The 72,089-nt window shown below is 48.3% G+C and overlaps 1 protein-coding gene across 1 annotated transcript; it reads right to left on the reverse strand.

The window, feature by feature from the left end:
• Window positions 1–8,402: 8,402 nt before the first annotated feature.
• LOC142246552 (guanylate-binding protein 1-like) lies at window positions 8,403–38,588 on the reverse strand. The gene is made up of 11 exons (XM_075319621.1): window positions 38,511–38,588; window positions 28,014–28,193; window positions 25,547–25,674; window positions 23,985–24,094; window positions 23,057–23,244; window positions 20,946–21,194; window positions 20,417–20,697; window positions 19,685–19,897; window positions 19,265–19,367; window positions 17,924–18,117; window positions 8,403–11,111 (listed from the first exon to the last, which is right to left on the reverse strand). The coding sequence occupies exons 1-11, from the start codon at window positions 38,524–38,526 to the stop codon at window positions 10,872–10,874; spliced, it is 1,902 nt and encodes a 633-aa protein (XP_075175736.1). The 5' UTR covers window positions 38,527–38,588; the 3' UTR covers window positions 8,403–10,871.
• Window positions 38,589–72,089: the final 33,501 nt, after the last annotated feature.

Consider the following 72,089-nt stretch of genomic DNA (forward strand, 5'->3'; position numbering starts at 1 on the left):
GTGTGATCTGTGGTGTTACATAGGACTGCAGGAGACATCTACTACATTATCTGTACTCAGAGATATCACTGTGTTATCTGTGGTGTTACATAGGACTGCAGGTGACATCTACTACATTATCTGTACTCAGAGATATCACTGTTATCTGTGGTGTTACATAGGACTGCAGGAGACATCTACTACATTATCTGTACTCAGAGAGATATCACTGTGTTATCTGTGGTGTTACATAGGACTGCAGGTGACATCTACTACATTATCTGTACTCAGAGAGATATCACAGTGTTATCTGTGGTGTTACATAGGACTGCAGGTGACATCTACTACATTATCTGTACTCAGAGAGATATCACTGTGTTATCTGTGGTGTTACATAGGACTGCAGGTGACATTTACTACATTATCTGTACTCAGAGATATCACTGTTATCTGTGGTGTTACATAGGACTGCAGGTGACATCTACTACATTATCTGTACTCAGAGAGATATCACTGTGTTATCTGTGGTGTTACATAGGACTGCAGGTGACATCTACTACATTATCTGTACTCAGAGAGATATCACAGTGTTATCTGTGGTGTTACATAGGACTGCAGGTGACATCTACTACATTATCTGTACTCAGAGAGATATCACTGTGTTATCTGTGGTGTTACATAGGACTGCAGGTGACATTTACTACATTATCTGTACTCAGAGATATCACTGTTATCTGTGGTGTTACATAGGACTGCAGGTGACATCTACTACATTATCTGTACTCAGAGAGATATCACTGTGTTATCTGTGGTGTTACATAGGACTGCAGGTGACATCTACTACATTATCTGTACTCAGAGATATCACTGTGTGATCTGTGGTGTTACATAGGACTGCAGGAGACATCTACTACATTATCTGTACTCAGAGATATCACTGTGTTATCTGTGGTGTTACATAGGACTGCAGGTGACATCTACTACATTATCTGTACTCAGAGAGATCTCACTGTGTTATCTGTGGTGTTACATAGGACTGCAGGAGACATCTACTACATTATCTGTACTCAGAGAGATATCACTGTGTTATCTGTGGTGTTACATAGGACTGCAGGTGACATCTACTACATTATCTGTACTCAGAGAGATATCACTGTGTTATCTGTGGTGTTACATAGGACTGCAGGAGACATCTACTACATTATCTGTACTCAGAGATATCACTGTGTTATCTGTGGTGTTACATAGGACTGCAGGTGACCTCTACTACATTATCTGTACTCAGAGATATCACTGTGTGATCTGTGGTGTTACATAGGACTGCAGGAGACATCTACTACATTATATGTACTCAGAGATATCACTGTGTTATCTGTGGTGTTACATAGGACTGCAGGTGACATCTACTACATTATCTGTACTCAGAGAGATATCACTGTGTTATCTGTGGTGTTACATAGGACTGCAGGTGACACCTACTACATTATCTGTACTCAGAGATATCACTGTGTTATCTGTGGTGTTACATAGGACTGCAGGTGACATCTACTACATTATCTGTACTCAGAGAGATATCACTGTGTTATCTGTGGTGTTACATAGGACTGCAGGTGACATCTACGACATTATCTGTACTCAGAGATATCACTGTTATCTGTGGTGTTACATAGGACTGCAGGTGACACCTACTACATTATCTGCACTCAGAGATATCACTGTGTTATCTGTGGTGTTACATAGGACTGCAGGTGACACCTACTACATTATCTGTACTCAGAGATATCACTGTGTTATCTGTGGTGTTACATAGGACTGCAGGTGACATCTACTACATTATCTGTACTCAGAGAGATATCACTGTGTTATCTGTGGTGTTACATAGGACTGCAGGTTACATCTACTACATTATCTGTACTCAGAGAGATATCACTGTGTTATCTGTGGTGTTACATAGGACTGCAGGTGACATCTACTACATTATCTGTACTCAGAGATATCACTGTGTTATCTGTGGTGTTACATAGGACTGCAGGTGACATCTACTACATTATCTGTACTCAGAGATATCACTGTGTTATCTGTGGTGTTACATAGGACTGCAGGTGACATCTACGACATTATCTGTACTCAGAGATATCACTGTTATCTGTGGTGTTACATAGGACTGCAGGTGACACCTACTACATTATCTGCACTCAGAGATATCACTGTGTTATCTGTGGTGTTACATAGGACTGCAGGTGACATCTACTACATTATCTATACTCAGAGATATCACTGTGTTATCTGTGGTGTTACATAGGACTGCAGGTGGCCTCTACTACATTATCTGTACTCAGAGATATCACTGTTATCTGTGGTGTTACATAGGACTGCAGGTGACATCTACTACATTATCTGTACTCAGATATCACTGTTATCTGTGGTGTTACATAGGACTGCAGGTGACATCTACTACATTATCTGTACTCAGATATCACTGTTATCTGTGGTGTTACATAGGACTGCAGGTGACATCTACTACATTATCTGTACTCAGATATCACTGTTATCTGTGGTGTTACATAGGACTGCAGGTAACATCTAGTACATTATCTGTACTCAGAGATATCACTGTGTTATCTGTGGTGTTACATAGGACTGCAGGTAACATCTACTACATTATCTGTACTCAGTTATCACTTACTCCTATAGATGACTCCGCTGCTCTTGTATCTTACACTATCCTATCCTCAGACATTAGGACTGAGCCCCGGTGTCCCCGGTACCGTCCCCCCCATTAGCCGCTTCCCATACTTACTCTCGGTCTCGGTCTCCGCAGGTCTCTTCTTCTAGGTGTACTTCTTCGTTGAAGTCTCCTTCTCTATTTCTGACGACTCGTCTTCTGCTGTTACTTGTTTTCTTCTTGATTCTTTACTCCTGGGAGGGACAATAAAGGAGCAGCTGCAGCTCAGTAATCGCAGCCTTATGACCCGGGGCGCAATCAGTGAGAACCACGACTGAGACTGGTCCAGAGAGCAGAGACCAGGCCCAGAATGGAAACAAGACGCTCCTCAGGTCACCGACAGCAGCAGACACCTCCAACCGGCACAACTTGTGGGGCAGAAAATCTGGTTTTTGTCAAAGTGAAAATGTCTCGATGATGAATCAGTCAGCCCTGCCTGCATCGGGGAACACGAAAAATATCTGAGAAGGATTATGTGAAGCTAGACAGAAAATAGACACATGGTAGATAGATCAATAGATAGAAATGTGATAGATAAATAGATAATAGATAGTGTAACACAGTGAGGAGTGTGGTGCTGGATGGAAGGTATATTTCCCTAGTGAGACAAAAGTGGCCTGGACCTTCTCTGCTAGTCTGGGTTTTTGGTGCAAGCTGCAGGATTGTGAAGGCCTAGGCTATGAATCGTTTGTACAGTATAATAATAAGATAATCTGTCCTGTGAATGCTTTATGTATTGCTTCTCCACATATACCTAACTGAAATATTAACGAAATGTATAACCAAAACATATTATACTCAGGGCTATGTAGAATAAGTTTTAGTTAATGAATAAGTAACTGACATTGATGAATGCAAGACATACTTATCTGTGGTTTCAGATAGGTAACTAGCATTCTTCTATTCATAGAAGAATGCTTATCTGTAGTTTCAAATAAGTAACTGACATTGTTCCATTCATAGACTCTCATCTATGTCTACACACTTGAATGTTTTGCTAATGAATGTTGCCAAGACTGTTCAGACAAGGAATGAACTATGCCCGGCTAGCTGGTTGGTTAATAGATAACGTGGAAATATTGAGTAAGCTGTATATATATGCTATGTTTTGAATACAAGGATCAGAAGAGCACTGAGCTTCTCCCGGATAGAGACATGTCTCTGTGTGGTCATTTTTTCTGAATCATCTACGCAGTTCTGATTTGGAATCCTCCTCTAAGACCCTGATAGAGAGACCCCTTGGAGGTCTCCCCCAACAGGATTAGCCCAGCATAAACAGACAGCCAAAACTTCTCAATCTGTGGCTTGTTGGGCTGGAAAGCTGAATCAATCTTTGTGGGAAAACCCATATCTGAATGGACTGAAACATTCAGGGCCTATGCTATGCTGTTTGAGAAGCTGAACTTTTCCTTTGCATTCCTATCTGAAGTACAGTAAGGCCCTGTGCGCACACTGCATTTTTACCTGCGGTTTTATCCGCGGTTTTGCTGCAGAAATTTCTTGAGAAATGGTTATAATCTTTCTGCAGACATTTCCCAGCAAAACCTATGGGGAAAAAAATAGCTGTGCGCACACTGCGTTTTTTTCTCAAGAAAATTCTTTCTGCAGAATTTCTTGAGAAAATTTGCATGTCACTTCTTTTCCGCAGGTACCTGCGGTATTTCACTCCATTCACTGTAATGTAATCGCAAAATACTGGGGGTATACCGCAGGTAGCAAATGATGTGCGGTATACCCTCGGTATAGCCGCGGTTTTCCTGCGGTAATGTTCATCACTGCCTACATTTTGCAGGGAACTGATGTCATTATGACAGGAAGAGGAAGCGGAGCAGAGAGTAAACACACACAGATCACACTCCCTGGAAGCCGCACAGAAGAACTTCCATATGACATCTGTCGGGTGCCCGTGCAGTCTGTGTCCCGCTCCAGCCCCGCGGCTGCTCGCACTGCAGCGTGTCAGTGTCTGCCCGCACTGCAGTATCAGCAGCTTCTCACACTGCAGTGCTGGCAGCTGCGGGGATGGCGAGCGCTGCTGTCAAGAGGTTAGATGAGGTCATTACCTGCTGTGATGATCTCCTGCTCTCCTGACGTCAGCGCTGTCACTGCCTTCTATGCCCGTCCTGCGGGCGGCCCGAGACTGTCACTAGTGGTGATGTCACGGGCTCTTGCGATACTGCTGAGAACGCGGCGGGCATAGAAGGCAGTGACTGCGCTGACGTCAGCAGTGCAGGAGATCGTCACTGCAGGTAATGATCTCATCTAACCTCCTGAAGTCAGCGCTCGTCATCCCCTGCAGTGACCTGGGCTGACCTATTGATGTTCGCTCAGGTCACTGCATTACTCTCCCAGCCAATGGGGAACATTCTGTTCTTCATTGACTGGGACAGTGACTATGGTATGGATCATCGTGGGACCTCCTTATTGGATTACGCCGGACCTGGAATTGATTGTTCTTTTCAATAAATTGGTGAAAGAGGGAATGTTTTGGGGAGTGTTTTTTCAAATAAAACTTTTTTTGTTGTCTATTTTTTATTTCTTACTGACTGGGTTTGTGATGTCGGGTATCTGATAGACATTTGACATCACTAACCCCAGGGCCTGATGCCAGGTGACATTACACATCTGGCATCAACCCCATATATTACCCCGTTTGCCACCGCACCAGGGCAACGGGATGAGTTGGGGCGAAGCACCAGGATTGGCACATCTGATGGATGCACAACTTGTGGGGCAACTGTGGCCTGCTATTTTTAGGCTGGGGAGTGTCCAATAACAGTGGACCTCCATAATCTGAGAATACCAGACCACAGCTGTCCGCTTTACCATGGCTGGTGATCCAATTTGGGGGGACCCCACGTTTTTTGCTTTAAATTATTTATTTAATGTAAAATAACAGCGTGGGGTGCCCTCTGTTTTGGATTACCAGCTAAGATAAAGCTGCCAGCGGTGGTCTGCAGGCTGCAGCCGTCTGCTTTACCCTAGCTGGCTACATAAGATATGGGGGACCTCACGTCGTTTTTTTTTTTTTAATTATTTATTTATTTTTTGGCTAAATACAAGGCTAAGTACCTTTTAGTGCCACATGAAAGTCACTAAAGGGTGCCAGCTTAGAATATGCAGGGAGGTGGGACATTATATAGGTCTTTCTCATCTATTATCTATCTATTCATCTATCCATCGTACCCTCTATCCATTATCTGTCTGTCTAGCTATCTATCGATTATCTATTATCTATATTATTTATTGCAGTTACCGCATAAAAAACCGCAGGGACCAACCTGTGGCAAAAACGCATGCGTTTTTCCCGCAGTTTTGGTGCTATTTTTACAGCAGGTGCGGTAATCTTCAACTCCCAGAAGTTTCTCAACAAATTTTCTTGAGAAAAATCACTTTTCTAGCACGCACATAGCCTAAGACCTGTGTGTTCCTGATTACTGCGTCCTTGCCATTCCCTACCAGAGCTGATTCCCTACATTTGGTGGCTTGAATATGAGCAAACGCACTGAGGCCGGCGCTATTTTTTTCTTGCGCTTCTGGCTGGGTGCCAATATATGTCCTGGATAAAAGGATTTTCGCAAGCTCAATCCGAGATATCTGCGAAGATGAAGGCCATGATGCAAGCACTCATGGAAACTTCTCGGCAGCAGCAGAAATGTAATCAGCAGCAGGAGATCAATCAGCTGCAGATACAGCATGTGATGTCGGCTCAGTCAGCAGTAACTCCACAGGTGAGTCACATTGCCAGGAAAACAATTCCTACGACGATCCCCAAAAAGAAGAGGACACCGATGACGTTGAGTCTTATCCGGAAATATTCGAGAAAGTGGCAAATAGGGAGGGTCTACCCTGGGACCAATAGTTGGAAGTCATCGCTCCGTTTTTGGCATTAGAACCCCAAAAGGCCTATCGTGACCTGTCGGCCGAGCAATCAGCGGACTACACATTCATCAACAGTGAGATCCTGGCACAACTTGGTGTAAATGTGTTAGTTCAAACCAGCGGGTACATCGGTGGGAGTTTAACCCTTCGAAGCCAGCAAGGTCCCAAGGTTATGACTTGCTGCACCTTATACAAAAGTGGTTGCAACCCAAGGTACTGTCTTCCATGGCCTTGGTGAACCGCATAATGATTGATAAATTCTGGAGCATCTTACATCACCTCCTCCAACTCTGAGTTGGATAGGTGTATCCTAATAATATGATTCAGATGGTGGACCTTATCAAGCGGTATGGGAATACCAAGGAGCTCCAGGGAGGGACTCCGGTGAGGGTCACGTGAAAGTATTGTAAGTCTTCGACCCATTGAGTGAAGTTCAGAAGGCAGCTCAAGACTTATCTTAAGGGAAACTGGCCCCCATAGTCTGCTGGTGATGCCAGGAGCCAGGCCATGTAAGAGCTGACTGCCCCCAAATGACTGAGCCATGGACACTAACTTTAAGTACCCCAGTGGAACCCAGTAATGGATATTTGTGTTGTGTTGAGGTGAAGGGCATTCCGGCTGAGGTCCTACTGGACTCAAGGTGCCTTGTGACCTTGGTGCTAGATAATCTTGTGCAACGTCTCTCCCCCACACCCCCGAGCTTGCTGACCGGAAATACTGTGTGCTATGCATTCATTAGGACTATCCCACTGCCCAAGTGATAATGAGATGATGCCATTAGGTGGGGGTGGTTGCAAATCTGCACTATAGACTGATAATTGGGAGGGACATTCCACTCTTTTTTGGTCCCATGGCCATCAGTTATACCACTCGGGGAATATGAGTCAGTACCAGTACCAGTACAAGGCCATGGAATGTTCTACAGAAGGGATGCAAGAGCACCTTGGGCCCCGAGGAGGGAGGTGCAGACTGTAGTTGTAACCTTCAGGCTGGTGGAGGAAAGAGAGAGACATCTTCCTTGGAAGCAATGGCCAAGGAAATAGAGGATTGCTGCCAAGACCCAAATTGCTAAATTTAAGTCTCTGGCGACAATTTTGCTACGGCAAAACTTTGAGACCCTACTTTGTCCCAGGCCAAGGAAAATGTGCTAATTGTTGATGAGTAACCTGGGGCAGATGCCATGTTTCCACGCTTCAAGTTAAGGTGACCGGTCACCTGGTGTATTGAGTTGACAAAATATGGGGTTTCATGGTAGAACAATTTTTGGTGCCACAGGCTTATCACAAGCTGATAATGGACCTTGTCCATCCACACATACTTGTTGGACGCTTGGGCAATAAGAAAACCCTGGACTGAATTCTGAAGCGATTTTTCTGAACCTGTATCTACCGAGAAGTAAAACGATATTGTGACTCCTGTCCAGTGTGTCAGGTGACTATTCCCCAGCCGCATTTTTGAAGGTGCTTGAGCTAGAAAACTGAAAAAGTCTTTGTAGGAAAACCCATATCTGAATGGACTGGCACGACCGGGACCTTTGTTGAGCTGTTTGATAAGCTGGACTTTTCCTTTGCATTATTGTCTGAAGTACGACTGTGCTTTCATGTTTGTTATCGGTCTGAATAAAACACAGACCATTTTGGACTGAAAATCTGTGACCTCTTTTCTGTGCCCCTGCCATTGCCCACCAGAACTGACTCCCTACATTACATAGAAAAATAAATAGAGACAGCTCTCGTCCCATTTAGCAGTTGCTGGTCGTCCATAACTTGTGATCTGTACACGTATATATCCAAGAAGAGGCCACACAACAATATTCCATATTGCAACATGCATGAGTTTATTTGTCTAAGTGCAAAAAAACAAATATTTTGGCTTTTAAGCAGCTGAGCGTTTGTCAAGCTATAATATGGTAGATAATAATGATATATAAAGGACAAGCCATATTTGCCTGTGTATAACATTTCCATCAGTGATATCAGTAGATACTGTCTGCACTACATGAAAACTTCACTTAGCTACAATAGTAAGTGCCAATAGCAATATAAATATCACAGGGGTATGTGAATAGTAATGGGTCATTCACCAATCAAGTGACCACATCAGACTGGACCAGGGAAATGCAGTGGATGTTGTCTACATGGAATTTTTCAAAGGTGTTTGATTCGGTGCCACACAAAAGGATGGTACATAAGATGGGAATAGGGGGAAATATTTGTAACTGGGTTAAGAACCAGCTAAGTGATACGAAGCAAAGGTGGTTATTTATTGAACACACTTAAACTGGGTCACAAATAACAGTGGGCACCACAGGGTCAGTATTGGGCCCTCTTCTTTTTAACATGTTTATTAATAACCTTGTAGGAGGTATATAGAGTAGAATTTCAATATTTGCAGATGATACTAAACTCTGCAGGGTAATTAATACTTAGGAAGATAATTTAATATTACAGAGGGTTTTGTGTAGGCTGGAGGCTTGGGCTGAGAGATTGCAATTGAAGTTTAATGTGGATAAATGTGCGGTCATGCACTCTGGCAGAGGAAATAACATTTATAATTATGTTCTTAAGTATAAAACAATTGGTACAAGTGTCACTAAAAAAGACTTAGGTGTATGGGTGGAAGGCAAACTCAACTTTACTGACCAGTGTCAGGCAGCTGCTGCCAAGACTAATAAAATAATGGGAGGCATTAAAGGAGGCCGAGATGCTCATGAGAAGAACATAGTTTTACCCCCTATACAAGTCACTAGTGCAACCACACTTATATACTGTGTACAATTCTGGTCTTCAGTGTATAAGAAGGATAGTGCTAAACTAGAGCGGTGCAGAGAAGAACAACCAAGGTTATTAAAGGAATGGGGGAATGCACCAAGACGGGTTATTAAACTGGGGGTTATTCAGTTTTGAAAAACGAAGACTTAGGGGCGATCTTATTACAATGTACAAATATATGAGGGGACAGAGATCTGTATAATGATCATTACACCTAGGCCTGCAACAGGGACAAGGGGCATCCACTATGTCTAGAGAAAAGGAGGTTTAGTCATAATCACAGACGCAGATTCTTTACTGTAAAAGTAGTGAGACTTTGGAACTCTCTGCCACATAATGTTGTATTGGTTGATTCATTACTAAATTTAAGAGAGGCCTGGATGATTTTCTTGAAAAATATAATATTACTAGATATGTGCACTGCATTCTGTGATAGACCTTGATCTAGGCAACTCGTCTGATTGCCGGATGTGGAGTTGGGAAAGATTTTTTCCCCTAATGTGGAGCTTACTGTCTGCTCCATGGGGTTTTGCCTTTCTCTGGATCAACTGTGAAGGTAGCCTAAGCTATAAATTGTTTGTTTAAATGTAATAAGAATATCTGTGTATGTAAATAATCAAAATGTAGATTTAGTAGCATAATTATCTGTGTGTCTATATAGCAATCGCACAGACCCATAATATGATTCTAAGCTGTATAGTCATGAAGGGGTTACCAAGGAGGAGTGAACAGATGTACAAACAATGAAAGTCTTCATAATGATGAGCAAAGGCCTTATCAGTAGTTTCACACAGAAAGAATGTATAACGAACAGAGATGTATTTTATAGTATACTGGGAAAAATTAGGGAGTTGAATACTCCCTAGAGTCTCTGTTCTAATTTCAAGGACAATGATGCATTCTGTATAATTAAGTCTTTTCCAATACACAAGTTCAGTTGGTGACGCTGGCTCAAGGAGAGAACACGTCTTGTGTGATCACTGTCTGATTCATTAATATCTGCACTGGTATACAGCTAATACGGCACCAGCCTCTGGATATCCTGAACGAAGATACCATTAGCTATCTTCACCTAAATTTCTACCTTCACACAACATGTTAAGCTATGGGTTAAGCTTGATGAACTTAAGTCTACCTTCAACACTAAAAAAAACTATGAAAGCATGAACTTATAAATTTGCACCCAAATCTCTGGGCCCAAGAGGTCCTTTTAGCTGATTGGAGACAACCCATATTATGAAAAAACACTGATACTTAGGGTCCATGTAGAAGATTTTACATTGGGGCCTAAGAGGTTCGAGTTAAACCAGTGGATCTAAACATGACATGGAGATGTCAGATGGAGGCACGTGGAGGGCTGTGTGCAGAGGACAGACGACATCTTTACCATGGGGGTTGACTTCTGGGCAGTAGATGAGGGGCTGCTCCACTGATGGGAGGTACATAGGTGGGGACAGAATTTTGCAGGGTCTGGTTGGGTGATCTTGTAGGAGTGATCTTTTATGCTTTTACATGAATTATTTCCGCTTTTTGAATTCTTTATACACCTGGCCGGCTTTAGCATGGATCATCTTTCCCGTTATTTCGATAAGTGAGGGGGCAACAGCACAGACCACATTCTTCAATGTGTCGAAGACGGGTGTATACCACTGATTCTTGTCCATCTTCTTCTCCTCCTCCATCTGCAAGTCCTTGATCTGCTCTTGGTACATGTTGGCTTGTTTCTGGAATCCCTGTCTCTGGTAGGAATCCCGTTCCTGCGCATAAATAAGAGAGGCTGAGTATAAACCTATGGTAACGGCGTGCCAACCAAGTCTATGAAAGTCAGGCAAAGTGTCACATAATCTGGGGTCTTAGAGGAGCACGAGACAGTTCCAGTCCCGAACCAGGAAGCTTAAACCTCGAGATTCTGCGGCTCGCTCTGCCAACGATCATTTGCTATGGCAGTTGGGGTCTAACGGTGACCTCCGCGGTTTCCATTTTACTATTTCTATTACACCCTACCAAAGGCAGAGTCCATTAGCAGGTGTATAGGTAGTTTACAGAAAAGCTCAGTATGTTTAGGTGAACGTCATTAGTGAAGTTACCTTTTTAACTTAATCTGTCATATTAACTCTGAATATATCCCAATCAATCAAAAACAGGGATGAGCGAATCCAAACTGTAAAGTTCGGGGCCCGTATCAGACACCTTGTGTCCGCTGCTGAACCCCGAACACAGACTTTATTGTATGTCCGGTTCCTGTTCGGGTTTATCACCCAAATAAAGCTTGTTGAAAGGTCGCAGAGCAGCCAATAAGCAAGATTTTAGGCTGTGGGCACTTCTGGAGCCGCTGCAGCCATGCCAAGTATTGACATGGCTGTGATTAGCGAGGGAAATCACTGTAAAAAAAAATAAAAAATGATATGGGCTACAAAAAGAAGTTAAATGGTAATAAGAGCAGGATAGTTATAGATGTGTTGCAAAATATAAGGTGCAAAATGCATCCCACAAAGCTGCAGATTTCCAAATACCACCTCAATCCTCGCAGCTCCAGGCATTGTAGTCTTTCTTATTGTAGTCTTTCTTATTGTAATCTTTATTATTATACTTTATTATTGTAATCTCTTATTGTAATCTTTCTTACTAAACTCTTATTGCAATCTTTCTTACTGTAATCTTTCTTATTGTAAACTCTTATTGTAATTTTTCTTATTATACTCTCTTTGTTGAATCTTATTGTAATCTTTCTTGTTATAGTCTCTCTTATTGAAGTCTTTCTTATTGCAGTCTTATAGCAATCTTTCTTATTGTAATCTTTCTTATTGTACTCTTTCTTATTGCAGTAGCTTTTATTGTACTCTCTTATTGTACTCTTTCTTATTGTAATCTTTCTTATTGTAATCTTTCTTATTGTACTCTTTCTTATTGCAGTCGCTCTTATTGTACTCTCTTATTGTACTCTTTCTTATTGTAATCTTTCTTATAGCAATCTTCTTATTGTAATCTTTCTTATTGTACTCTTTCTTATTGCAGTCGCTCTTATTGTACTCTCTTATTGTACTCTTTCTTATTGTAATCTTTCTTATAGCAATCTTCTTATTGTAATCTTTCTTATTGTACTCTTTCTTATTGCAGTCGCTCTTATTGTACTCTTTCTTATTGTAATCTTTCTTATTGTAATCTTTCTTAGACCCGCAACACACATCCGTTTTTTTTGTACGTGTGCGGTACGTAATTGCACGTACCGGAGACACGGAGACCCATGTTATTCAATGGTAGATGGCACGCACACGTAAAGTCACACGGAACGTGTGTCCGTGTGGTAAGTACGTGTGTGCGCTTTTCTACATGGACGACATGTCCGTTTTTGGCCAGCAGCACGCAGGCACGGACCCGCTTTAGTCTATGGGTCCGTGCCTGCACACGGAGTATGTCCGTGTTCAGCATGTATCGTCCGTGTCCGTTTTTCATCACAAAATCTGCAACACTTGTTTCCAATCTATCAGGTCAATTGATGGCAAACAACAACACCAGGATCTCATGATGAATGATTAACAACGTTAATTGGTAAGAATGCGGGCCTTTAAAAAGGGACACCACACGGACACCACACGTACGTATTTTATGTCAATACGGACATTCCACACACACACACGGCTCGCATACGCCATCACACGGATGCCATACGTACCGGAGAAACGCCCCAAAAAAACGGAACACGGACCCGAAAAACGGACCGTGAGACACATACAGTTTTTTTTGCGGAAGTGTGTTTTAGGCCTAATTTGCAGTCTTTCCTTGCAGTTGGCTGATGTAGTAAAGGTACCGTCACACTTAGCGACGCTCCAGTGATCTCACCAGCGATCTGACCTGGCAGGGATCGCTGGAGCGTCGCTACGTGGTCGCTGTTGAGGTCTCAATCAGGCAGATCTCCACAGCGATCAGAGATCAGCCACCAGCCATCAGTGACCCATGTAACGACGTTGTGCTTGGTAACCATAGTACACATTGGGTTACTAAGCAAAGCGCTTTGCTTATAGTTAACCGATGTGTACCTTGGCTACGTGTGCAGGGAGTAGGGAGCCGACTTCTAGAAGCTGCGGACTCTGGTAACCAAGGTAAATATCGGGTAACCAAGCAAAGCGCTTTGCTTGGTTACCCGATGTGTACCTTGGTTACCAGCATCCGCAGAAGCCGGCTCCCTGCTCCCTGCACATTCAGATCGTTGCTCTCTCGCTGTCAAACACAGCGATGTGTGCTTCACAACCAAAAAATGGTCCAGGACATTCAGCAACGACCGGCGACCTCACAGCAGGAGCCAGGTCGTTGCTGGATGTCACACACAGCAACATCGCTAGCAACATTGCTGTTGCGTCACAAAAAACGTGCCTCAGCAGCGATGTCGCTTAGTGAGACGTGGCCTTATCTCTACAATCTCTGTGGGATGTTGCGTTTACACTTCTCACAATGTAACGGTTTTGGTAACAATATACAGTGCCTACAAGTAGTCTTCAACCCCCTGCAGATTTAGCAGGTTTGATAAGATGCAAATAAGTTAGAGCCTGCAAACTTCAAACAAGAGCAGGATTTATTAACAGATGCATAAATCTTACAAACCAACAAGTTATGTTGCTCAGTTAAATTTTAATGCATTTTCAACATAAAAGTGTGGGTCAATTATTATTCAACCCCTAGGTTTAATATTTTGTGGAATAACCCTTGTTTGCAATTACAGCTAATAATCGTCTTTTATAAGACCTGATCAGGCCGGCACATGTCTCTGGAGTTATCTTGGCCCACTCCTCCATGCAGATCTTCTCCAAGTTATCTAGGTTCTTTGGGTGACTCATGTGGACTTTAATCTTGAGCTCCTTCCACAAGTTTTCAATTGGGTTAAGGTCAGGAGACTGACTAGGCCACTGCAACACCTTGATTTTTTCCCTCTTGAACCAGGCCTTGGTTTTGTTGGCTGTGTGCTTTGGGTCGTTGTCTTGTTGGAAGATGAAATGACGACCCATCTTAAGATCCTTGATGGAGGAGCGGAGGTTCTTGGCCAAAATCTCCAGGTAGGCCGTGCTATCCATCTTCCCATGGATGTGGACCATATGGACAGGCCCCTTGGCTGAGAAACAGCCCTACAGCATGATGCTGCCACCACCATGCTTGACTGTAGGGATGGTATTCTTGGGGTCGTATGCAGTACCATCCAGTCTCCAAACGTCACCTGTGTGGTTGGCACCAAAGATCTCGATCTTGGTCTCATCAGACCAGAGAACCTTGAACCAGTCTGTCTCAGAGTCCTCCAAGTGATCATGAGCAAACTGTAGACGAGCCTTGACATGACGCTTTGAAAGTAAAGGTACCTTACGGGCTCGTCTGGAATGGAGACCATTGCGGTGGAGTACGTTACTTATGGTATTGACTGAAACCAATGTCCCCACTGCCATGAGATCTTCCCGGAGCTCCTTCCTTGTTGTCCTTGGGTTAGCCTTGACTCTTCGGACAAGCCTGGCCTCGGCACGGGAGGAAACTTTCAAAGGCTGTCCAGGCTGTGGAAGGCTAACAGTAGTTCCATAAGCCTTCCACTTCTGGATGATGCTCCCAACAGTGGAGACAGGTAGGCCCAACTCCTTGGAAAGGGTTTTGTACCCCTTGCCAGCCTTGTGACTCTCCACGATCTTGTCTCTGATGGCCTTGGAATGCTCCTTTGTCTTTCCCATGTTGACCATGTATGAGTGCTGTTCACAAGTTTGGGGAGGGTCTTAATTAGTCAGAAAAGGCTGGAAAAAGAGATAATTAATCCAAACATGTGAAGCTCATTGTTCTTTGTGCCTGAAATACTTCTTAATACTTTAGGGGAACCAAACAGAATTCTGGTGGTTTGAGGGGTTGAATAATAAATGACCTCTGAATAAACTTTTCTCAATTTAAAAAAAAAAATAAAAAAGCAATAACATTCTTTTTTGCTGCATTTCACACTTCTAGGCTGATCTACAGTCCAAATGTCACAATGCCAAGTTATTCCGAATGTGTAAACCTGCTAAATCTGCAGGGGGTTGAATACTACTTGTAGGCACTGCATGTTTGGGTGTACTTATGTTTGGATACTCTCTGTCTTTCGTTTTCAGCCGTTTCTCCCACATACATTAATCCACATTTCAATATATAAATCATGAATTTGCTGTCACAGGTAAAAATCAAACAAAGGTTAATTCCCCTGTGCTCGCACAATGGAGGAATGTGAGGCTCGTCTATGGGGAGTGGTGAATGTTTTTAGTTTTGCCTAAACCTCTGTTTGTCATATTTCACATTCTGTTAGAGAAAGGCCTCGCAGTGGAAACCGAAAGGCGTCATTTCTAGTCATAACTACTATTTATGGAGAAAAGGAAAGTATGAACGCTACGCGAGTGACGGTCTTCACTGACATTTGTAATGGGGGGCGCCACCCTGTGACACCAGCACCACTAATCTTGGAGTCCCCACCTCAAATCCTGTAGAGATCGCTTTTCCTAGAGACTGACATGACTTGTGACCGCTGCAGCCAATCAGCGACAGAACAGACGTCTACTCTGATGAAATAGTGAAGGCTGCAGCTAAACAGCAGATTATTGGGGGGCCAACATGCCGGACCCCCAGTGATCAGCAATGGCCAGATCTGATCAGAACAGCGTCCTTCAATGTGTAATGGTCGCTGATGGGCGCTGTAGATCATCGGTTCCTGGCCTCTACCGCTGATTGCATACAAATTGTACACAGATTGCATACTTGACAACAACCTTAATTTTTCAGGGGAAATCCACCAAACTATGCCAGAAAATGGGGTGAGGTTTAGTATTACAAGACTCAAAAAGGAGCTTTTTAGCCAAACCTTAAAGGTTGGTCTTAAAGGTCTTGATGTTTCCTGGTAACTGTTGGCTGCAATCAATCACATCTTATGAGTATGAGTAGGAATAGGAGTAGGATTAGGAGTAGGAGTATTAGTTTACAGTAGGAGACACTATTTGTTTTTTTTTTAATGTATATCTTTATATGGAATAGAGTTTTGTTATCTTCTATTACTTATAGGGGGTGTCCGTTTTTGTTTTTACTATCTGGCTAAAAGCTCTGAGGCAGGTAAAGTGCTAACAGAGGCAACTAGCTGCCTGTACCCAGCACCGGCACAGAATGGTGACTGACTGCGCCTACCGGTGATTCAGCTGCTACACGACAGCAGAGCAGCTCTTCTTCTGAGATGCTCTGTTGATGGGGTGTAACTGCCGATGTCATGCGGTTTGACCGCCCATTCCTTGCAGTTTGGCAGCGGGGAGCCGGCTGTCAATCAGCACGACATCGGCAGTGACGCTCCATCAACAGAGCTGAGCAGAATAGAAGCCGCCAATCTGTCGACATCACATCAGTGGAGGCCACTTGCTTGGACGCACTGCTACACATCTAAATCACAAAGATATAGACTGACAGCAGCAACCTCGCAGCACGTTAGAGACCTATTAGACTGGCCCACCGCAAATCTACCTGGTGGGGTATATTGCCAATCCAGGCCTGTCCCCAAGCATTATACACACACCTCACCCATCACCTATCCATCCCACGTCCATTCTACTCCATGCTGCACTGTCCATCTGCCTCCATGTCCGGTATCCTCAGGCTCTTTGCACCACCTGGGCCTTTACATTTCATGCCATTATGGTAACATGACTTAGGCCTAGTCAGCACAGTGGGAGAGCAGAGCGGGGCTATCCTCAGCCTTTGTGCACCACCTGGGCCCTTACATTTCATGCCATTATGGTAACATGACTGAGGCCTAGTCAGCACAGTGGGAGAGCAGAGCAGGGCTATCCTCAGCCTCTCTGCACCACCTGGGCCTTTACATTTCATGCCATTATGGTAACATGATGACTGAAGCCCAGTCAGCACAGTGGGATAGCAGAGCGGGGCTATCCTCAGGCTCTCTGCACCATCTGGGCCTTTACATTTCATGCCATTATGGTGACATGACTGAGGCTTAGTCAGCACAGTGGGATAGCAGTGCAGGGCTATCCTCAGCCTCTCTGCACCACCTGGACCTTTACATTTCATGTCATCATGGCAACTGTGATTGAGGCCTAGTCAGCTCAGTGGGCTAGCAGAGAGCGGCTATGGCAGCCGGAGGAGTGAGGATGGGAGGGGAAAGGTGAGTATCCTTCAATTGTTGTTTTTAACTCCTTCCTGGTCTTTAAGAATCTATCAAAAATCAATTACCTTTCTTCAATTTTGTATAATATAACACACCTTTCCCTTGGTTTGAAAATATCCCACACTACAAGTGTGGGAGAATTGATGAAATCCCACGTTATCCACCATTGGCCATTTGAGGACAGTGATAAAGCCCCAATGTAGAGGAGACAGCCCGTCAGTCTCACCTCGTATGGCCTGCTCACCTTCAGAGGTGGGATAGTCTAAGGCTCGTAATCCCCATCATTACCTGTTTCATCTATATTTATTACTCTAATTAGTGTGGCCACGTAATAAATATATTGTCCAATGGCACAATTACTTCCTTGACGCATTCATCACTGAAACTTTCACTCGGGAAGCCTCACAGACTCACCCGCTCCTTGTCGGCAATAGCTCGCTGAAGCTGAGCGGCCATCAGTCTATTTTCTTGGGCAAATTTCTCAAAGACGCCCATGATGTGCTTCTCTACATGTGCCTTCTCATCTTCACGCTGCAGATTCTTATGGGATTCCTTCACTTCGCGCACTTTTTGCTCCATCTCTTCAATTTTTTTCTTTGCCTTCCCCTCTGCAGTGAGAAAAATTGTCAGTAAGAAGGCCTTACCAAAAGTAGGATACAATATTTGTAACACCGTTACCGGCGTCCCCGCACTGTTCTGCCCCCTTTCCCTGAGGGGGATGCCGGCACTCTCACCCTTTTGGGTTCTGTGTCCTTGCTGCCGACTCTCAAGGCCTGCACACACCACGCAGGTCTCCTGGGGGCATGTTTAGGGAGCGCAAACCTATTCTTACAAGGGCCAATAGGCCCTAACCCAGAAGTGCCAATGGCTGAAAGGCTCTAGGTATTTTAAGCATTCTCCCCTTATGGGAGGTGCCTGGGCAACGTGGTCTAATCTTAGAGACGCATTGCTAGTTGTCAGGTCCCTTACCTATGTGCTGCTGCTTCTGCTGTATTACTAACACCAGTCTGTATCCTAGTACCTGCCGTATCCGCTGCTGCACCTATCCTCGCCAGCTGTACCAGACGTATCTTACATACCTGCTGCACCCGCTGTTCCCTCCGTGCCTGCTATACCAGTCCACACCTTCCAATACCTGCCGTCCAGTCTGCATCAGCCATCCCATCTGCACTGATCCATATCCGAGACTGTCAGTTTCAGTACCCTTGGGTCAGCTGTCGTAGTACTTTGTTTCCCTGAGTAGCACCTGTTGGCTACCAACAGTCAGACCCATCCTCACCATCAGAGGTTCTGATGAATACCCCACGTGCGCCTAGTCAGGTCCCTCAGGTGAAGCGGTGCTGCGGTCCAGTGGGTCCACTCCCGCTCGAATTACAATATTGTCCAGCGCATCCCTACACAAGAATCTAGATAAAGGGACATTTAGGAAACGCTCTGCACAAAAGTTACATTTTACTACTCATATTTGAGGATACCGGCCTAAAGATTTCCTAGCATTGCTCCATAAGTATCATTTCTGGTTGTGGTGGTGAGCTGATATATTTTCTACAAATGTTGAAGGTTGTATTTAGCCAAAATAGACCTGTCTACATGGACCATAATTTTGGATATACTATGTGAAGATGGGAGTCTTTGACAGAGGAAGAAGAGCAGAGAAATGTATAAGGGAAATCGTGAACGCAACATCAAGAAGCCACCAGATCCACACACTCAAGACTATAAGAACAACTGCAAAGCCAGTAAGTGATCCTTCACCTTCAATCTCCTTCTCTTTCTCAGTCAAGGCTTCATCAGTCTTCAGAAGATTGATTTCTATTGATTTCCAATGAGTCAGGTATTTCTGGAAAACTGTTTCAGCCTGCACAAAAAAGAAATGTAAAAAAATATAAGAAATCTTGGAGAAATGAGGAGTGCCTATGTGAAGCAGAGAAAGAGTCAATTTGAGCCTCGTCCATCACACAAAGCACAAATGACCATCAGAGGTTAAAATAGACTAACTGGGAAGAGTCAGTCATGCCTTGATGGAAGCATCTTAGACATGTTGGACACTTAAGGTCCCTGTATCCATTAGATAAGAGTCGATTGAACCTGCTGATCAGTGCAGCACTGGATGACCATCTGATGTTTATGGAGGCCTCCTGGCTCTTCTGAGCAAATGTACAGTTGAGCACTGACCTGAACGCCCTTCCCGGGTTCCATATGATATTTTTCCTCAATTGCTTTTAAATCTTGCTTGAATCTTTGATGGCCACCACGGACGCTATATGATCCTTTAGCAATAGCTTCTTCGAGCTTCTCACCATGCTTCTTAATCAAGACTTCACACACCTCCCGGGACTTCTCATCATTTTTATCACAGAACTCTTTCTTCTTCTGTTGTATCAGTTCCTACGGAAAGAAAAACTCAAAATGCAAATTTTTGCTTAACAATTGGTCTTAAGAATCAAGATCCAGATGCAGCTCGATTTACGGAGTGATTGGAACTTTTAAGATCTAGCTAGAGATGGACAAGATTCAGTCTGGAGGTCCTATGGTAGGTCATGATTTTGATTACTTTTGCATTCTTTACATCATTTTTCCTACACGCTTTTCTCGTAGCATATCTCGTACAAGCTTCTTGGGATTTCTAAACATGGTGGCAACTGGACATGATGTAGAGCACCTGCTAGGAAACTGGAGGAACTGTGAGTGAGAAATTACTGGAAATGGATTCGAGAAGACAACTATGACCTTAATGTTTAGGTGTTAGATGACTGAATCTGTTCAAGGCAAGATTAATTCTCTAATTTTACATAATATTTGGACTCAAATCCATTATTTTTTATGATTTAGCGTCTAGCAAAATGGTGAATCGAATTGTCCAACCAAAACTTCAGCAGAGTCGCTCATCGCTAGCGTCAGACTCACCATATATTCTTGGAAGAATTTCTTGTCTTTGTCTTTAAAGGACCTTTTCAAGAACATCTTAAGAGCTTCGTTCTCGCATTGCTGGCTCAGCTCATAGAAGTCGATCAAAGTGTCGGTGGGCAAGACGACGCGTTCCTTCATCTGGGTCTCATAATATAGTGCAGCCTCCTGGACGGCTGCCTTGTTCTCTATGTCAGACAGTGTATGGGCCACGTCCTCCATACAGGCAATATTGGAGGTCATTATAGCCATAGTGTACATCTCTGCCAATTTACCAAGCTCTGAAAAGAAATGGAATGATTAGATGAACTGTTAGAAGTGTCTTAATAACAGACTGTAGCCCGTAGGGGTCCCAGGTTGGGGCAGGCCGTCCGCTCCCGGGTCGGGGCAGGCCGTCCGCTCCCGGGTCGGGGCAGGCCATCCGCTCCCGGGTCGGGGCAGGCCATCCGCTCCCGGGTCGGGGCAGGCCGTCTGCTCTCCAGTTTTTTTGCATTAGTAATGGAGTCCCTTTTACTGAGACACAACTCACGGCTTCCTGTAACTGTGACGTTGTCGATCATTTTCTTCGCTTCGGCTTCCCGAAAGACATAGTCACAGAAATTCTTTGTCTGCTCCAAGAATTCCGGTCTCAGTTCACTCTCGGAAATGTTGTCCATGTTCTGAAGATCTTCCTTATTCGCAGATGGTTGATCAAACACGAAGCACTTGCGCTTCCCGAAGTACATGCGCAGGCGCTTCCTGGGTCGGTTATAATCCTCATCTCTGGTTGATTTTTCCGCTGCCATGAAGAAAAAACATGTGATGGGGAAAAAGTCAATGGAGAGTGAATTTGTCGCTGACTGTTAAGGGAAGTTTACACGCTGCGTTATCGGTATCGATATCGCTAGCGAGCGTACCCGCCCCTGTCGGTTGTGCGACACGGGCATATCGCTGCCCGTGGCACACAACCTCGCTTATACCCTTCACACGGACTTACCTTCCCTGCGACGTCACTCTGGCCGGCAAACCGCCTCCTTTCTAAGGGGGCGGTTCGTGCAGCGTCGCAGCGGCGTCACACGGCAGGCGGCCAATAGAAGTGGAGGGGCAGAGATGAGCGGGACGTAACATCCCACCCACCTCCTTCCTTCCGCATTTCCGGTGGACGGAGGTAAGGAGATGTTCGTCGTTCCTGCGGTGTCACACACAGCGATGTGTGCTGCCGCAGGAATGACGAACAACATCGTACCTGCAGCAGCAACGATATTAAGGAAATGAATGACGTGTCAACGAGCAACGATTTTTCACGTTTTTGCACTCGTTGATCGTCGCTCATTGGTGTCACACACTGCTATGTCGCTAACGGTGCCGGATGTGCGTCACTAACAACGTGACCCCGACGATATATCGCTAGCAATGTCGCAGCGTGTAAAGCACCCTTTAGTGTGCCGCCCCTGCAGAGGTCGAACCGCTCGGATCCGGGGGTGATTACTGAGGGTCTCCGGACGCGGGGGGTAGGGGCCACGCTCAAATGAAGGGGCTATTTACAGGGGCGATATAGTTCGTGACACCACCTGTGGTGTACGGTAATTGGGAGTACCCGGAGTGATGGAGTGGGGACAGCTAGGTGACGTGACCCTCCATGGGTAGGGGATTACCCCGTGACTCTGGATAGTGCCTTGGGGAATGCTGGGGGAGCGCAGGCTCGCTGATTGCAGGGGTTAATTAGGTACTCACTCGGCATTAAAGCAGACGCTGACAACAGGGTAAACCAAGTCTCTGACTGCCGCTGTCTCTTGAGGGGAGCTCGTCCAGGTCCCGTCCCCTGCAGTACCGCCTGGTGGTCCATGACATGCCTCCTGGCACCGAATTTAGAGTGTCCTTTGTGGCCCATCAGCTTAAAGCTTTCCGGGCCCCGCTCCCCACTGTGGCTAAGTGAAGAAGCCTGCTCTCAGGGGCTCACGCTTGGGATTTCAGTGGGCCGCTTGTTTGGAAAGCCCTATCCCCCTCGTTGCGCTAGTGCCCCCGATCTCTGAGCTTCATAGTCCAAAGAGGTCCTGTCCTCCGCAGGTTAATTGCCGGGTTGCCTGAAGCTTCTCCCCGACCTACGGTCCGTGTACCCCGTCGTGCTTTCGGTCCCAGACAGGTGATTAGGCCCAGGCTGCTGACTGTCATTCAAGACAGGTCCCAGACACCTAGCCTCAATCCCCTGCGACTGGGGGTCCGACTCCTCTAGGTCCAGACCACTGTCTGCGACCTAGTCTGCTTCCCCTGGGAGCTACAACTCCCAGCTTCCTCAGAGCTCCTCACAGCTACTACTACTGTTCTTTGGGGAGCTGCTACTCCCAGCTCCTCACTCACTGGGAGCTAATTCTGTTCTAACTTGATACCTCCCACCTCCCTGCCTGACCCCTAGGTGGGCGGCCCTATTCCTGCTTAAGCAGCCCACTGGTGTGCCTGACAGGGTGTGGTGCAAAGTTTATCTAGGATTTGTGAATGCTGGTGGAGGCAGCACTGCAGGTTAGGTTCCCAGAACCATGGGGGTTTGAGCCCTGCACGGGTAGAGAAAGATTGTGCAGAACCCTGTGATGACCTGACTAGTCCAGGGCGTCAGATTAGCCCTTCTCCAGGACTTTTATCTTTAGACGTCGTCTCGATACTTACGGTTTCGCAGCTTCAGAGCGTTGTCCAGATATTCATCCTCCGTAGCCGACTTCCCATCAATGTTAAGCTTCAAATGAAAATCTCTCACGGCCCAGATGAAAATGGGAAAATGCATGGAGAATTCCGCCTCCTCGTCCTCATTGTCTTGAGATTTCACTTTGATTAGTTCTGCGAGATCCCCCACAAATCTATTCACAGTGGATAAGGAAACGATGGAAAACTGCTTTTACCTCCCAAAATGTCTAAAATCCCAAATACAAACTGGGCCGACAAATGATCAACCACCTCAGACCTCATCAACTTCTGGATTATTTCGACCAAAGATGCAGCCATTGCTTCTCATCGGCTGGAAAATATCTAACCTGCCCGATTGGTGTTTTGAGCGACAATGATCATTCGTTGTTTGGGCATCGGTCAAAACGAAACATCATGTTATGAACGTCCGATGTCGGGGGCGGGTATATGGGTTGGCGCAGGAGCTGCTAATGGCTCCATGGCTGCCGTGGTGGGAGTCCTGTGAAGACCAGCCACAGACCGAGCTTCACAGGAGACTGTGATTTTAGTTATTTACTGCAATTATTGATATTACAGGGAATAGATCAGATAAGATCAAGTCCCCTGGAAATGTAATAATACAGTAATAAAATATATATAAACATTTTAATCACATTATTGAGTTGCAGATTGCTGGGGGCCCAAACCCATCCTGAATGGAGCAGAGGTGGGCTTCGCTTCATTCATTCTCTATGGGACCACTGAAAATAGCTGAGTGCTGCTGTTGGGAGCCCCGAAGGCAAGATCTGACCGCTATCACCCAGTGACCAGCAAGTCCTCTCCTATATCATGGATAGGGGATAACTCGATTTTTGGGGAATAACCCTTAAAGACAATGGTAATTGATAAGTACATGTAGCTTTTTGAAGGATACTTCAGCTTGTCTATGGCATCTTGGTCAATTGTTCCCTTACTGTTATACACCAGGGCACTGCTAAGGAGGACGGTGAGGCTGAAGATCCAGATGTCATTTTTCTTGTCTCCCTGTTAAGGAAAAAATGAGTCCCTTGGTTGTAGATAAATCATGAATGACTCGTGGATTATCGAGATCTGTTTTCCCGTGACTTGTGGAGCTTCTCTACAACCAAGGGAAAGACAAGATCCTACAAGAATAAACTCCCCAAAATGTCTTGTGTCTGCGCTCTCTGCATCACTCATTATTTACCCATCTCTAGGGTATTAACGATTCCATAGGACGCAACTAATAATGATGATAATCGAGAACGATCTCACCACCTGGGACCTGAAGATCCACCGATTGTGGGATCTCTTTGAAGACCATGGTATCATGTGGTATCATGGTAGACGTAAAGGAACTGTAATTTTTATTTCATAACTCAATAGTCCACATGAAAATAAGCAGCTGTGTAATAATCTTATCAGACAAATCCGCTTCTTTCTCTCCAGAATGGATCAGTCATTATCAAAATACTCATTTCTAAGGTAAAATCTGTATTCAGTGAGGATTTTCCCATTACTGAGATGGGAGACGGCAGCTGGTGCTGATGAGATTCTATGATGATGGGAGGGAGGAGCTAGAGGCAGAGGATAGAGGAAAAGGATAGAGGCAGAGTGAGGGGATAGAGGCAGAGAGAGGGACTAGAGGCAGAGAGAGGGTATAGAGCAAAGTATAGAGAGAGTGAGGGGATAGAGGCAGAAAGAGGGGATAGAGGCAGAAAGAGGATCTAGAAGCAGTAGAGAGAGGAGCTAGAAGCAGCAGGGAGAGGAGGTAGAAGCAGCAGGGGGAGGAGCTAGAAGCAGCAGAGAGGAGCTAGAAGCAGCAGGGAGAGGAACTAGAAGCAGCTGAGAGAGGCGCTAAAAGCGGCAGAGGGAGGAGCTAAAAGCGGCAGAGAGAGGAGCTAGAAGCAGCAGGGGGAGGAGCTAGAAGCGGCAGAGAGGAGCTAGAAGCAGCAGGGAGAGGAGCTAGAAGCAGCAAAGGGAGGAGCTAGAGGCAGATCTCCACCCCTCCTCTCTCTTCTATCTACATAGAATCATCAGCACCAGCTGCCATCTCCTGTCTAATAGGAAAGTCTTCACTGAATACAGATTTTTACCTCTGATTTTGGAATTTTGATAACGACTGATGAATTCTAGAGAGAAAGAAGCAGATTTGTCTGATGAGATTACAGTGCTTATTTTCATGTGCACTATTGATTTATGAAAAAAAATTAAAACGACGGTTACACTTATGTCCATATAGTTCAACATAGAGCCTCGCATGTTTATCCATGGGAAGGCAAAAACCCCATGAGGCCGACAATAACAGCTCCATGTTTGAGGAAAACGTCCTTCTCGACTCCCCATATGGCGAACAGACGAATTCCCGAGATCATCGTCCCATCACAGGATCTAGTACCAGAATCTGGATCTGATTAGACGGGTGGATTCTCCTCTTGTCCAAGAATGGATCAGGCCCGGCTCCTCCATCTGCCTTACCTTCTCCACATCTCCCAGACCTTCAGTGTCCAGCAGAACCAGGGTGTGGTCCGGCTTCGTAGGATGAGGAACGCACCACATCCAGATGCCTTTGGTCTCGGCTTGTACATTGTAACCCAAGTTAAAACCTATGGACATAAATTATTGACAAGTTTTGTTTTTTTTCCAATAGTTACATAACTTGAACTCTTAGATGATATGGATCTGGGGAACCGATAAATGGCCTTATATATAGGGAAAACTCATAAGAATCAAGAAAACCTATGAATGACCTGAGATTGAAGCCAAGATAAAAATAATCTTTATTATTACAACGTAAAAAAATGATAAAAACATCGTTAAAAAAGGAGGGGATACACACAATGAAGTGACTCCCTCCACGGGAAAACTGCCGACATATACAAAGCACTAGAGACGCAGAAATATACGTGTGAAGAAAGAGAAAAAAGCAGATAAATGTGGGGAGATGCTAAATCCCTCTTATTAGAGGCGATAATTGATAAATACGTCCCACACAGAAAAAAAAATGCAATACACAGTGCAGCCACTAGAGGGCTCTGCAGGAGAGGACATCCTCAGGACCGGTCTTGCGAGGCTTTTCCTCTTTATCTGTTTCTTGAGCCCACACATTCCTATCTATGAGTTGCTTATTTATCTCCTTTGCCTTTTGCACATTCTGGGTTATTTGCAAATTCTTTGAATTCTTGGTTCTGCAGTGTTGTATGCACTTTATATGTATTTATTCATCTTTGCAGAATTCGGGTTCTGTGCATTATAAATGATTGTTCTTATTTTCTCCAGGTCACTTTGTGTAATCTGATCGAGCTGTGTGCATTTTGCCGGATTGCCGGATCCGGCACACTCATGCCATTGTATAGTATTACACTGTACTGTAGTGTGTCAGATCCGGCAATCCGGCGAAATGCCGCATGTGTGAAACGGCCCTTAAAGGGAAGATGTCGCATTTTTATACTTTTGTATTAATAATAGTGATTATGGAATTAAGTATTTTTAATACAAAATTAAATTCACTGTTTATTTAGTTTTTATTTAATTCTAGTTTTACTGAAGCACTGGGGGCGGCCATCTTGGATCTGCTGTGAGTAATGACAGTTACTCACCTCCTTTATGGCAGCAACCTGTGCATTGGATCTGATAGTCGGGCTCCAACCATATACTGGAACACGAACACTGCTTCTGCTATAAGCTAGACATGCCCCCTGGGCTGTCCAGATCACGGCAGAGGGAGGAGACAGCCGCCATCTTTGTGGCACTCACAGCATATGGTGTGTGCTGTACTTTCCCCGTCACCCGCCGGGATGGGGTGAGTATCGGTACCGGGCATCGGTGACTGCAACGTAACTGACCCTGGTGTGCTGCGCCCCACCCCTCCACTCACCCCCCCTCACCTCTCACTCCGCCGCTCACCCCCCCCATCCCCACATGTGCTCACCTAGGGCCTCCGCTCTTTGCTGCTCTGTGGAATGATCACTGACGGGAGAAACAGACACCAGGCTGACTGGACAGGCTGCCAGGGGTGGAGGTCTGAGGTGAGTACATGCGGCTGCAATTGTGGTGTGACATCTGTAGTGAAGTGCCGCTCAGGCTGCAGATCACCCCTCCTCGCCGCACGTCACCTCGGACCTCCGATCCTGGACAGCAGCACAGTATATGGGGGCGCGGGATGCAGTGCGGGATACAGTGGGGCACTATGCCAGCTGTCCTTAGTGACACTTTAGACATATTAGGATCACTCTGTGGTCACCAACAAAATGGCTCCGCACTGTGATCCTAAACTTCATTCTATCTTATCCTTTTGGAAACACCCAGATTGGGAGGGGGAGGTGACATCACACACAGGAGAGCAGACTCCGCCCACTTTTACTGCAGCTGTAATGTGAGCTGGTTCTACAGTAGCTCTACAGCAGGATTTCAGCAACTGCTCCCCCTAGTGTTTAAGAGTGGAAAATATCAAACTTTTGAGACAAATAATATTTAAACAAAAAACATTAATACTTTTCATTTTTTCAGTTATTGAAACGGTTATTTTTTTTATGCCACCTTCTCTTTAAATATATTGTTACAGGTGGATTATTTTATCTACCGCAGAGACCTCTAGTGGCTGCACTGTGTATTGCATTTCTTTTTATATGTGGGACGTATTTAACAATTATTGCATTTGCATTTTGTCTCCCTAATTGAGTGATCTAGTCTCTCTGCACATTTATCTGCATTGTTCTTTTCATACTTCGTGTATTTCTGCGTCTCTAGTGCTTTGTACAGTATATAGCGGCAGTTTTCCCGTGGAGGGAGTCGTTTCATTGTGTGTATCTCCTTCTCTTTTATGTTTTTATCATTTCTTGTGTTCTAATAAAGATTATTTTTATCTTGGCATATCCTCAGGTCATTTGTAGGTTTTCAATATTTGCTATGGGTTGGATGGATGATCTTGTAGGAAGCACCGCACCTTTTTTGGCGCCAGCTAACTTGTTCATCAGGTAGGATTTGCCCGTTCGGTACAAGCCGACTATGGACACCACCACCACCGGCTGGGTGATTTTTGTCAGGAACTTTACTGCCTCGGGATTCACCACCATCTTTCCTTCCTTGGTGTTCTCAATCAGGCACATGGGCCTGTCCATCATAGCTGCCGGAATGAAGAGAGAGGTAACAGGAATCAAAGGGTTAAACACATCGATCATTAATTATTACACGGTATCTACTTTTTGATAATTTGTTGAGAGTCGCCCTTTACCTCTACGAATAGAAAGAACAGTGCCACCGCATCGAAACAACTACGCGCTCCAAATCTGATTTGACTAAATTCCTAAATTTCTTTGCAGGATATCAGTCATCTCTAAGAGCTGCTGTTTGGAGGAGATCTGCCTCCAGAGCCGCTGTTTGGAGGAGATCCGCCACCAGAGCCGCTGTTTGGAGGAGATCTGCCTCCAGAGCCGCTGTTTGGAGGAGATCCGCCCCCAGAGCCGCTGTTTGGAGGAGATCTGCCTCCAGAGCCGCTGTTTGGAGGAGATCTGCCTCCAGAGCCGCTGTTTGGAGGAGATCCGCCTCCAGAGCCGCTGTTTGGAGGAGATCCGCCACCAGAGCCGCTGTGTGGAGGAGATCCGCCACCAGAGCCGCTGTGTGGAGGAGATCCGCCTCCAGAGCCGCTGTGTGGAGGAGATCCGCCTCCAGAGCCGCTGTTTGGAGGAGATCCGCCACCAGAGCCGCTGTGTGGAGGAGATCAGCCTCCAGAGCCGCTGTGTGGAGGAGATCCGCCACCAGAGCCGCTGTGTGGAGATCCGCCACCAGAGCCGCTGTGTGGAGGAGATCAGCCTCCAGAGCCGCTGTGTGGAGGAGATCCGCCTCCAGAGCCGCTATGTGGAGGAGATCAGCCTCCAGAGCCGCTGTTTGGAGGAGATCCGCCACCAGAGCCACTGTGTGGAGGATATCCGCCACCAGAGCCGCTGTGTGGAGGAGATTCGCCTCCAGAGCCGCTGTTTGGAGGAGATCCGCCACCAGAGCCGCTGTTTGGAGGAGATCCGCCTCCACAGCCGTTGTTTGGAGGCGATCCGCCACCAGAGCCGCTGTGTGGAGGAGATCCGCCTCCAGAGCCGCTGTTTGGATGAGATCGGAATGCCACGCTCATAGATCTTTTGCTGGAGGATACTCCAAAGGTTCTCAATAGGGTTGCGGTCTGGGGAGGGTGGTGGTTGCACAGTGAGTTTCTCTCCTTTTATGCCCACAGCAGCCAATGGCACGGAGGTTTTCTTTGCAGCATGAGATGGAGCATTGTCAGTATGAAGATGACTTTTCTACGGCTAGCACGATTCTTCTCTTTGTACCATAGAAGAAAGTTGTCAGTCATAAATTCTATATACTTAGCCAAGGTCATTTCCACACCTTTAGGGACCATAAATAAGCTACCAGCACTGTCTCTCTCTAATTCGAGCTCAAAACCTGACTCCACCACCTCCTTGCTGCTATCACAGCTTTGTTTGGACATGGTGGCCGTCCACCAACCATCCCCTGCTCCATCCATCTGGACCATCCAGGGTTGTAGGGTGTTCAGACAACTGTTTTATAATTTGTCTTCAGGTCTGTTGGGGGTCACTGCAGCTGTTTCTGCTTGTGAGCGCTGTTTAGGGGCTTTACAGAAGGTTTATGCTGGACTAAAACGTCTGGAGGATCCTACAACTTGAGGTTCATGGACTTCAGCTGCTTGTTGGCTGCTTTGTAATTTGGTATTTTAGCAGCTGCTCTCTTAAAGGGGTTATCCGGCTTATTTTGACTTTTTTTTAATTATTTCCCTATTGGGCTACATTGGGGCAGGTAAGTAGATAGAGACCACTTACCTGCCCTGCTGTCAGCCTCCTCCCCAGGCTCAGATGGGTCACATGACCGCTCCTGGCGCGATTTTGCTGCTTCCGGTCATTTCATGTCAACATGGGCAGGACCATGTTGACATGCAAATCTGGGAACAGCATGTTGCCGCCCTGCTGGGCGGTACAGTGCATGGAGTCCCCGCCCCCTTCCCTGCACCCTCCCACACATTCCCCCGCACGCCGTACTCTCCCTGCACCTCCCCCGGCACTGCTGTGGGGTCCGTGACCTGGGGGAGGGGCTTGGCGGCGGCTGCCCACGGTGTCACCGCCAGCACCTGGCCCCCTGCTCAGGATCACACATTCAAATGTACCGGCATCACAGATCACAGATGCCGATACAATTGAAAGCACTGATGAGATACCGTATGTCCGTTCCGTTATTATGGAACATGTCCTATTCTGTTCTGTAATAACGGACCGTGACTCAATACAAGTCAGTGGGCCCGCAAAATCCCTGGAAGCCACACGGAAGCACTTCCGTGTGACCTCAGTCGGGTGCCCGTGCAGTCTGTGTCCCGCTCCCGCACCAGCCCCGCAGCTGCCCGCACTGCAGTGTGTCAATGTCTCCCCGCAGTATCAGCACCTTCTCACACTGCAGTGCGGGCAGCCGTGGGGATGATGAGCGCTGCTATCAGGAGGTTAGGTGAGATCATTACCTGCTGTGACGATCTCCTGCTCTCCTGAAGTCAGCGCTGTCACTGCCCTCTATGCCCGCCGCCTTCTCACATCACGTCTCGCGGGTGGCCCAAGACTGTCACTAGCGGTGATGTCACAGGCTCCCGCGATACTGCTGAGAATGCGGCAGCCAATGGATGTCAGTGACAGAGCTGACGTCAGGAGTGCAGGAGATCGTCACAGCAGGTAATGATCTCATCTAACCTCCTGACAGCAGCGCTCGTCATCCCCTGCAGTGACCTGGGCTGACCTCATGATGTTAGCTCAGGTCACTGCACGGCTCTCCCAGCCAATGGGGAACATTCTGTTCTTCATTGACTGGGACAGTGACAATGGTATGGATCCTCATGGGACCCCCTTATTGGATTATCGCCACTAAAGGGAGTCAGCTTAGAATATGCAGGGGGGTAGGACATTATATATGTCTTTCTCATCTATCTATCTATCTATCTATCCCTCTATTTGTTCATTCATTCATTCATCCCTCTATCTCTCTGTCTCTATATCTATCTATCCATCTCTATATCTACTCATCTATTTATCTTTCTTGCTGCTTCCGTTTTCTGCGGTCCGCAAAAAAAAAAACAACGGAAGGCACACGGATGACACACGGATGCATCTGTGAAAAAAACGGACCGTTTTTTGCGGACCACAAAAACAGAACGGTCATGTGAATGTTGCCTACATGTGTTCTCTATGGAGGTAGGGTGTCGTTACAAAACGATGGGGGGGTGGTCGGTGCAGAACTATGGTGGTGGGGGGGTCGGTATAGAGCGCCGTGTGTGTGTGTGTGTGTGTGTGTGTGTGTGTGTGTGTGTGTGTGTGTGTGTGTGTGTGTGTGTGTGGGGAGGGTTGCAGAGCCTGATGTGGTGTGGGGTGCAGAGCCCTATGTGTGTGTGGGGCGCAGAGCCCGATGTGTGTGTCTGCATGCTTAGTGCGCGGCCGCACTGCTCTCCCTTTTCTTAAAGGGTTAGTCTGACTTCACCCTGAAGTGTCTCTCAGTCCTCGCAATTAAAGGAGTTGTCCGACATAAACTCAACATTTTTTGCAAGCTAATCTGTGTTGTATTGTCATATAAAACACCCTACATTGTTATTTTTTGTTTTCTAACTTTTGTTCCTCTTGAATTATCCCTTTATTCTCTGCAGCTCTTTGTTTACATTCAGCTCAACCAAACTGACCTCTTTCTGTGCCAAACCTCAGTCAGAGCTGGCACCGCCCGCACCCTGCCCGGCCTCTGCACACGCATTCCCTGTCAGAATTCTGCCCCAGCATTGACCTGTTATCACTCTAGCATTGGAAATAACAGCCCCACACACACATCGGGCTCTGCACCCCACACACACATCGGGCTCTGCACCCCACACACACATCGGGCTCTGCACCCCACACACACATCAGGCTCTGCACCCCCACACACATATCAGGCTCTGCAACCCACACACACACATCGGGCTCTGCACCCCACACACACATCGGGCTCTGCACCCCCACACACATATCAGGCTCTGCAACCCACACCACATCGGGCTCTGCACCCCCACACACACACATCACGCTCTGCAACCCTCCCCCCCACACACACACACGGCGCTCTGTACCGACCTCCCCACCATCGTTCTGCACCGACCCCCCCCACCATCGTTCTGTACCGACCCCTACCCCCATAGGGAACACATGTAGGCTACATTCAAATGACTATTCCGTTTTTGCGGTCTGCAAAAAAACGGTCCGTTTTTTTCACGGATGCATCCATGTGGAATCAGTGTGACATCCGTTCTGTTCCGTATACGGTCCGTGTGTCATCCGTGTGCCTTGCGGACCGCAAGAAAACGGAAGCAACAAGAAAGATAAATAGATGAGTAGATCTAGAGATGGATAGATAGATATAGACAGAGAAATAGAGGGATGAATGAATGAATGAATGAATGAATGGATAGATAGATAGTGTAGGTAGCTAGATAGATAGATAGATAGATAGATAGATAGATAGATGAGAAAGACATATATAATGTCCTACCCCCTTGAAAATTCTAAGCTGGCACCCTTTAGTGACTTTTATGTGGCACTAAAGGGTGCTTAGCCTTGTATTTAGCCAAAAAATAAATAAATAAATAATAAATAAAAAAAAAAAACAACGTGGGGTCCCCCTATTTTGTGTAGCCAGCTAGGGTAAAGCAGACGGCTGCAGCCTGCAAACCACAGCTGGCAGCTTCACCTTGGCTGATAATTCAAAACAGAGGGCACCCCACGCTGTTATTTTAAATTAAATAATTTAAAACAAAAAACACGGGGTCCCCCCAAATCGGATCACCAGCCAAGGTAAAGCAGACAGCTGTGGTCTGGTATTCTCAGACTAGGAGGTCCACTGTTATTGGCCACTCCCCAGCCGAAAAATAGCAGGCTACAGCCGCCCCAGAAGTGGCGCATCCATTAGATGTGCCAATCCTGGCGCCTTGCCCCAAGTCATCCATTGCCCTGGTGTGGTGGCAAATGGGGTAATATATGGGGTTGATGCCAGATGTGTAATGTCACCTGGCATCAGGCCCTAGGGTTAGTGATGTCACGCATCTATCAGATACCCGACATCATGAACCCAGTCAGTAATAAAAAAAAAATAGACAACAAAAAAAGTTTTATTTGAAAAAACACTCCCCAAAACATTCCCTCTCTTACCAATGTATTGAAAAGAACAATCAAATCTGGGTTCGGCGTAATCCAATAAGGGGGTCTCATGACGATCCATTCCATAGTCACTGTCCCAGTCAATGAAGAACAGAATGCTCCCCATTGGCTGGGAGAGTGTGCAGTGACCTGAGCTAACATCAATAGATCAGTCCAGGTCGCTGCAGGGGATGACGAGCGCTGCTGTCAGGAGGTTAGATGAGATCATTACCTGCTGTGACGTTCTCCTGCTCGACGTCAGCGCAGTCACTGACTTCCATTGCTTGCCGCCGCGTTCTCAGCAGCATCGCGGGAGCCTGTGACGTCACCGCTAGTGACAGTCTCGGGCCGCCCACGAGACGTGATGTGAGAACGGGGCGGGCATAGAAGGCAGTGACAGCGTTAACGTCAGGAGTGCAGGAGATCGTCACAGCAGGTAATGATCAAATCTAACCTCCTGACAGCAGCGCTCATCATCCCCGCGGCTGCCAGCACTGCAGTGTGAGAAGCTGCTGATACTGCAGTGCAAGCAACCGCGGGGCTGGAGCGGGACACAGACTGCACGGGCAGTGATGAGAAGCAGCGCAGCGCTCCCTCTCATTAGCGCTTTCAATTGTATCGGCATCTGTGATCTGTGATCTGTGATGCCGATACATTTGAATGTGCGATCCTGAGCAGGGGGCCCGGTCCTGGCGGTGACACTATGGGCAGCCGCCGCCAAGCCCCTCCCTTCAGCTCACGGGTCCCACAGCAGTGTCGGGGGAGGTTGCGGGGAGAGTACGGGGTGCGGGGGAATGTGTGGGAGGGTGCAGGGAAGGGGGGCGGGGACTCCACGCACTGTACCCGCCCAGCAGGGCGGCAACATGCTGTTCAAAGATTTGCATGTCAACATGGTCCTGCCCGTTGACATGAAATGACCAGAAGCAGCAAAATCGCGGCAGGAGCGGTCACATGATCGCTCTGAACCTGGGGAGGGGGCTGATAGCAGGGCAGGTAAGTGGTCACTATCTACTTACCTGCCCCAATGTAGCCCAATAGGGAAATAATAAAAAATTGTCAAAATAAGCCGGATAGCCCCTTTAAGCTTAGGTGCCTGTTCAACGTGTCCCCGTAGCTAGTCTGCCTGTGCTAGTTGTCAGGTCCCCGTACTATTACCCGCATTCCGTATTGGTCTGTGACTGTGTCTCTGTTCCGTTTTCTAGTACCCGTGTACCCGCCTGTGACCTTCCTGTATTCTCCAGTCCTTGCAAGCTCCTACCGCCTGCCTGTGACCACCAGTACCAGCCTGTTCCGGTCCGCACCAGCCTCTGCCTCATCCCCTCTGGTCCCTGGTCTTCGTCATGTGGCGCCAGGTGCTGAGGTATCGAGATCCCCCAGGGCTGCCTCCTGGTGGTCACTTAGGCTGGTTACTCCGGATATGCATATGTACCTGCTTCCACCTCCAGTGGCCGTAGTGAAGACTCGGTGGCCACTCAGGCTGGTTCCTCCAGGTCAGTGAACGATACCTTAGACCAGTGGACCCACTTTCTGCTCTACCTGGGCATGACACCTGTCTATCTGCTGCAAGTTGTGTTACTGAGCCGGGTTTAGTTGTGGTATGTACTGCTGAGCACAGGTTCATGGAGGACCTGGCCGGCGAGGAGTCTACAGTGACCGGTAGAGAGCTGGAATTGTAAAGAAGTGATGTCCTCGACCTCCCCGAGGACCGGTAACATCGGATCAAGAGTTCAGTAATTGTGCAAACATCTGGAGGGAGAGGAAGCGAAAGAATAAAGAGGCCAAATTGTGTCTGATTCTCACAGGATGCAGAACCTCGAGCCGCCTCGTTACTACAAGACGAGGAAGTCGGCCCAGACGTCGTGGTCACAGCCACATTCTACTAAGAAGTCACCACCGAGCTTCAGCGCCTCGTATGGGAAGGTTTATTTAAAGTGAAATCGTTCGATCACCGCGTTATGCAGCTCAGAACAAAAACCGTACTAAGGGGGGTGAGGACATCTGGGGGTGGGTGAGGACATTCGGGGGGGGTGAGGACATCTGGAGGGGGGGGTGAGGACATCTGGGGGGGGCGGTGAGGACATCCGGGGAGGGGGGGAAGGACATCTGGGGGGTGGGTGAGGACATCTGGGGGGGGGGCGGTGAGGACATCTGGGGGGGGGGCGGTGAGGACATCCGGGGGGGGGCGGTGAGGACATCCGGGGGGGGGCGGTGAGGACAATCCGGGGGGGGGGGGGGTGAGGACATCTGGGGGGTGGGTGAGGACAACTGGAGGGGAGTGAGGACATTGCGGAAGAGAACGTCACAGGGGAAAAAACAAGACGTGATAAAAGCTTTATATAATGTTCAGTGTTTGATCAAGCAAAGGTGAAGTCAGTGTGAAGGGTTAACGAGCGCCGATCTCTGAGCAAATGAGAAAGTGAAAGGACAATGAAAGTTCAGAGAAGGACTACAACACTCAGCAGAGCCGATGGCTCCTATTCCTCCACATATTAGCCCTCGTCACTCATCATCGGCGCTGATAGTCACTACACATAATGATGTCACTACACATAATGTAATCCCGCATCATTCAGCCGTAACCCCGCACATGCACAGGCGCAGCAGAGCCGAGTTTGTCATTCGGTTCTCCCCGAGTAATATCTGTAATGTCAAATCACAAACTCAGCTCTGCTATATCGACTCATCAGAGCAGACAAAGGTCTCCCATAGGAGAGAAGACTGACAGGAGACGCCCCCCAAATAATGAGAGAGGAGAAGCCCCCAAAATAATGAGAGAGGAGAAGCCCCCAAATAATGAGAGGGAGGAGAAGCCCCCAAAATAATGAGAGAGGAGAAGAGCCCCAAATAATGATAGGGAGGAGAAGCCCCCAAATAAAGAGAGGGAGGAGAAGCCCCCAAATAATGTGAGAGAAGAGCCCCAAATAATGAGAGAGGAGAAGCCCCCAAATAAAGAGAGAGGAGAAGCCCCAAATAATGATAGGGAGGAGAAGAGCCCCAAATAATGTGAGATGAAGGAGAAGCCCCCAAATAAAGAGAGGGAGGAGAAGCCCCCAAATAATGAGAGGGAGGAGAAGCCCCAAATAATGAGAGGGAGGAGAAGCCCCCAAATAATGAGGGAGAAGCCCCCAAATAATGAGAAAGGAGAAGCCCCCAAATAATGAGAGGGAGGAGAAGCCCCCAAATAATGAGAGGGAGGAGAAGCCCCCAAATAATGAGAGGGAGGAGAAGCCCCAAATAATGAGGGAGAAGCCCCCAAATAATGAGAGGGAGGAGAAGCCCCAAATAATGAGAAAGGAGAAGCCCCCAAATAATGAGAGGGAGGAGAAGCCCCCAAATAATGAGAGGGAGGAGAAGCCCCCAAATAATGAGAGGGAGGAGAAGCCCCAAATAATGAGAGGGAGGAGAAGCCCCCAAATAATGAGAGGGAGGAGAAGCCCCCAAATAATGAGAGGGAGGAGAAGCCCCAAATAATGAGAGGGAGGAGAAGCCCCAAATAATGAGAGGGAGGAGAAACCCCCAAATAATGAGAGGGAGGAGAAGCCCCCAAATAATGAGAGGGAGGAGAAGCCCCAAATAATGAGAGGGAGGAGAAGCCCCCAAATAATGAGAGGGAGGAGAAGCCCCAAATAATGAGAGGGAGGAGAAACCCCCAAATAATGAGAGGGAGGAGAAGCCCCCAAATAATGAGAGGGAGGAGAAGCCCCAAATAATGAGAGGGAGGAGAAGCCCCAAATAATGAGAGGGAGGAGAAGCCCCCAAATAATGAGAGGGAGGAGAAGCCCCAAATAATGAGAGGGAGGAGAAGCCCCCAAATAAAGAGAGGAAGGAGAAGCCCCCAAATAATGAGAGGGAGGAGAAGCCCCCAAATAATGAGAGGAAGGAGAAGCCCCAAATAATGAGAGGGAGGAGAAGCCCCCAAATAATGAGAGGAAGGAGAAGCCCCCAAATAAAGAGAGGAAGGAGAAGCCCCCAAATAAAGAGAGGAAGGAGAAGCCCCCAAATAATGAGAGGGAGGAGAAGCCCCCAAATAAAGAGAGGAAGGAGAAGCCCCCAAATAATGAGAGGGAGGAGAAGCCCCCAAATAAAGAGAGGAAGGAGAAGCCCCCAAATAATGAGAGGGAGGAGAAACCCCAAATAATGAGAGGAAGGAGAAGCCCCCAAATAAAGAGAGGAAGGAGAAGCCCCCAAATAATGAGAGGGAGGAGAAGCCCCAAATAATGAGAGGGAGGAGAAGCCCCAAATAATGAGAGGAAGGAGAAGCCCCAAATAATGAGAGGGAGGAGAAGCCCCAAATAATGAGAGGAAGGAGAAGCCCCCAAATAATGAGAGGAAGGAGAAGCCCCCAAATAATGAGAGGGAGGAGAAGCCCCAAATAATGAGAAGGAGGAGAAGCCCCAAATAATGAGAGGAAGGAGAAGCCCCCAAATAATGAGAGGAAGGAGAAGCCCCCAAATAAAGAGAGGAAGGAGAAGCCCCCAAATAATGAGAGGGAGGAGAAGCCCCAAATAATGAGAGGGAGGAGAAGCCCCAAATAATGAGAGGAAGGAGAAGCCCCAAATAATGAGAGGGAGGAGAAGCCCCAAATAATGAGAGGAAGGAGAAGCCCCCAAATAATGAGAGGGAGGAGAAGCCCCCAAATAATGAGAGGGAGGAGAAGCCCCAAATAATGAGAGGGAGGAGAAACCCCCAAATAATGAGAGGGAGGAGAAGCCCCCAAATAATGAGAGGGAGGAGAAGCCCCAAATAATGAGAGGGAGGAGAAGCCCCAAATAATGAGAGGGAGGAGAAGCCCCCAAATAATGAGAGGGAGGAGAAGCCCCAAATAATGAGAGGGAGGAGAAGCCCCCAAATAAAGAGAGGAAGGAGAAGCCCCCAAATAATGAGAGGGAGGAGAAGCCCCCAAATAATGAGAGGAAGGAGAAGCCCCAAATAATGAGAGGGAGGAGAAGCCCCCAAATAATGAGAGGAAGGAGAAGCCCCCAAATAAAGAGAGGAAGGAGAAGCCCCCAAATAAAGAGAGGAAGGAGAAGCCCCCAAATAATGAGAGGGAGGAGAAGCCCCCAAATAAAGAGAGGAAGGAGAAGCCCCCAAATAATGAGAGGGAGGAGAAGCCCCCAAATAAAGAGAGGAAGGAGAAGCCCCCAAATAATGAGAGGGAGGAGAAGCCCCCAAATAAAGAGAGGAAGGAGAAGCCCCCAAATAATGAGAGGGAGGAGAAGCCCCCAAATAATGAGAGGAATTACCGGAGACCCCCGACATGACGTCTGGTGAGTAGAGAGGAGCGGAGCTTCGGGGGATCCTGATCTCGGTTGATCCAGCAACAAACATGCAGAGAAAGAAACAGAAAGTGAAAGGAGAGCCACATCCTGAATAGATAATAACTGCTCGATGGAAACCATAGGCAAGCCTGGAACACCTCAGCTGCTGCAGAACGTCATAATAAAACTCAGCTGCTGCAGAACCTCATAGTATACCTCAGCTGCTGCAGAACCTCATAGTATACCTCAGCTGCTGCAGAACCTCATGATACACCTCAGCTGCTGCAGAACCTCATGATACACCTCAGCTGCTGCAGAACCTCATAGTATACCTCAGCTGCTGCAGAACCTCATAATACACCTTAGCTGCAGCAAACCTCATAGCATACCTCAGCTGCTGCAGAGCCTCATAATACACCTCAGCTGCTGCAGAGCCTCATAATTAGAGTTGAGCGCGGTTCGAGGTTCTCCAGTTCGCGGCTCGAGTGATTTTGGGGCATGTTCTAGATCGAACTAGAACTCGAGCTTTTTTGCTAAAGCTCGATAGTTCTAGATGCGTTCGAGAACGGTTCTAGCAGCAAAAAAACAGCTAATTCCTAGCTGGCTTTCCGCTGTAATAGTGTAAGTCACTCTGTGACTCACACTATTATGACATTTCAGTGTATAGTGTGCGTGAACAGCGCATTCAGATCACTGCTGTATGGATAATGGTGATCGCCATTTTTTTTTTTCCCTTGTCTTCCTTCCCTAAGCGCGCGCGTGTAGTGGGGCGGGCCAGCATGTCAGCCAATCCCAGACACACACACACAGCTAAGTGGACTTTTAGCCAGAGAAGCAACGGCATGTGTGATAGGATGTCCATGTCACATGTCCCTGCATTATAAAAACGGACATTTTCCTCCAGCACGCCATTATCTGCCTTCTGCGTCCTTGGTGTCAGACATCACTGGCGCAGCTCCTATCTCCGATACTGCTGTATGCGCTCCATACACAGCGCTGGACAGCATAGGGATAGCACTTTCTATCAGTCCTTTTAAGGGCTCGTACCGGCAGGGTCAGAGCCATAGGTGACAGGTCCTGAAAACAGAGACAGCGTCTGTGTAGCTAAGGTCAGGGATTTCCTCGCTGCATTTCCCCATTAGGAGGGATAGAAAGGCAGGCTTCCTTTCCTCTACCCAGACCCACGACCCTGCCACTGTACCCTCCTGTCCTCTGCACACTCCAACTCATTATAACTAAGCCATTATACTAGCAAACACTGAGTGAACTTAGTGGCATCCTAAACGTGGCTGTTGGACTTCTGTATAGTCCCAGTAGTGCGCAGATATTTGCAGCACGTCTGCTTGCATTGCACACTCCAACTGATAGTTACTAAGCCATTATACTAGAAAACACTGAGGAAACTTAGTGGCATCCTAAACGTGGCTGTTGGACTTCTGTATAGTCCCACTAGTGCAAAGATATTTGCAGCACGTCTGCATTGCACACTCAAACTCATTGTTACTAAGTCATTATACTAGCAATTTATGCTGCCAGTTTAAGGGCCGTAGTTGCATTGTCAGGGATATTTATTCTTTATTATTCTGCTGTTAATAAAGCTAGACCACCGCTGCAATCTACACCACCTCTCAATTTTTACTACCACATTTTCAGTGCACAATCTTGTCGCAATCAACATGAGTGGCAAAATGACAAATGCTGGTGGAAAGGGGAAGAGGCGTGTTGGAAAAGGAAAAAAAGGGTTTGTCCGTGGGGAAGGTGGCAAAGCTCCATTAACATCTGCTGAAGATAGACCATCTACCAGCAAAAGTAAGATGTCTACTACTTACCGTGGACAATCCGATGTGCTCCCTTTTTTACGGACACGAACAACAGGAACAAAGGTAGATGACGGCCAAAAAAGGAAAATACTTGAATGGATCTCAAGTGGTCCAACAAGTGCCCTCTCAGCCACCTCAACTACCGCATCCAAAAAACACCAGTCCTCTGAGTTGTCATCCCAATCAAACTTGCTTTCTCCCAGCTCTGAAGTCTCCATCAGCCCTGCACAGTATGGTGGAAGTGAGATGGCTGAGTCTGCAGAGCTGTTCAGTCACACTATAGCCTGGGAATAGCCTGCTCCCAAGCTACAGTGAGTACTGACCAGGAAATGGTCTGCAGTGATGCCCAGAACCTTTGTGACTCTGATTCAGGCCGTGATGACCAAGTTTCTGAGCATAATGTTGACCCTTTGTCACAAACTGTAACACCTGTGGTTATAGACAATGAGGAACATACTGATGATGATGAGACGCAGATACCAGATTGGGATGACAACTTAAATATTCGGTCAGGGCAAGAAGAGGCTCGGTCTGAGGGTGAGGGGAGTGCAAACACAACAATTGATGAGGAAGTTCTAGATCCCACCTACTGTCAACCCACAGTCAGGCACTCGAGGAGGTCAACAGAGGCGGTGGAGGAGGATGCAACCGACAACGAAGTTACCTTGCGCCTTCCTGGACAGAGTCGGAGCACTGGTAGCACGTCTACAACTGCATCCTCAGCCACCACTCTGCCTCTGAGCACTAGTCGGGGTGGATCAGCAGGTCGCATGCCCTCTAAGCCTTGCCTAGCCTGGTCCTTTTATGTGATGTGTAAAATTTGTTATGATTCTGTTAGTAGAGGTCAAAACCTCAGCAGTTTGACAACTTCTTCCATGAATCGTCACATGAATAAATATCAAAGGTCCCAGTGGGAAGCTCACTGTGCTGCAATGCGGCCTAGCGGAGCGAACCATCCACGGCCTGCCCCTTCCAGTGAATCCGTGCGCTCTTCATCTTCTAGGACTGTGGGGACAACTGTCACACCTGGTTTTCCACGCATAACTTCCACCACTGTAACCACAACAGGCAGTTTGCTTGGTAGGTCGTCAGTTGGTTTGGAAGGGGAAACAAGTGCGTGTGTACAGCTCTCTCAGACATCGATAGCACCAACGTTGGATGAAGGCAACATCATGTCTCCGACTGCACTTTCCTCACAAAGCTGCATTTTTCCAGGGACACCCTACTCAACACCGTCTCCACACAGCAGCCAGATCTCTGTCCCTCAGATGTGGACAAATAAAAGGCCATTTCCTGCGACCCATGACAAAGCTAAGAGGTTGACTTTATCCCTCTGTAAGCTCTTGGCTACCGAAATGCTGCCTTTCCGACTGGTGGACACACAGGATTTTAGAGACCTTATGTCTGTCGCTGTGCCCCAGTACCAGATGCCCAGTCGCCACTACTTCTCTAAGAAAGGTGTGCCCGCGCTACACCAGCATGTCGCGCACAACATCACCGCTTCCTTGAGAAACTCTGTGTGTGAACGGATGCATTTTACCACCGATACTTGGACCAGTAAGCATGGACAGGGACGTTACATGTCGCTGACTGGGCACTGGGTAACTATGGTGATAGATGGTGAAGGGTCTGCTGCACAAGTCTTGCCGTCCCCACGACTTGTGTGTCAATCCTCTGTCTGTCCAAGCTCCGCCACTGCTTCTGCCTCCTCCACCTCATCTGTGTCCTCCACCTCCGCCCCAAGCCTGCCTGGTCATGCCACCAGCGTTCTCACTGCGCAGAAGGAATCACGCACCCCTCATTACTATGCTGGCAGCAGAGCGCAACGTCATCAGGCGGTCTTTAGCTTGACATGTCTTGGGAATAAGAGTCACACAGCTGAGGAGTTGTGGTCAGCTCTGGAGACGGAGTTTGGTAAATGGTTGTCTCCACTCAACCTGCAGCCAGGTAAGGACGTGTGCAACAATGCTGCAAACCTGGGTGCGGCCCTTCGCCTGGGCAAGGTGACACACGTACCTTGTATGGCTCACGTGTTGAACCTTGTTGTCCAGCAGTTTTTAACACACTATCCCGGCCTAGATGGCCTTCTGACCAGGGCACGAAAACTGTCTCCTCACTTCCGCCGTTCAAGCGCCACAGCTGAGCGACTTGCATCGCTCCAGAAGTCTTTCGGCCTGCTGGTTCATTGCCTGAAATGCGATGTGCCAACACGCTGGAATTCGACTCTCCACATGTTACAGCGACTGTGGCAGCACCGCCGAGCCCTGGTGCAATACGTCATGACGTATAGCCTGGGCCAACGAGATGCAGAGGTGGGGCAGATCACCCTGATGGAGTGGTCTCAGATCAAGGACCTATGCACCCTTCTGCACAGTTTCGACATGGCGACGAATATGTTTAGCTCTGACAATGCCATTATCAGCATGACAATTCCAGTCATTTACATGCTGGAGCACACGCTAAACACTATTCGGAGTCAGGGGGTGGGACAACAGGAAGGGGAGGAACTACAGGAGGATTCATATGCGCAAGACATAACATCTCCAAGGTCCAGACGTTCATCATCACCAACGCGGCAGGCATGGGACCATGGGGGACAGGGATCAACAAGGGCGCATGGTAGCAGGCGAAATGTTGAGGAAGGTGCAGGAGAACATGAAGAAATGGAGGACGAACTGTCCATGGACATGGAAGACTCAGCGGATGAGGGAGACCCTGGTCAAATTTCAGTTGAAAGAGGTTGGGGGAAGATGTCAGAGGAAGAAAGAACGGTTAGCACCTCTATGCCACAAACACAGCGTGGACGTGGTCCGCATGGCTGCGCAAGACCCATGAGTGCTTTCTTGTTGCACTACCTCCAACATGACCCTCGTATTGTCAAAATTAGAAGTGATGATGACTACTGGATTGCCACACTATTAGATCCCCGGTACAAGTCCAAATTTTGTGACATAATTCCAGCCATAGAAAGGGACGCACGTATGCAGGAGTATCAGCAGAAGCTGCTACTCGATCTTAGCTCGGCTTTTCCACCAAACAACCGTGCAGGTGCAGGGACGGTCTCGTCATCTTTAACAGTCTACCCGTACCAGCAGCACCGTATCTGGTGCTGGTAACAGCAATTTTATGGAATCTTTTCATAATTTTTTTAGACCCTCCTTTGCAAGGCCACCAGAGACAACAAGTCTGACACATAGTCAACGGCTGGAGAGGATGATACAGGAGTATCTCCAAATGAACATCGATGCCATGGCTGTGCAACTGGAGCCTTGCTCCTTTTGGGCTTCAAACCTCGAAAAATGGCCAGAGCTCTCCAGTTACGCCTTGGAGATTTTGTCGTGTCCAGCTGCCAGCGTTGTCTCTGAACGTGTCTTCAGTGCTGCTGGGTGTGTGCTGACAGATAAGCGCACGCGTCTGTCCAGTGACAATGTGGACAGACTGACGTTCATCAAAATGAACAAGTCATGGATCCACAAGGAATTTACTACCCCTGTGTCATCCTGGGGAGAGTAAATGCTTGTGGATTTGGAATGTGCTTGATGCAAAACAAAACATCCTGTTTGCAACTGGGGCACAACTGCTGCCACTGAATGGGTGGGTGTGTGTGGGGCACAATTTTTGGAAAAAAGGGAGACTCCGCTTGGACTAACCCTTGCTTACATTGTTTTTAAAAATGATCTAAGATGAACAGAGCTGGGATCAGGAAAGACTTTGCTACCTACCCCGGTGTCATCCTGGGGACGGCTAATTATGGCGTATTTTTGAATGTGCTTGATGCAAATCTAGCTGTGAAGTGTACAACTGGGGCACAACTGCTGCCACTGAAGGGGTGGGTGTGTGTGGGGCCCAATTTTTGGAAAGAAAGGGAGACTCCGCTTGGAGTTACCCTTGCTTGCTGTGTTTTTTAAAAATGATCCAAGATGAACAGAGCTGGGATCAGGAAAGACTTTGCTACCTACCCCGATGTCATCCTGGGGACGGTTAAGTATGGCGTATTTTTGAATGTGCTTGATGCAAATCAAAACATCCTGTTTGCAACTAGGGCACAAGTGCTGCCACTGAATGGGTGTCTGTATGGCCCAATTTTTGGAAAAAAGGGAGACTCTGCTTGGAGTCCACTTGTGGTGTTATACATGACTTTAGAAGGGCGTGCCATGCCTATATCTGTGTCTCCTCCTCTTTTTCCTCGTTACGCTCTTTTGTTTTCGCATGAGAATTTGTTCTTGTCACTTTCCCATGTGTTTGTGTTGTGTTGTGAGTTGTTTGTCACCTTTTGGACACCTTTGAGGGTGTTTTCTAGGTGTTTTTATGTGTTTGTGAATGCCTGCCATTGTTTCCTATGCGGTTCGAGTTCGGTTCGGCGAACCGAACTCGAACGGGACCTCCGTTCGGCGAACCGACCTCGAGCCGAACCGCGACCAGTTCGCTCATCTCTACTCATAATACACCTCAGCTGCTGCAGAGCCTCATAATACACATCAGCTGCTGCAGAGCCTCATTGCATACCTGTCTTCCATGTGGAGCATTGTATTTCTCTAGGCAGCAGAGACAGACCACAGAGCTAATGACGTCCAGTCACCTGATGACTGCAGCCAATCACAGGCCTCAGCAGTCAGGAGATCACAGAACAGGTCAGGACTGGATTACAGAGAGCAATGTCTCCAGTCACTGCCGGCAATAGAGGCCACAGCCTCACAGTGAGGAGGAGGCTGAACCTACAGGTTGCTAGGTAACCATGTCTCTAGTAATGTGCTGTGCTCAGGAGAACTACAAGTCCCAGCTGAGGAGCTGGAAAAGTAAGGCAGCCATCTTGTGACAGTGAGTGTGAGAAATGTTACAGCAGCCCCTGACAGGGCCTGGTGGTGGGGACAGGGCCCAGTGGTGGTGACAGGGCCCGGTGGTGGTGACAGGGCCCGGTGGTGGTGACAGGGCCCGGTGGTGGTAGTGTGATGCCCTGGCAAAACCAGATAGTCACAAATAGGCCCCTGCAGAACACCATCCCCCACTTAGGAACATTCAGCCAACCTAGAAACCCTAGTCACCCCCCTTAGGGAAAGATAGACACCAAAGGGCGGGACAAGGCAGTTGGACACGCCCACCAAGGGGTCTAGACAGCCCGGGGCGGGAAAACAAGCAGTTCAGATTAAGGGAAGCTTGGAGTTTGAGTTGAGAGGAGTGTGGGCTAGAGCTAGGTGTAGCTCCAGCAGAGGAAGTTCAAGTTGAACGGTGCAGGGTTGGAGCCCTGGTGCCTTGGCTAGGAGGCAGACGGTGGTCTCCGTCAGCAGGAGATGGGAAGACGGCTCGGCAGAACCGAGGTGGACCGGGACAGGGTTGTAGCCCCTAGCCCGCCGGTACCTACACCGGGAACCCGACCGGAAACTGTGCACAAAGAGGGGTACTTGGACCCTGAAGCCAGCACCAGAACCTACTGGAACTGGTTAATTAACCGATTGAGGCCAGGACTAGAGGTCCTGTCCCACTCAAAGTCCCTCATAGAAGACAACAGCCCACCAAATAGGGATAAGAGCTCACCGCCAAGGCCCAGAGATCCCACGGGCCAGCGTATGCGGGCACGGCTCCTTAGGCCACATCCAGCCGGGAGCGGATTCCCGAGTTTAATACCAGGGAACGTCCATCTTTACACAAAAGGTGCAGGAAAAGGATAGAGACCACCAGCCGGATGGGGGACCCCAAACGCAACCGGCCGTGGCACTGGCCACCACCATCTTGGTTTACCAGAGACTTGTGTGTGTTACTAATCGTGAGTACTCCAGCACCCCTGCGGTCGCGATCCCCTGCACCGAGCCACTGGGTCCTGGGGCCACCATCCCTGCACACGGAGGGGTTAACAACTTGCTGCACAACATCTTCCCCGGGTGCCCCATAACAGCAGCGGTGGTGTCCCACTTCACCACACACCGTGGGTGGCATCACAAACTCGTTACGGCCTAGCCCGTACATCTACGGCCCCCATTTATTCGGTGTGTCCGCGAGACCCCCGGGTCCAGAGACCCTCGAGCCACCACCCCAGAAGGCTCCGACCGGCTGCTGGCATGGGGGCGGCACATTAAGACAAGTCTTGAGCTGCCTCCTGAGCTCCACTCAATGGGTCGAAGACTTAAGGCCACTTTACACACAGAGATAAATCTGTGGTAGATCTGTGGTTGCAGTGAAATTGTGGACAATCAGTGCCAGGTTTGTGGCTGTGTACAAATGGAACAATATGTCCATGATTTCCCTGCAACCACAGATCTGCCAAAGATTTATCTCTGTGTGTGATGGGGCCTTTACAATACTTTCATGTGACCCTCACCGGAGTCCCTCCTTGGAGCTCCTTGGTATCCCCATACCGCTTGATAAGGTCCACCATCTGAATCATATTATTAGGGGACACCTATCCAACTCAGAGTTGGAGGAGGTGATGTAAGACGCTCCAGAATTTATCAATCACCAAGCAGTTCATCAAGGCCGTGGAAGACAGTACCTTGGGTTGCAACCACTTTTGTATAAGGTGCAGGAAGTCATAACCTTGGGACCTTGCTGGCTTGGAAGGGTTAAACTCCCACTGATGTACCTGCTGGCTTGAACTAACACATTTACACCAAGTTGTGCCAGGATCTCACTGTTGATGAATGCGTAGTCCGCTGATTGCCCGGCCGACAGGTCACGATAGGCCTTTTGGGGTGCTGATGCCAGAAACGGAGCGGTGACTTCCAACTATTGGTCCCAGGGTAGACCCTCCCTCTCGGCCACTCTCTCGAATATATCCAGATAAGACTCAACGTCATCGGTGTCCTCTTCTTTTTGGGGATCGTCGTAGGATTTGCTTTCCTGGCAATGTCACTCACCTGTGGAGTTTCTGCTGACTGAGCCGACATCACATGCTGTATCTGCAGCTGATTGATCTCCTGCTGCGGATTACATATCTGCTGCTGAGAAGTTTCCATGAGCGCTTTCATCGTGGCCTTCATCTCCGCAGATATCTCAGATTGAGCTTGCGAAAATCCTTTCATCCAGGACATATATTGGCACCCAGCCAGAAGCGCAAGAAAAAAATAGCGCCGGTGTCAGTGTGTTTGCTTGTATTCAAGCCACCAAATGTAGGGAATAAGCTCTGGTAGGCAATGGCAATGGACACAGTAATCAGGAACACACAGGGCTTCAGACAGGAATGTAAAGGAAAAGTTCAGCTTCTCAAACAGCATAGCATAGGGCCTGAACGTTTCAGTCCATTCAGATATGGGTTTTCCTACAAAGATTGCTTCAGCTTTCCAGCCCAACAAGCCACAGATTGAGAAGTTTTGTCTGTCTGTTTATGCTGGGCTAATCCTGTTGGGGGAGACCTCCAGGGGATCTCTCCTAGGGTCTCAGAGGAGGATTCCAAATCAGAACTGCGCAGATGATTCAGAAGAAATGACCACACAGAGACATGTCTATCCGGGAGAAGCTCAATGCTCTTCTGACCCTTGTATTCAATACACATATATATATATATATATATATATATAATATTGCCTTATTTTGTCTGTCTGTCTCTGTCTGTCTTGCGCCAAAATTGTGTCCTTACAGTGACAACTGTCGGATTGGCCGCTGGGCTCGGCCTAGACCCGCCCCTTCACATGGATTGGCCGCTCGGCTCGGCCTGGTCCTGCAACCCGCATGGATTAACCGTTTGGCCAGGCCCGCCCCTCGCACGCGATGCCCGCTAGGCCACGCCCCCCGCACGCGATGCCCGTTAGGCCACACCCCCTCACACTATGCCCGCTCGGCCACGCCCCTCACACTATGCCCGCTCGGCCACGCCCCCCCTCACACTAGGCCCGCTCCGCCACGCCCCCCCTCACACTAGGCCCGCTCCGCCACGCCCCCCCTCACACTAGGCCTGCTCGGGCACGCCCCCCTCACACTAGGCCCGCTCGGGCACGCCCCCCTCACACTAGGCCCGCTCGGCCACGCCCCCTCACACTAGGCCCGCTCGGCCACGCCCCCTCACACTATGCCCGCTCGGCCACGCCCCCTTACACTAGGCCCGCTCCGCCACGCCCCCCCTCACACTAGGCCCGCTCCGCCACGCCCCTTCACACTAGGCCTGCTCGGGCACGCCCCCCTCACACTAGGCCCGCTCGGGCACGCCCCCCGCACACGTTGGGCACCTGTACACCTCCCCCCAGGACTACTCCTCCCATTATACTCCTCTTATTATAATCCTCCTATTATACTCCTCTCTGAGTGGTTCGCAGCATGGGGGATGGAGCACGATGGGGAGTGCAGCATGGGGGATGGAGCACGATGGGGAGTACAGCATGGGGGATGGAGCACGATGGGGAGTGCAGCATGATGGGTGGACCACGATGGGGGGTGCCCAGAATGGGGGGATGAAACACGATGGGGGGTGCCCAGAATGGGGGGATGAAACACGATGGGGGGTGCGCAGCAGGGGGGGATGGAGCACGATGGGGGTGCACAGCATGGGGGATGGAGCACGATGGGGGGTGCGCAGCGTGGGGGATGGAGCACGATGGGGAGTGCACACCTCCCCTCAAGACACACACACACCGCCACACGCGCACCGCACAACACACACACACACTGAGAACCACAAACACTGCCCTACACAGACACCCACACAGACAACGCCGCACACACACACAACACCCAACACACAAACACCGCGTCACACACAAATATACGCACATACCGCACAACACACGCATTGCACAAAACATACCTCCCCCCAAAACACACACACACGCACCCCACAGCCACACCCACACAAACCGCGCAACACACAGCACCACACACAGACAACGCTACAGACACACAGCGCTCCACATACAACGCAACACACAAACAACACCGCTCTCACCCCCCCCCACACACACCCAGAACATTTACAGCGCCCTACACAAACACTGGCAACTACACACAACAACATCTATCATATTATATATATAACATAAATCATACATACATTAACTACACAATAAATTCTAGAATACCCGATGCGTTAGAATCGGGCCACCTTCTAGTATATAATGTAGCGGGGTGGGGGTCCCCCAGGACGACAAAGAGGCAGTGACCCAAAAAGTCCAATCAACATAAGTTTATTTACCGCTGCTGCACAGGAATATACGTCCTTCAGGATACATCCAGGCTATATACAGTCCATAGGTTACCACGTCACACAGGTACCCGCTGCCGTAGGAGTCGGTCTTACTGTACCCCGTACTGCTTTTCAGGGAGCCCCCACAGACCTGTGTTATCACCACACAGGTCTGAACTCCTCTCAGCTTCTTGCTCTGCAGCTTACAAAGCAGACTCTGCCACACCCAGGCCTTTGAAAGAGCTTTTAAATGAGAACTGTGGCCATGAGCCACCTGCATAACCCGGCCTGGAGGTTACTGGACTGACCACTATGTAGGGCTCTAATATGTTTCTGTACGCATTCTGGGAGATACGTATCGGTATCGTCCGTCACATATCAATGGACCCACTATCTCACATACCCCCGCCCCTCCGTTCAAACCTGAGGGGATGAACGGACGCTCCCAAACAGGCCACCCGAGACAGGGCATCGGCATTGCCCTGGGACGAACCGGCCCGATGTTCCACCGTAAAACTGAAATTCTGAAGGCACAGGAACCAGCGGGCGACCCGGGCATTCCGTTCCTTCGCATTTCTCATCCAGACGAGGGGCGCGTGGTCCGTTACCAACCGAGACTGTCGCCCGAGCAAATAATAATGCAGGGACTCCAAGGCCCATTTAATAGCCAAGCACTCCTTCTCCACTACGCTATCATTCTTTTCCGCCGGGGTAAGTTTCTGGCTCAAATAGGTAACCGGATGCTCAGTTCCGTTCACCTCTTGCGAGAGTACGGCACCCAGACCTACCTCGGAGGCATCTGTTTGCACCAGGAAGGTGTTACCAAAATCGGGGCTAATGAGGACCGGTTGACCACACAAGGCAGTCTTCATGGACTGAAACGCTTCCTCAGCCTGAGGGGTCCAGCGTACCATAGCCGCCTTCTTACCCTTCAACAGATCGGTCAAAGCCGCTGTTCTCCCGGCAAAGTCCGGTATAAACCGCTGGTAATACCCAACAATACCGAGGAACGCTCTCACCTGTTTAGTGGACACTGGTCTGGGCCACTTTTGGATGGCCTCTATTTTATTTACTTGAGGTTTGATCACCCCGCGGCCAATCACGTACCCCAAATAGCAGGCTTCCATCTGACCGATTGCACATTTTTTTGGGTTTGCGGTCAATCCTGCCGCCCGCAGGGAGTTAACGACGGCCTGGACCTGGGACAAGTGTGTCTGCCAATCAGTACTGAAGATGATAATGTCATCTAGATAGGCGGATGCGTACTTCTGATGGGGTTCCAACACTATGTCCATCAGTCTTTGGAAAGTAGCCGGGGCTCCATGTAAACCGAAAGGCAAGACAACATAGTGGTAGAGCCCCTCTGGTGTAATAAAGGCCGTTTTTTCCTTGGCTGACTCTGTCAGCGGCACCTGCCAATAGCCTTTGGTAAGGTCAAGCGTCGTGAAATATTGAGCCTTTCCCAACCGTTCAATAAGTTCGTCCACCCGGGGCATAGGGTAAAGGTCGAACTTGGAAACCTCATTCAATCTCCGGAAGTCATTGCAGAAACGTAGCGACCCGTCGGGTTTTGGAATCAGCACAATGGGACTAGCCCAGTCACTCTTTGACTCCTCGATCACCCCTAGAGTAAGCATCTGTTTCACCTCTGCTGCAATGGCTTGTCTCCGGGCCTCGGGCACCCGGTACGGTTTCATACGCACCTTTACTCGAGGCTCGGTGACAATGTCATGTTGGATAACCAAAGTACGGCCGGGTAACTCGGAAAACACATCCGAGTTCTACTGTACTAACTTCCGAACTTCACGACGCTGCGGTTTAGTGAGGGTGTCGCCTAGGTGTACCCCCCCTTCGGGTCCCAGGATGAGCGGCACTACAGGATCCCCACAGGGTCCCACCGGTGTTACTCCCGTCACCATACAGTCACGGTCTTTCCAGGCTTTAAGCAAGTTAACATGATATACTCCGGCTTCCTCCTCCCCGGCTGATATATTCGGTAGTTCACCTCCCCCACCTTTTCCCGAACCTCATACAGCCCCTGCCATTTGGCCAACAGTTTACACTCGGCAGTGGGCACCAAAACCAAGACCCGATCCCCAACATTAAAGGATCTGAGGGTGGCTCGTGTGTTATAAGTGCGCCTTTGTGCCCCTTGTGCCCTTGTTAAAATTTTCTTTTACGATAGGCAAAACCGCTGTGATGCGGTCCTGCATTAGAGCCACATGTTCAATCACACTTTTATATGGGGTGGGCTCCTGTTCCCATGTTTCCTTGGCTACGTCCAGCAAGCCCCTAGGGTGTCTGCCATAAAGCAACTCGAATGGTAAAAACCCCGTGGACGCCTGCGGTACTTCTCGGAGCGCAAACATAAGATAGGGCAACAGCATGTCCCAGTCCCTCCCGTCCTTGGCAACCACCTTTTTAAGCATGGACTTAAGGGTTTTGTTACACCACTCGACCAGCCCATCGGTTTGCGGATGATACACCGATGTGCGCAGGTGCTTTATTTTCAACAATTTACATAATTCCTTTGTCACCTTGGACATAAACGGGGTCCCCTGGTCAGTAAGGATCTCCTTTGGTAGCCCAAGACGACAAAACATGGAAAACAACTCCCGGGCAATAAGCTTAGCAGGGGTATGGCGCAGCGGAATGGCCTCTGGATAGCGGGTGGCATAATCTACAACCACCAAAATGTGTTGGTGACTGCGCGCGGATTTTACCAGGGGTCCTACCGGATCCATTGCAATTCGTTCAAAAGGTTCCTCTATAATAGGGAGAGGCACTAATGGACTCCGGAAATTTGCAATGGGCGAGGTCAGCTGGCAGTCCGGGCAAGATTCACAGAATTTCCGTACTTCTGCGTACACTCCCGGCCAGAAGAACCTCTGTAAAATGCGCTCTTGTGTCTTGGTAACCCCTAAGTGCCCCCCCAGGGGGTGTGTGTGAGCCATGTTAAGCACTGCCCGACGGTGGGATTGGGGCACTACCAATTGTTCTACTATCTCTTCCCTGATTTTGTCTATTCGGTAGAGTAAATCATTATAAATCGCCATACGGGGAAAGACAAACTTCTGCCCCTGGTTGTTGGGCCACCCCATTCACCTCTTTTACGTTAGCCCACGCCTGGGAGAGGGTAGGATCCCTCAGCTGTGCCATCCCGAAGACCTCCCAGGACGTGTCCAGCTCCAGGATCGCTACGGTCTCTTCGCTGTCTCCCGCCAATACTTCTAGGGGATCCCGGTCAGGTTCTCCCCCTGTCCCAAGGTCGGTGATCCCTACAGCAGGTATTCCCGCCTCGGGATCATCGGGCTCTGCACCCGAACCCATTCTTGCTTGGGAAGATGTGCCATTTCTCTCCCACAAGCACCAGAACAACGGAAAATCCCTGCCCAGCACTACCCCGTATGGTAGAGTTGTCACCACTCCTACCACATGTGTCACGTCTCCGCACGGAGTGGAGAGGCCTACCTTTGCTGTTGGATATTTGCGGAGCTCCCCATGTATACACACAATCCCAACCTCCCTCTCCGTGGACTCCAACCCCGATACCAGCGACCCATGTACGAGGGTTACTATACTGCCCGAGTCCAACAGGGCCTCTGCCCGATGTCCATTTATATACACATGACAGAGAGGAGGTTCAAGAATAGGGCGTGCAGCACACACCGTATAAGCATACATAGACATTCGGCGGGTGTACCCACAATCCATGGCCTCCGTAATCAAAGGGCAATAAGCGGCGATATGGCCGGGCCCTTGACATCTCCAGCTCTTCATAGCGGTGTCCCCACCAGTTTTGGTTACCATTCTTGGGGGGACTAGTCTTTTGCCACTCTCAGTGAGGGTTCCCCCCTCAATATGGGTTTGGTTTTTGTTGTTCACCTGCGCCGAACGTGTCTCTCGACCAGGGTCCTGTGGCCGCCGGGCCTGACGCCCTGGGGCAGAGTCTCGTATAAAGTCCTGGGTGGCGGTATATCGCTCAACTAGACTCACCACCTGATCTAGGTTACCAGGGTCCCCTTGCCCCACCCAGCGTTGTATAGCGATTGGCAGAGTCCACACCAACCGGTCGACCACCACCCTTTCCACCATCTGGGCTGGAGACAACATCTCCGGCTCCAACCACTTTTTCACCAATTGAAGTAAGTCATATGCCTGAGACCTGGCAGGACAGGTCTCCACATAGGTCCAGGAAAATACCCGCTGAGCCCTCACGTAGGTATTGACCCCCAGACGGGCAAGGATCTCACCTTTCAGTTTCTCGTAGTCCAGGGCATCCTCCCGGATGAGGTCAAAGCAGGCTTTCTGGGCGTCCCCAATCAGGAACGGAGTCACCACTTCCGCCCACTGATCTGCCGGCAGTTTTTCCCGCTCCGCTGTGCGCTCGAATACCGTAAGGAAGACCTCCACGTCATCCTCCGGGCTTAGCTTCCGTAGGGCAGAGCGAACCCTGTCCCGGGGTACCCGTCGGTCGGAGGCAGTTGCTGGTGGTGTCTCACGCATGGCCGCAATCTGCTGCCATAGCAATGTGTTCGCCTCCTGTTGTCGCTGGGTTTCCTGATGCTGCCGCTGGAATTCCTGGTGCTGCCGCTGGGATTCCTGGTGTTGCTGCTGGAACAGACCCAGTTGCTCCTGTTGTTTCTGCTGAGTGAGTACCAGCTGCCGCAAAAGCTCCTCCATGTTGTCAGCGGGTTTATACCGTAGCGTAGCAGGCTTGATTATTGACATGCAGCGGTGGGGTATGCCTCAAGTCTCAATGCCCGCATTCTCCACCATAATGTAGCGGGGTGGGGGTCCCCCAGGACGACAAAGAGGCAGTGACCCAAAAAGTCCAATCAACATAAGTTTATTTACCGCTGCTGCACAGGAATATACGTCCTTCAGGATACATCCAGGCTATATACAGTCCATAGGTTACCACGTCACACAGGTACCCGTTGCCGTAGGAGTCGGTCTTACTGTACCCCGTACTGCTTTTCAGGGAGCCCCCACAGACCTGTGTTATCACCACACGGGTCTGAACTCCTCTCAGCTTCTTGCTCTGCAGCTTACAAAGCAACTCTTCCCCACCCAGGCCTTTGCAAAGAGCTTTTAAATGAGAACTGTGGCCATGAGCCACCTGCATAACCCGGCCTGGAGGTTACTGGACTGACCACTATGTAGGGCTCTAATATGTTTCTGTACGCATTCTGGGAGATACGTACCATCCGTCACATATCAATGGACCCACTATCTCACATTATATATATATATGTATGTATATATATATATATATATATATATATATATATATATATATATATATATATATATATATATATATATATATATATATATATATATATATATATGTATGTATGTATGTATGTATGTATGTATGTATGTATGTATGTATGTATGTATGTATGTATGTATGTATGTATGTATATATATATATATATATATATATATATATATATATATATATATATATATATATATATATATATATATATATATATATATATATATATATATATATATATATATATATAGATAGATATATACAGCTTACTCAATATATCCACGTTATCTATTAACCAACCAGCTAGCCGGCATAGTTCATTCCTTGTCTGAACAGTCTTAGCAACATTCGTTAGCAAAACATTCAAGTGTGTAGACATAGATGAGAGTCTATAAATGGAACAATGTCAGTTACTTATTTGAAACTACAGATAAGCATTCTATGCATAGGAGAATTCTAGTTACCTATCTGAAACCACAGATAAGTATCTCTTGCATTCATGAATGTCAGTTACTTATTCATGAACTAAAACTTATTTTACATAGCCCTGAGCATAATTTGCTTTGGTTATACATTCCGTTAATATGTCAGTTAGGTATATGTGGAGAAGCAATACATAAAGCATTCACAGGACAGATTATCTTATTATTATACTGGACAAACGATTCATAGCCTAGGCCTTCACAATCCTGCAGCTTGCACCAAAAACCCAGACTAGCAGAGAAGGTCCAGGCCACTTTTGACCACCTTCCCTGTTGCTCACTTTTGTGAACGGCACGTGTTGGGAGAAATATACCTTCCATCCAGCAGCACACCCCTCACTGTGTTACACTATATATTATCTATTTATCTATCACATTTCTATCTATTGATCTATCTACCATGTATCTAATATCTGTCTATTGTGCTGGTTGGAGGTGTCTGCTGCTGTCGGTGACCTGAGGAGCGTCTTGTTTCCATTCTGGGCCTGGTCTCTGCTCTCTGGACCAGTTTCAGACGTGGTTCTCACTGATTGCGCCCCGGGTCACAGGGCTGCGATTACTGAGCCGCAGCTGCTCTTTATTGTCCCTCCCAGGAGTAAAGAATCAAGAAGAAAACAAGTAATAGCAGAAGACGAGTCGTCAGAAATAGAGAAGGAGACTTCAACGAAGAAGTACACCTAGAAGAAGAGACCTGCGGAGACCGAGATCAAGAGTAAGAATGGGGAGCGGCTAATGGGGGACAGTACCAGGGACACAGGGGCTCAGTCCTTATGTCTGAGGATAGGATCGTGTAAGATACAAGAGCAATAAGTCATCTATAGGAGTAAGTGATAACTGAGTACAGGTAATGTAGTAGAGGTCACCTGCAGTCCTATGTAACACCACAGATAACACAGTGATATCTCTGAGTACAGATAATGTAGTAGATGCCACCAGCAGTCCTATGTAACACCACAGATAACACAGTGATATCTCTCTGAGTACAGATAATGTAGCAGATGTCACCTGCAGTCCTATGTAACACCACAGATAACAGTGATATCTCTGAGTATAGATAATGTAGTAGATGTCACCTGCAGTCCTATGACGACCCGGCAATCCGCCCGGCCGCAGCGGAGACTGTACCCGACCGGAAGCCAGCACCGCCCAGAACGCTGACCGCTCCCAATCTCCCGGCCTAGGCTGAGGCACGGGGGGGGGGGGGGGGGCGAGCACCTGCGGGGTAGCCGAGCGGGACATGTCACAGCGGGGCCCTCCATTGCCGAAGGTGCCAGTCGTGGCCGGCACGGAGGGACTCCGGCTGGGCCCGGTACCCGCGCAGGTTGAGCCGGAGCAGGCAGCAGATGCTCCATACTAGGAGCGGCAGCGGCGCCAGTTGGGCAGGGAGATTGCCGCCCAGGAGAAAAGGAAGGCGGACGTCTTCTGCCGGCCCTACAACAAAAAGGACCACCTGAGAAACGCCACCTTCCGGGTGCAGGGCCCAACGTACCAAGGTCAGGTCTGGCACTTTAACCCCCTAAAGGGGTGGGTCTTTATATATGAGTCGGGCCTGGAGGCTGAAATCCTTGTATCCCGGAGGGACGTGGCCCCGCATCTGCCGGTCAGCCACCCAGACCGGCACCTGGAGCCTGGAGAGTTGGTGACATACGCATTGCGGGGAGAAGGGGTGGTTTACCCTGGATGTGAAGCAATGGGTGAGTGAGGGAGAACAGCATTATCTCCGCCCCTCTCTGCCACTCTCCAGCCCCGATGAAAATGGTTAGGTAGTGGTTCCCGGCTGCCTCCAGTTTAAGTCCCCCGTTGGGACCGTCTAATGTTCCCGGTTTACGGTTAAAAAGACAATGGCCGTGAACTTACAGGCCAACCCATAAACTATTGGGTTTTGTAAATAGCCCCTGACCAACATTCTCACCTGCCGCAGTCTCTGGAGAGGCTGATTGGAGGATGGGCCTGCGGTAGAGTCTGCCGAGGCCCAGTCACCACCAAAACCGGTGACTATTCTCCAGGTGAGGGGTCCCCTGGACGTGGGATCCCTGAAAAAGACTGCCGGGTAAGGAACATCTTACCCGGCCCGTACAGGCAACACCCGGACCTGTCCCGGACTTGGGCAAGGGGTGCGCACCAGTGCTTAGCGGTGGCACCAGGGGTCAGGTTGTTTTGGGTGGGTGAGGTGAGAAGGACCCGGTCCGTCCCGTCCCGATTTTATATGTGCAACGTTAAAGTAACATGCCTCCCGTAAGGGAAGAAACCAAAATATGCTTGAATGTAAATATGTTAGTATGCTTGTAATCTCTTTTACCCTTTTCATCTTTTCCAGTTTAATAAATGTTGGTGGTGGGACAGCCCACGGACGGTCTGTATTAAACCAAGGGAAATGTGACGCCCTGGCAAAACCAGGTAGTCACAAATAGGCCCCTGCAGAACACCATTCCCCACTTAGGAAACATTCAACCAACCTAGAAACCCTAGTCACCCCCCCTTAGGGAAAGATAGACACCAGTGGGCGGGACCAGGCAGTTGGACACGCCCACCAAGGGGTCTAGACAGCCCGGGGCGGGAAAACAAGCAGTTCAGATTAAGGGAAGCTTGGAGTTTGAGTTGAGAGGAGTGTGGGCTAGAGCTAGGTGTATCTTCAGCAGAGGAAGTTCAAGTTGAACGGTGCCAGGGTTGGAGCCCTGGTGCCTTGGCTAGGAGGCAGACGGTGGTCTCCATCAGCAGGAGACAGGAAGACAGCTCGGCAGAACCGAGGTGGACTGGGACAGGGTTGTAGCCCGCCGGTACCTACACCGGGGACCCGACCGGAAACTGTGCACAAAGAGGGGTACTTGGACCCTGAAGCCAGCACCAGAACCTACTAGAACTGGTTAATTAACCGATTGAGGCCAGGACTAGAGGTCTTGTCTCACCCAAAGTCCCTCATAGAAGACAACAGCCCACCAAATAGGGATAAGAGCTCACCGCCAAGGCCCACAGATCCCACGGGCCAGCGTATGCGGGCACGGCTCCTTAGGCCACATCCATCCAGAGTTTCATACCGGGGAACGTCCATCTTTACACAAAAGGTGCAGGAAAAGGTTAGAGACCACCAGCCGGATGGGGGACCCCGAACGCAACCGGCCGCGGCACCGACCACCACCACCTTGGTTTACCAGAGACTTGTGTGTGTTACTAATCGTGAGTACTCCAGCACCCCTGCGGTCGCGATCCCCTGCACTGAGCCACTGGGTCCTGGGGCCACCATCCCTGCACACGGAGGGGTTAACAACTTGCTGCACAACATCTTCCCCAGGTGCCCCATAACAGCAACGGTGGTGTCCCACTTCACCACACACCGTGGGTGGCATCACAAACTCGTTACGGCCTAGCCCGTACATCTACGGTCCCCATTTATTCGGCGTGTCCGCGAGACCCCCGGGTCTGGAGACCCTCGAGCCACCACCCCAGAAGGCTTGGACCCGAGCAGCGCCGGCTGCTGACATGGGGGCGGAACATTAAGACAAGTCTTGAGCTGCCTCCTGAGCTCCACTCAATGGGTCGAAGACTTAAGGCCACTTTACACACAGAGATAAATCTGTGGTAGATCTGTGGTTGCAGTGAAATTGTGGACAATCAGTGCAAGTTTGTGGCTGTGTACAAATGGAACAATATGTCCATGATTTCCCTGCAACCACAGATCTGCCAAAGATTTATCTCTGTGTGTGATGGGGCATTTACAATACTTTCATGTGACCCTCACCGGAGTCCCTCCTTGGAGCTCCTTGGTATCCCCATACCGCTTGATAAGGTCCACCATCTGAATCATATTATTAGGGGACACCTATCCAACTCAGAGTTGGAGGAGGTGATGTAAGACGCTCCAGAATTTATCAATCATCAAGCAGTTCATCAAGGCCGTGGAAGACAGTACCTTGGGTTGCAACCACTTTTGTATAAGGTGCAGGAAGTCATAACCTTGGGACCTTGCTGGCTTGGAAGGGTTAAACTCCCACTGATGTACCTGCTGGCTTGAACTAACACATTTACACCAAGTTGTGCCAGGATCTCACTGTTGATGAATGCGTAGTCCGCTGATTGCCCGGCCGACAGGTCACGATAGGCCTTTTGGGGTGCTGATGCCAGAAACGGAGCGGTGACTTCCAACTATTAGTCCCAGGGTAGACCCTCCCTCTCGGCCACTCTCTCGAATATATCCAGATAAGACTCAACGTCTTCGGTGTCCTCTTCTTTTTGGGGATCGTCGTAGGATTTGCTTTCCTGGCAATGTCACTCACCTGTGGAGTTTCTGCTGACTGAGCCGACATCACATGCTGTATCTGCAGCTGATTGATTTCCTGCTGCTGATTACATATCTGCTGCTGAGAAGTTTCCATGAGTGCTTTCATCGTGGCCTTCATCTCCGCAGATATCTCAGATTGAGCTTGCGAAAATCCTTTTATCCAGGACAAATATTGGCACCCAGCCAGAAGCGCAAGAAGAAAATCGCGCCGGCCTCAGTGCGATTGTTCGTATTCAAGCCACCAAATGTAGGGAATCAGCTCTGGTAGGCAATGGCAAGGACGCAGTAATCAGGAACACACAGGTCTTCAGACAGGAATGTAAAGGAAAAGTTGAGCTTCTCAAACAGCATAGCATAGGGCCTGAACGTTTCAGTCCATTCAGATATGGGTTTTACCACAAAGATTGCTTCAGCTTTCCAGCCCAACAAGCCACAGATTGAGAAGTTTTGGCTGTCTGTTGATGCTGGGCTAATCCTGTTGGGGGAGACCTCCAGGGGATCTCTCTCAGGGTCTCAGAGGAGGATTCCAAATCAGAACTGCGCAGATGATTCAGAAGAAATGACCACACAGAGACATGTCTATCCGGGAGAAGCTCAATGCTCTTCCGACCCTTGTACTCAACAAAACAAAACAATCACTGATCTCGGGGAGACCAGCCAGAGAAAACATTGCCAGCAGCCAGCGAGGGCGCTCAAGACAGTGAAATCCTAGGTGCATTGCCCCCTGGGAAATATGCAAATCAAAAAAGGTCCGTGGAGCCTCTGTTAGGAGTCTCAACACAGAAACCAGCCAGATATCCCTCCGGGAAGGGCCCAGCCAAGGGGTGACTCTTTTTAGGAGACCACCATAACCACCATATTAAGTGGCCCTTTTAGTCAATATCCAACTTTTTGACAAGTTTAAAGACATGACAAGGGAAATACCAAGGCCAGGTATCCATCCCACAGACAGCCGTTTCAGGGTATTGCCCCTTATCAGTGTGGAGTAGGATTCTGGCCGGGTGGGAGCAATGCCTAGTAGACCAACAAAACAAAACAATCACTGATCTCGAGGAGACCAGCCAGAGAAAACATTGCCAGCAGCCAGCGAGGGCGCTCAAGACAGTGAAATCCTAGGTGCATTGCCCCCTGGGAAATGCAAATCAAAAAAGGTCTGTGGAGCCTCTGTTAGGAGTCTCAACACAGAAATCCGGCCAGAATCCTACTCCACACTGATGAGGGGCAATACCCCGAAACGGCTGTCTGTGGATGGATACCTGGCCTTGGTATTTCCCTTGTCATGTCTTTAAAATTGTCAAAAAGTTGGATATTGACTAAAAGGGCCACTTAATATGGTGGTTATGGTGGTCTCCTAAAAAGAGTCACCCCTTGGCTGGGCCCTTCCCGGAGGGATATCTGGCTGGTTTCTGTGTTGAGACTCCTAACAGAGGCTCCACGGACCTTTTTTGATTGACCCTCGTACTCAAAACATAGCATATATATATATATATTACACAGCTTACTCAATATATCCACGTTAGCTATTAACCAACCAGCTAGCCGGGCATACTTCATTCCTTGTCTGAACAGTCTTAGCAACATTCGTTAGCAAAACATTCAAGTGTGTAGACATAGATGAGAGTCTATAAATGGAACAATGTCAGTTACTTATTTGAAACTACAGATAAGCATTCTATGCATAGGAGAATGCTAGTTACCTATCTGAAACCACAGATAAGTATCTCTTGCATTCATGAATGTCAGTTACTTATTCATGAACTAAAACTTATTTTACATAGCCCTGAGCATAATTTGCTTTGGTTATACATTCCGTTAATATGTCAGTTAGGTATATGTGGAGAAGCAATACATAAAGCATTCACAGGACAGATTATCTTATTATTATACTGGACAAACGATTCATAGCCTAGGCCTTCACAATCCTGCAGCTTGCACCGAAAACCCGGACTAGCAGAGAAGGTCCAGGCCACTTTTGACCACCTTCCCTGTTGCTCACTTTTGTGAAAGGCACGTGCTGGGAGAAATATACCTTCCATCCAGCTGGTCTCTGCTCTCTGGACCAGTTTCAGACGTGGTTCTCACTGATTGCGCCCCGGGTCATAAGGCTGCGATTACTGAGCTGCAGCTGCTCCTTTGTCCCTCCCAGGAGTAAAGAATCAAGAAGAAAACAAGTAACAGCAGAAGACGAGTCGTCAGAAATAGAGAAGACTTCAACGAAGAAGTACACCTAGAAGAAGAGACCTGCGGAGACCGACATCAAGAGTAAGAATGGGGAGTGGCTAATGGGGGGGACAGTACCAGGGACACAGGGGCTCAGTCCTTATGTCTGAGGATAGGATCGTGTACGATACAAGAGCAGCGGAGTCATCCATAGGAGTAAGTGATAACTGAGTACAGATAATGTAGTAGATATTACCTGCAGTCCTATGTAACACCACAGATATCACGGTTATCTCTGAGTACAGATAATGTAGTAGATATTACCTGCAGTCCTATGTAACACCACAGATAACAGTGATATCTCTGAGTACAGATAATGTAGTAGATGTCACCTGCAGTCCTATGTAACACCACAGATAACACAGTGATATCTGAGTACAGATAATGTAGTAGATGTCATCTGCAGTCTTATGTAACACCACAGATAACAGAGATATCTCTGAGTACAGATAATGTAGCAGATGTCACCTGCAGTCCTATGTAACACCACAGATAACACAGTGATATCTCTGAGTACAGATAATGTAGTAGATGTCACCTGCAGTCCTATGTAACACCTCAGATAACACAGTGATATCTCTGAGTACAGATAATGTAGTAGATGTCACCTGCAGTCCTATGTAACACCACAGATAACACAGTGATATCTCTGAGTACAGATAATGTAGTAGATGTCACCTGCAGTCCTATGTAACACCACAGATAACACAGGGATATCTCTCTGAGTACAGATAATGTAGTAGATGTCACCTGCAGTCCTATGTAACACCACAGATAACACAGTGATATCTCTGAGTACAGATAATGTAGTAGATGTCACCTGCAGTCCTATGTAACACCACAGATAACACAGTGATATCTCTGAGTACAGATAATGTAGTAGATGTCACCTGCAGTCCTATGTAACACCACAGATAACACAGTGATCTCTCTGAGCACAGATAATGTAGTAGATGTCACCTGCAGTCCTATGTAACACCACAGATAACACAGTGATATCTCTCTGAGTACAGATAATGTAGTAGATGTCACCTGCAGTCCTATGTAACACCACAGATAACAGTGATATCTCTGAGTACAGATAATGTAGTAGATGTCACCTGCAGTCCTATGTAACACCACAGATAGCACAGTGATATCTCTGAGTACAGATAATGTAGTACATGTCACCTGCAGTCCTATGTAACACCACAGATAACACAGTGAAATCTATGAGTACAGATAATGTAGTAGATGTCACCTGCAGTCCTATGTAACACCACAGATAACACAGTGATCTCTCTGAGCACAGATAATGTAGTAGATGTCACCTGCAGTCCTATGTAACACCACAGATAACACAGTGATATCTCTCTGAGTACAGATAATGTAGTAGATGTCACCTGCAGTCCTATGTAACACCACAGATAACAGTGATATCTCTGAGTACAGATAATGTAGTAGATGTCACCTGCAGTCCTATGTAACACCACAGATAGCACAGTGATATCTCTGAGTACAGATAATGTAGTACATGTCACCTGCAGTCCTATGTAACACCACAGATAACACAGTGAAATCTATGAGTACAGATAATGTAGTAGATGTCACCTGCAGTCCTATGTAACACCACAGATAACACAGTGATATCTCTGAGTACAGATAATGTAGTAAATGTCACCTGCAGTCCTATGTAACACCACAGATAACACAGTGATATCTCTCTGAGTACAGATAATGTAGTAGATGTCACCTGCAGTCCTATGTAACACCACAGATAACACAGTGATATCTCTCTGAGTACAGATAATGTAGTAGAGGTCACCTGCAGTCCTATGTAACACCACAGATAACACAGTGATATCTCTGAGTACAGATAATGCAGTAGATGTCACCTGCAGTCCTATGTAACACCACAGATAACACAGTGATATCTCTGAGTACAGATAATGTAGTAGATGTCACCTGCAGTCCTATGTAACACCACAGATAACACAGTGATATCTCTGAGTACAGATAATGTAGTAGATGTCACCTGCAGTCCTATGTAACACCACAGATAACACAGTGATATCTCTCTGAGTACAGATAATGTAGTAGATGTCACCTGCAGTCCTATGTAACACCACAGATAACACAGTGATATCTCTGAGTACAGATAATGTAGTAAATGTCACCTGCAGTCCTATGTAACACCACAGATAACAGTGTGATATCTCTGAGTACAGATAATGTAGTAGATGTCACCTGCAGTCCTATGTAACACCACAGATAACACAGTGATATCTCTCTGAGTACAGATAATGTAGTAGATGTCACCTGCAGTCCTATGTAACACCACAGACAATACATGATCACAGATTTAGGGGAAGATGATTGCTTTGTTCCACAGTTACCTACTTTGGTACATTTTTTTCAGACTTTCCATCAGAAGACTCTACGTGTCAATACTGTTCCATGTCATGATGGCGGACAGCGCAGGTGAGACATTTCCTATGTGGTTGATGTTCTGTCCTCACATATTCACTTCATTTTAATGTGTCTTTTCCAGTTATGAATTTAGTTCAGATTAATCCTTCCATCATACCTCCCAACATTTAAAGATGAGAAAGAAGATAAAGGTATGCGGCAATTTTAAGCCACACCCCTAACCACACCCATTTTGCAATCTGTCACGCCCACATCCAATCCTTTTCAGCACTGCTGATCACATTCTTTAAGGCTGCGTGCCCACGACCAGTGTTTGCAGCATTTTTGATGTAGCGTGTTTTTGCTGCGTTGTACAGTACAAGTACAGTGGAGGGATTTCGAGAAATCCTGTGCCCACTGTGCTTGTTTTTTCTGCAGCAAACACTGACCTGCAGAGCGTCTTTCCACACTGCAGCATATCAATTGTTTGTTGCAGTTGCATGTGTCCTCCGTAGGGAGAACACAGCAGGAGACCGCAGCGCCCGAACCCTGATCGTGGGCACAGGCAGCTGCGTTCTCCTGCAGAGGAGGAGACGTGAAGCCCCGCAGGTCAGGACCCGCTGCCTCCAGGGCACAGTCCTGATCGTGGGCACAGGCATACGCACATTTACGGTTCGTTACAGGGTATTAAATGTTACCCCATTTTTCCCGGGCAGGAGGAAGAACAGTCCCCACAACACACACTCACATCACACTGGCAGGAAGGAGTTAATAGCTTTTGCAGCATGTAGTTTTGGGCCTATGACTCATCCTGTCTCCTTAATGAGCAGGTGGCTGGACACAGGCAGGTCCCCATGACAACCAAGGGGAGGGGGGCCTGAAGGAGTGAGTTTAGTGCAGAACACACAGAAAGTTTGTCAGAACGTCCGAGGCTGCAGGAGAGTGCAGACTTACACAGGACAGCTCCTGCTTAGGAGATGCCACGAGACCAGGGCTGATAACACCTAGAGGAGGGGAATGGAGCTGAGGACTGGGGATCCCTGGAGAAAGTTGTACCCGGTGGCGGTTGGTGTGTGTCCGCTACTGGAAGAGAGACAGACAGAATGGCGGCGGGTCCCCAAGATGCTCCATGCCACGGGGATAGCATTATCGCACCGAAAGAGAGAGGGACCCCCAGATCACTCCACCGGCCCCTTCCTCCTACCTGCCCGGGACCGACCAAAGGCTACAGGCGGCGAGGACCAGCACCCGGGTGCGATGTGGAACGGACTCTTAATAAAGAACTGGAACCGCACTCCGTGACTGCTGTGAGTAATGCCGCCGCCCTGTGCCCCCGGTGTCCCTGAGGACTGTTGCCCTGGGTCTCTTAAACCTCCCGGGGCCACCCTTCTCCACCCGTCGGGAGCAATTCCATCCGGCTGCCCGTAACACCTGCCCCGGAGAGAGACTGCGCAGCGGCGGCTGAACACCTGGCCGCAAACCACGGGTGGCGCTGCAAGCATCCCCAGTCCCCGTCCCATACCGTTTCCTGGGGGGAGAGTGATGGCAAGCTCTCCAGGAACCCCGTTACCCTCCTTCCATCCCCCTTGTAACACCGGACTGACGGTCGGACTTTCCTTTTATTGAAACCCGCCGGGTGTCACGGAAGCCGGGTCGGGCCACTCACAGCCTGACCTCGAATACCACCGGCCCGGTGACCGTGCGAGCCCTGCAAGCCCCGGCGCGGGCGTTTCAACTACATCATACATATACACACATTGGAGGTAATAATATGGGGAAGCCAGCAGCAGCCGCACTCAACTACCCCGCTTGTCTCTGTCCAGATCCTCCTCGGCATGTGATCACTTGGCAACACTTTAACAGACCTAGCCACACACAGTGCACACTGACACCGCTGTGTATGTATCACAAGGGAGGATGTTTTTTTTTTATAAATAATTATATAATGTGTATTCACAGTATATATACAGTATATATCACAAGAGGGGCTGGGGGCTACAGTATATACAGCACAGGAGGGGCTGGGGGCTACAGTATATACAGCACAGGAGGGGCTGGGGGCTACAGTATATACAGCACAGGAGGGGCTGGGGGCTACAGTATATACAGCACAGGAGGGGCTGGGGGCTACAGTATATACAGCACAGGAGGGGCTGGGGGCTACAGTATATACAGTACAGGAGGGGCTGGGGGCTACAGTATATACAGTACAGGAGGGGCTGGGGGCTACAGTATATACAGTACAGGAGGGGCTGGGGTTATAGTATATACATCACAGGAGGGTCTTGGGGCATAGACAGTACTTGAGGGGGCATACATATGAGGCCTGTTTCAGATGTCAATGATTCTGGTATGTATGTGCTAGTTTTTATACGTTCTAGAATCACTGACCTTTGCAGACCCATTATAATCAATGGGTCTGCACACACATCAGTGATTTTTCACTGACCGTGTCTCCGTGCGGTGTACACGCGTATCCTTGATTGACGCACAAAAACATGTCCGTTTTTTTTCTGGCATCACTGATGTCCCACGGACCACACTATGGTGTGATCCGTGAAACATGTACCAGAAAAACACGAACATTTAAATTAAAAAGCTTTTTCAACTCCCCTTCTCCAGTGATGCCGTGTTCGACAGCTGCTCTCTGCTTCTTCCTGACTGACACATTATGGCATGCATATTCATTTATGGAGCCAGAGCCGACCCGGAAGTAGCTGCTTAGGTGAGAGAGCGGTGGCTGGATGCTGAATCGCGGGACTCTTCAGCACCACGGAGAGCAGGAGCAGGGGCAGGTGAGTATATGTCCATGTGCAATCACGGAGTACAGATCACGTATCACGGATTGCACATGGACAACCACTGTGTGCCGTGAATCACAGAGTATGAAGGGACATATGCGTGTTTAACACATCAGTGAAGAACTTCTGTTTTTCACTGAGGGGCATACACGTTACTAAGGGGTATACACATTACTGGGGGAAATACACTTTACTGTGGGGCATACAAATTACTGATAGCATAAATATTACTAAGGGGCATATAGCTCTGGTGTTGGGGCTTATACAGCTTTGGGGGCACATACAGCTCCGATGGGGGGGATGTAGGCACACAAATCTGGTGTGGGGGCTGGGGGGCACATAGATCTGGTGGGAGGGGGCTGGGGGCATATAGCTTCTGTATACAAGCAGCCCAGCTGAGAGCAGTGCACGCTGAGCTACGGGTGCCAATTTAAAGCGCCGGCAGCCAGGAAAGTGCTGCTGCCGCCCACTAATAACAGCTGCAGCACAGAGCCAGAGCAGTGAAGCAGCACTCGGCTCTGCTAATGTGCATTAGGAGGGGGAGAAATTCAGACGGGGTGAGAGCGGGTGGGCGGAGCCACGGGACAAAAGCCTCACCATCGGGACACCGGGACAGCCGCTGAAATCCGGTACAGTCCCGCTGTATCCGGGACGGTTGGGAGATATGCTTCTATGACTTTCTGGGAAGTGATAGGAGTTGTTCAGTTATTAAACTTGTAGAGCATATTAACCCTTTTTCCACCAGGGAAGCTTTCACATTTTGATAAACCCAACTAAAAAGCACATGATCTTTCCATACTGACACATGTCCGGAATGGCTTCTCACATCAGGATGTTAAGTAGACATTGTGCTCAGACGGTCTCCACAAGATACAACGGACCGTGAACAAAGAACAAGACCAGACAAGTCGGAGGACTTTACAGAAAACGGGACTCGAAGTTCCTTCAAAAGCACAAGGGAAAGTAATAGAAATCTTCACACACGCGAGGTCAATTTTGGCTCGGACCCCTGTACTGCACAACCGCAAAGGTCCGGAATGTTCTACCAGAACTTCTGTAGTTTGCCTGTCCGTCGCTGCCATGTAATGCGGCAGCCGAGAGGTTAATCTACAAAAAGTTATGTAATTATGTGAGTGCACAAGTCAGCCCTACAGTCATCCAGCACAACAGTTCACAAACTTAACCAGTCTCTAACCCACCCTTTCCTCCCACCCAAAGCTGTCGCTCCAAAAGAACGGTTTTGTTCAGAAAATAGATGGAAGTCTCTTAAATTGTGAACACTTGGCTAAAGCTCACAAGGTTTAGGCCTAACTAGCTAAGTTTGGTGTTACGCTAAGTTCACATGCACGCTCCCACCTAGTTCACTCGGGTGGGTCCTGAGCTTAGTCTATAACCCGGTAGCTGGAAGGCCTGGCAGATTGTTCGTTTGGCTGTAAGCTGATGAACCAAGCAAGTTTGTTGACCATCTCACATGTGGAGTGGATTAACCAGCGCCCTGGAAACGCGCTCCCTAATCAGAATAAATCTGCTGAGTACACCCAAACACTTGGATGACGTGACAACATACCGCCTTGGCGGCGGACTCCACGATCTAGTCTCTGGTGGGCACCGCAACTGCGTATTTAGTAAAGTGGTCCATTATCCCTAAACAGTATGCATGTCCTGACCTGGAGTACCCTATTTGCATGTTCAGCTCTCAGCTCTGCTACATGCAAAAGCTTCAAATCTCAGATTCTGTCAGAGTAAATCTCTTTGTCTACATTGTGCTGCTCTCAGATAAGGTGGCAAAAAACGTCCCACAGATTCACTAACCTTCTGGTTCTCACGGAAAACAATTTTCACAAACTTCCAGACCTGAAAACAAAGTGGTGTTGTCTCCTCCTTTCATCACATTATGCTTTCCAGGTTTCCCCCGGTTTCCACACTTATGGTTCCTCTCTTTGATTGCCACACCATTGGACTCTTTAAAATCTTTTAACATCCCAATTGATAAAGCCCTCTCCCCATTGGCCACTCATCTCCTATCTCTAACCTCCTCTTTCGGCCTGTTTCAGCTCACTCTCCTACACATGAGGACGGGGATACGCTGGACCTGGTATTCTCCCGACTCTGCTCAGTGCATGTGTAGCGTGGAGCCAACCCATGGCTGATTGGTCTTCCCTCCTATTTATTAGGTGTATCTTGTACGACACAAACTTGAACCTTCTGGGGTACGTCCACCACCCCACTGCTGGTCAACATCGGAGACATAGCAGGATAACACGTCATACTGAGATTCTTTGCAACACAACAACAAACATTGTTTTACTTACAATCTTCATGTCAGACAACTTCTGGACAGACATGGCCACTTCCCTTCTATGTTCCTGTTCTGCTGCCGCTGTTCTGTTGGGTACTTTCTGGTACCCTCGCCCTGAGTATTACCCACTGTATCACACCCAGGGCTATGGGGTACTCGGTCCCAGGCGGTGTATTGCTGGGGAGATGTCACTTGGTGGCCGCTGCCTGGTTCTGTGACCCTGGGGTCGCTTTTTAAAAGGGGGTAAATTTACAGGGGAGATTAGGTAAAAGTTTGTATCATGACGCCACTTGCCGGTTGCCGTTATTTAGTTGAGCCACCGCTGCACAGTTCTCACTGCTGGTACTGATGTTGGTGGCAGCCTGGATGTTAGGCCCTCCGCAAACAGGGCCAGGCCCCATGGGATAGATGGTGTTGTTGGGTCGCGGAAGAAGGTAGGCCACACATGGGGTTGCAGTATAACTGGTTCCTTTACTCACAGTAAGGTGGTAGCTGGTAACCCGAGGAAGGCTGGTCTTGACCGCTGGTCCCCTTAGTCCCAGTGCTGGTGTAGTGACCTGGTGACTTCTTTCCCCTGCACCTGTCTCTGATTGGTGGGTTCCCGTGCCTTGAAGCATCTGGGGGTCCCCTCCTGGTAGTCCCTCAGTTTTAGTCCGTATGAAGATAGCTTGAACCCTGTGGGGTCAGTTTCTCTGGTCCAGTTCCCCAGTTCTCCCGTTGCTACTGTGTCCCGAACTTTATGGTCAGTGAGGTCCTGGATGATCCCCTCACTGTGCAGATTTTATCAGGTCTGCCTAAAGTGTTTGCCTGACCTAGGATTCTGTACCCCATTGGTGCTATGGTTCCGGGAGTACTCCACCGGCAACCACACGCCTGGGCCCTCAGGTCACCGTTACACTCCTCACTCTCGACCGTCTATAGTCTCTCTGACTTTTCTCACTGTCTGACCCTTCCCACTTGGTTATCGTCTAGTGGACTGGATTGGCTCCACCCCTAGATGGCAATCCATTGGGTCCAACCCTAGTCTGTCACCAGTCTTTGGGGAATGGGGGAAAAAAAAAACCAGTGCTTAATTGGAATGTTTTGTTGGTATCGGCACTGGTCTTTTAGGTCCTTGGGGGTAGGCCCTGCATCCTGGGCAGGATGCAGTAAACTGTAGCTCCCTGATGGATTCAGGGGTGCTACACCTCCAGCAGATCATTCTGACTTTGGCTTGTCCCCATTTCTTAGCATTGCGGCTTCCCGTATTCTATTATTGCCTCGGGTGGTGTCTAATGCCTGCTTTACACGATCTTTCAATCCATTGTCGGGGTCAAGTTGTAAGTGACGCACATCCGGCATCATTCGTGACGTATTTGCGTGTGACACCTACGTGCGATCAAGATTGAACGCAAATACGTTGATCGCATACTCATCGTTTATTCCTCATATATTGTGCGTTTTGTTGTAGGATACTAGTCAATTGTAACGTGACACCCATCAAACGATTTTGCAAATACAACTTTTATACGTCAGAAGCTGTGCGGGTGTGTTGTTGAACGTTAAGCTTTTACGCCCATCCCCATACATTTAACTAATCGCACTTGCGTTACGGCTTAATGTCTCTTTAAATGGCTTCCGGCAATGCCTTGAAACACTGCCATGAATCCTAAACATTATTAAAAATAAAAATCAAGCCAATACCTTGCAAGAATGACAAATCCAGAGAAAAAAAAAAAAAAAAAAGTAATTTTAACGCACGTGCGATAGTTTTTAAGTGGGTTGGAAGATTAACCATGCATTGCAAGCCTTTAATAGTCAAGAAAACAACGCACATAGTGTTTTGTTTAATAAAATAAACCAGAACTAACGTAATTGCGTCAATTGAAGGTTGTAATATAAAAAAAAAAAAAGGAAGCACAATGCATACGTCAGAGAACACAGGATCTAAAAGATCGCACACAATATTGATCAATTTAAAAAAAAGACTACTAACACACATGTGACAGCAAATAAACGACCTACGTACGATCTCATTAGATCACATATGCGATCTGGGCGTGTCACATCGCATACGAGATCGCACACCTAATTGTAAGGTGTAAAGCAGGCATTAGTTGCCCAACACGAGGGGAGCCTTAGGGGTACTTTGCACACTGCGACATCGCTAGCGATGTGAAATTCTAGATCGTAAGTGCGATTTTTCGGGATCCCACAGAGGTCATTTACGCACTTGCGATCTAGAATTTCACATCGCTAACGAGATCGATAGTGATATCGCAGCGTTCAAACTACCCCTAAGGGGCACTTTGCACTCAACGACATCGCAAGCCGATGCTGTGATGCCGAGTGTGATAGTCCCCGCCCCCGTCGCAGCAGCGATATCTGGTGATAGCTGCCGTAGTGAACATTATCGCTACGCCAGCTTCACGTGCACTTACCTGCCCTGCGACGTTGCTCTGGCCGGCGAACCACCTCCTTATTAAGGGGGCGGGCCGTGCGGCGTCACACGGCAGGCAGCCAATAGAAGCGGAGGGGCAGAGATGAGCGGAACGTAAACATCCCGCCCACCTCCTTCCTTCCGCATAGCCGATGGGAGCCGCGGTGACGCAGGTAGGAGATGTTCCTCGCTCCTGCAACTTCACACACAGCGATGTATAATGCTGCCGCAGGAGCGAGGAACAACATCGTACCGTCGCGTCAGCGAAATTATGGAATTCGCCGACGCTACACCGATGATACGATTATGACGATTTTGCGCTCGCTAATCGCATCATCTAGGCTTTACACACGATATCGCCAGTGACGCCGGATGTACGTCACTTTCGATTTGACCCCACCGACATCGCATGTGCGATATCGTAGTGTGCAAAGTCCCCTTAGGCTCAGGACACAATGGAGGAGACCTC

Source organism: Anomaloglossus baeobatrachus, chromosome 7, assembly GCF_048569485.1.
Source record: "Anomaloglossus baeobatrachus isolate aAnoBae1 chromosome 7, aAnoBae1.hap1, whole genome shotgun sequence".
Lineage (NCBI taxonomy): Eukaryota > Metazoa > Chordata > Amphibia > Anura > Aromobatidae > Anomaloglossus > Anomaloglossus baeobatrachus.

What these genes read in the sequence shown, in the direction of transcription:
- LOC142246552 (XM_075319621.1), bottom strand. An exon ending in AATTCTTCCAAGAATATATG is followed by an intron (nt 19,898 to 20,416) that starts GTGAGTCTGACG and finishes TTCTTTCCGTAG; the next exon opens with GAACTGATACAACAGAAGAA. An exon ending in CTATTGCCGACAAGGAGCGG is followed by an intron (nt 11,112 to 17,923) that starts GTGAGTCTGTGA and finishes ATTTATGCGCAG; the next exon opens with GAACGGGATTCCTACCAGAG.